Here is a 62,727-nt window from a genome sequence, read left to right on the forward strand (position 1 = left end):
GCCTAGTCCCATCTCCACCCTTTGAGGTAACCCAGTGTGTCAGGCTAGGCTGGGGCTCTAGCTGGTGACTCAGACCCCAGCAGCCCACAGCTGAGCTGTCTTGGGCTGATCTTGTTTCCCTTCCCGGCAGTGGGGTCATAGAACCAAGAACAGAGTCCCAGAAGAAAAGGATCTCTGGATTGTATCTCTCCTTAGTGTGAGAGAAAAGGAAACGTAAAGACATAGCCAATGTGTGAGGTTACTTAGATGTCAGGGAAGCCCTGGGTCACATCACACGGATGAAATCACACAGTTCAGGACAACTCAGCTTGGTCTCAGAGATTACCTCCAGCAAGGGGAGGACTTTGTGGGGGAGGGGTGGAAAGGCACAAACCGTCAATCCTCGGTCCTTACCACTCTCAGCCTGGAGCAAGCAACCATGGCTGTAGCGAAGGCAACTTTCCCTGGCCCTGCCTGAGAAGGAGAACTGGGGAAGACTAGCCTTTTGCTCAAGAGGGCAGAGTGGTAATCTGCTGACTCGGCTTCCCCACTTCTCATCAAAGTAATGGCTCCCCTCTGGTCTGGTAAGGACATTCACAAACCTTCCTGCCTTCCACACTCCCTGCAGCCAGGGGCCTGCAGGGTCTGCACTGTGGTGCTGTTGAAGGGAGAGTTTTTCTCCACTCTGACAGGCTCCCAATGACAAGTCTGCCTGGTTCCCTTTCTGTCCCTTCTTCACAGCGGTGGATAAAGGCTAAATCTTTCAGTGAAACCTTCCCTTAAACATCTTTCCGATCAGCAAGAACGTGGAAACAGACGTCAGGCTTAGTGCCCCCATTTTGGAACAAAAACAAGTCCCACAGTCCAGCAGATGCCTAGGGTTTCCTACAGCCTTCTGAAATTTGAAGTCTTTCCTAAAGGTTAACTTCAGTTTAAAGGTTCAGTTCTTCAGCGAGGTAAAACCGGGAGGACAAGGAAGAAAGGCGTGTGGACAGGCAGAAATTTTCGTCACAACTTTCCCTTTTCTCTCTGTCTTCTCTTTCCCAACCCTACTCTTTATTTAATACCCCATTCAATTCACTGCTCCTGGCAGGGAGCCAGCATTGTTCCTGCAGGCTCCGGTCTTCCCTCCTCCTTCCCACCCCGCGGTGGGGACTCAGAGCAGCCCCTGCGGGTCAGAGCACAGTCTTCACTACTGGCCCCGCCCGGGCCTGGAAAGTTGAGAGTTTGGGTTTCTCAGGCCCCCACTTATTCCAAATGCCATCAGTTCCGGAGGTAACTTCGAAAAAGCCCCCTCCCTGCAGCTGCTCCGCACCCAGCGGTGCTTCCCTCCCATAGCTGCTTGAGCTAGGCTCCACAGGCCCGCGCTTGGGGTGGGTGGAGCCCGGGCTGGAAGCCCAGAACCCTCCGCTCATTCCCCACCCCCTCCCGCTTCTTTCTGCAGCCCCCACTCTAGCTGGGGTCTAAAGCCCGCTCTGATGATTGCCCAGGGCGGGACCAGGACAGAAAACCGAGGAGTATCTCCAGTCCCTAAGCCTATCTCCAAACAGCCTTCTCCCTCCCTCTGGCGGTAGCTCTCTGAAGCACAGTTTTGTTTTGTTCTGTTTTTTGAATTTAGTATACAATGAAATAGAATTTATTGTGAGATTATGACACATACATATCATTATACGTTGTTCTTATTTGCACACACACACACACACACACACACACACACACACACACACACACACACACACACACACACACACACACACAGAGCTTTCCTCCTCTTCCTCTCCCTCTTGCTGGTCCTCTTCCTTAACTTCCTTAGCTTCAGAGATGCCACAGGGTTAGCTAGAGCACACCTACCTCCAGGTGTGTCTGGGAGGGGATCATCCAAGAGGCTGGGGGACAGATGCAGTCCTGGATGCCCTGGAACTCATAGAGATCCTGTCTCAAAATACAAACAAACAAAACCCCAACAGCAAACAAACAAAAAAATCAGGAAGAGAGTGGCTGTATGAATGGCTCATTGGTTAAGAACAGCTGCTGCTCTTCCAGTAGACCTGGGTCAGAGTTCCACAATCTGCAATGACTCACAACCACCTGTAACTCCTCTTCCAGGGACCGAAGGCCTTCTCCTGGCCTCTTCAGACACTAGACATGAATATAATTCACAGACATACATGCAGGCAAAACACTCATGCACAAAAATAACACATGCACGAACACACGCATGCATGCACTCATGCACGCACGCACGGGGGGAGGGGCAATGCTAAAGGCCAAGACCAGACTGAAGGGTAGAAGGAGCTAGACTGATATACTTGGGTGGCAGCTGCAGCCAGGGCACCCACTCAGAAAGGATGGAGCTTAGTGCCCGAGGCATCCTTCTCTTTCCCTCTTTGTCCCATCTGTCCCCCAGCCTCTTGGATGATCCCCTCCCAGACACACCTGGAGGTGTGCTCTAGCTAACCCCTTGGCATCTCTGAAGCTAAGGAAGTTAAGGAAGAGGACCAGCAAGAGGGAGAGGAAGAAGAGGAAAGCAGTGTGTGTGTGTGTGTGTGTGTGTGTGTGTGTGTGTGTGTGTGTGTGTATGTGTGAAAGTCTCACAGTGAAACCTATTTCTTTGGATATTAGCAAATAAAGAAAAGATCAACTGGGTTGGAGCAATTCTATTCCCAGAATCCTTTATGGCAGCCGACTCACAACTACCTGCGATTCCAACTCCAGGGGCTGTAACACCCTCTTCTGACATCTAGGAAGACTGAAGGTGTCAGATCCTCTGGAACTAGAGTTACAGCCTGTGAGCTGCCATGTGGGTGTTAGGAATTGAATCCAGGGTTGGGGATTTAGCTCAGTGGTAGACCACTTGCCTCCTAGCAAGCACAAGGCCCTGGGTTCAATCCTCAGCTCCAGAAGAAGAAAAAAAAAAAAAAAGAATTGAGTCCAGGTCCCCAAGAAGAGCAATAGCTGCTCTTAACAGTCAGCCTCCTCCCCAGGACCCCGTCCATTTTGAGGTGAATTGTGGAGCATGGGGGAGGGGATAAACTCAGGCCAGGTTCAGGCCCCTCTGCCCGATGCTTTCAATAATGCTCTGCTGTTTTGTCTTCCCCTTGTCCTATGATGTCATTCTTGGCACATTCCAGAGCTTTCTGGACACTTTGGGATATAGAAGAGTCCTGGAGAGTCCTTTAGCATGTCAAGCCTTACAACTACAAATGTGAAGAACAAGCAAACGCCCTCACTCCCCAGGCTCAGAAGCACTTCCACACGAGCCAGTTCACACCAGTAATTCCAGCACTAGGGAGGCTGAGGCAGGAGGATGGTAAGTTAGAGGTTAGTTTGTCTCAAAAATAAAACACATCAAAGAAAGCGCTTCTTTATTTGCTAACCAAAAGAAAGAACCTGCAGAGTGAATGCTGGGCTCTGTCCCTGCCTGCCTTTTGGCGGCAGAGGGATGGCGCCACCTGCCTGGCACTGGGGTTAGCCTCCCTTGGCTGCAGCACTCCTGGGTGAGCCCTTCACTCCACAGCTTCTCTCCTGGGATGCCTTCCCCTATTCCCCGGAGTCCTCCAGACAGGCCTGCCCCCGAAATCCTTCTGTAGGTGACTATGCCCACTCCTTTTAGAGGGTGGCATCCTCCTCCGAGCAGGAGAGGAAAGCAGTAGCTGACCTGTCTTTGACCCAGCAGTCACCCTTGCTCCAGTACCACCACTATGGCCCCTTGATGTTGTTTCCCTCATGCGCCTGGTGAGGCAAAGGTCTTCAGGCAGGCCTGGAAATGCCTTGAGGATATTTGCCCTAGTTAGATTTCTGTTGCCGTGAAACACACCATGACCAAAAGCAACTTGGAAAGGAAACCATTTATTTCATCCTATAACACCCAGGTCGCACTCCATCACTGAGGGAAGTCAGGGCAGAAATTCAAGACAGGAACTGAAGCAGAAGCCATGGAGGTTCACCCCTGGCTTTCTCCTCATGGGTAACTTGGCTTGCTTTTTTTTTTTTTTTAAGATTTATTCATTTATTTTATGCATGAGTACACTGTAGCTGTCTTCAGACACACCAGAAGAGGGCATCAGATCTTATTACAGATGGTTGTGAGCCACCATGTGGTTGCTGGGATTTGAACTCAGGACCTCTGGAAAAGCAGTCAGTGCTCTTAACCACTGAGCCATCTCTCCAGCCCTTGGCTTGCTTTTTTTTTTTTTTTAACTATTTCTTTTCAAGATTTATTCATTTATTATATATAAGTACACTGTAGTTGTCTTCAGATACACAAGAAGAGGGCACTGGATCTCTTTACAGATGGTTGTGAGCCACCATGTGGTTGCTGGGAATTAAACTCAGAACCTCTGGAAGAGCAGTCGGGTGCTCTTAACCACTGAGCCATCTCTCCAGCCCTGGCTTGCTTTTTTTATATAACCATGGATCACCAGCCTGGGGGTGGCACTGCCCGACTGCTCCCCGACTCCTCCCACGCTGATCATGAATCAAGGAAACATGGGCTGGGCGTGACGGTGCTCACCTTTTTTGTCAGTTTGTTCTGTTTTTCAAGACAAAGTTTTCTCTGTGTAGCCCTGGCTGTCCTAGAACTTACTCTGTAGACCAGGCTGTCCTAGAATTCACAGAGATTCATCTGTCCTTGCATCCAGAGTGCTGGGATCTGTCCTGTAGTGAGGCACACTTTTAGTCTCAGCACTTGAGGTAGAAGCAGGTGGATCTTGGTTGGCGGAGTGAGATGCAGGTCAGCTAAGGCCGTATGGGAGATGCTGTCTCGAACCCAAAGAGAAAGAAGAGAGATTGCCCCAGACTTGCCTCCAGGACAACCCAGTAGATGTTCTCTGTTTCTAGACGACCCTTAGCTTGTGTTAATTTAACAACAGCTTTAACCAACCCAATCAGGATTGTTGTATGGTATTTAGAGTTAGCATTCTGTCTAAGCTCTAACCACAGTTACCTGGCATGCCAAGCATGCCTGACTCTATAAAAGGGGCTGTTTGCCCCCTCCGCACTCTCTTGCTCTCTGTTCTTACCCTCTCCCTCCTTTGTCCCTTCTCTCCCCATTCCCCTCTCCATTTCTCCCCATGTGCTCATGGCCTTCCTCTCTTCCTCTACTCTCTCTCTCTCTCTCTCTCTCTCTCTCTCTCTCTCTCTCTCTCTCTCCTATACCGTCATGTGGCTGGTCCCTCAGGGAGAAGGGATGTCTCAGCATGGGCCCGCTGAGGCACCACCTTTCCTCATACCTCAGCACACCTCCATAGACCATAACCCCCCTTTATCTTTTCATAAACACATCGCTTGGGGGCCACTATATTCAGGTCTGGATCTTAGCCACAGCCCTGAGACACACTGGAGTCAGAGACATTATACATTATTCAAAGTTCCCTCCCTGTCTTGTTCATCTGAGAGGAAACCAACCCATCTCGTCCCTTGCTCACAGCGTCCACGACAGTACTCAGTGTGGAGGGAATGTCTCCACCCCGATGTGGGCATCTCATATAATTATACTCTTCTTCCACTTTAGAAAGCCACTTCCCTGTGTAAGGTCAGTGCAGGCTCATGGTCTCCTACGCCTCCCGCTCTTCACTAGAGCTGGCCATCACTATCCTTCTCTTTACTGCTTTCTTCTCTTTTGCTACTGACTTTTGTCTCTGTTAAACACCACCGGGAAGTACAGAGGGCTCAGTGAGTACAGGGGCCTGCAGCCAAACCTGGCAACCCGAGTTAAGGCCTGGAACCCACATGGTGGGAGGAGTGCCCATCCTGCAACTTGTCCTCTGGCCTCCACATGCACATTGTAACACAAATCCAAAACATAAATTTAAATGTAATAAAAAGTTAAAATACCACCTACCACTGTTTGTTAACTGGTCTCCCTGGGTTGGCTCTGAACTCACTATGTCACGATGAACCTTGAACTCTTTTCTTTTTCTAGTTAATTGCTTTGTGTGATTTTTTAAAAAGATTTATTCATTTATTATATATAAGTGCACTGCAGCTGTCTTCAGACACACCAGAAGAGGGCATCAGATCCCATTACAGATGGTTGTGAGCCACCATGTGGTTGCTGGGAATTGAACTCAGGACCTCTGGAAGCGTAGTTGGGTGCTCTTAACCGTTGAGCCATCTCTCCAGCCCGTGATTTTTTTTTTTAATCTTTTTTTTTTTTTTTTTTGGCCTATGTGGATGTCTGTGCATGCAGTGAAGGCCGACAAGGACACTGGATCCTCTGAAGTTCCTGCCACCTGTGAGCTGCCGTGTGGACAATGGGAATTGGCACTCAGGTCCTCTGAAGGAGCAGCCAGTGTGCTCTTAACATCTGAGCAATTTCTCCACCTGCTCCCGAAAGGATATAGAGTCAAGAATGTGGGATTTATTTATTTATTTTGAGACAGGGTCTCTCTAAATAGTCCTGGCAATCCTGGAACTAAGTGGGCCAGGCTGGTGTCAAACTCACAGAGACCTGCCTGCCTCTACCTCCTAATTGCTGGGACTAAAAGCATGGGCCACTGTGGTAGTTTGAATGCTTGGCCCAGGGAGTGGCACTATTAGGAGGTGTGGCCTTGTTGGAGAAAGTGTGTCACTGTAGGAGTGGGCTTTAAGACCCTCCTCCTAGCCGCCTGGAAGACAGTCTGCTCCTGGCTTCCTTTGGATAAAGATGTTGAACTCTCAGTTCCTCCTGAGCCATGGCTGTCTAGGCACTGCCATCTTCCCTCCATGATGGTAAAGGCCTGAACCTCTGAACCTGTAAGCCAGCCCCTATCAAATGTTGTCCTTATAAGAGTTGCCTTGGTCGTGGTGTCTGTTCACAGCAGTGGAAATCCTAACTAAGACAGCAACCATGCCTGTGGGATTTTATTGTGGATTTGGTTGGTTTATTTATTTATTTATTTATTTATTTATTTATTTTAAAAGATTTATTTATTTATTTGAGTACACTGTAGCTGTCTTCAGGCACAGTAGAAGAGGCCATCGGATCCTATTACATATGGTTGTGAGCCACCATGTGGTTGCTGGAATTGAACCCAGGACCTCTGGAAGAACAGTTAGTACTTTTAACTGCTGAGCCATCTCTCCGACCATGTTTGACCTCTTATACTCCTGACTGAACCCTTTGTGTGCTAGGATTACAGATGTGATGCCAGGCCTAGCTCATTTGTTTTTGTCAAGATCGCTCTCTCTCTCTCTCTCTCTCTTTTCATGAGTGTAGATCTGAGAAACATGACTTGACTCATGACTAAAATAAAGGCATTTAGAATGGTTGAGTGCTTGCCTAGCATGCATGACTCACTAGGTTTAGGACCCAGCACTGCTAAATGAAACATCCCACCCTGCCCAATTTCAATAGTCAGGGACAAGGACAGGCCCCAGCGAACCCTTGGTTTCCTTAGGGATTTTTGTTGCTGTTTTTCTGTCTTGCTGTCTCTCTCTTTTGCTGCCTTTCTCTGTCCCTGTTTTTGTGCCTCTGCCTCCCTGTCTTATTGTTCTTGGTTCTGTCTATAGCTCTGCCACTCTCTATCTCTTTTCCTCCCTGTTGTTTCTGTCTCTTGCTCTCAATGGCTGCTGATCTGTTTTGTACTTACCCAGGGTGTAGTGGCCTGTTGCCCATATGCTGTGGTCTTAGGGAACAACAACAACAACAACAGCAACAACAACAGCAGCAGCAGCAGAAACAACAACAACAACACTGCTGCTGAAAGTCTCACAGATTCCTCAAAGCAGAGAGAATACAGCTCAAAGGTACTTGTCTAGTATTCATGGTACCCTGGGTCCACCCACACCACAGCAATCCACTAACCAATGCAAAGACTGAGTAGGAAACCCCTGTAGGCATATTTTTTTTTTGCAACTTACCTTTTTTTTTTTTTTAGTGTTTTATTTTTTTCTTTCCTTCTTCTTTTTTTTTTTTTAATTAACTTGAGTATTTCTTATTTACATTTCGAATGTTATTCCCTTTCCTGGTTTCTGGGCCAACATCCCCCTAATCCCTCCCCCTCCCCTTCTATATGGGCTTCCCCTCTCCATCCTCCCCCCATTACCGCCCTCCCCCCCAACAATCACGTTCACTGGGGGTTCAGTCTTAGCAGGTCCAAGGGCTTTCCCTTCCACTGGTGATCTTACTAGGCTACTCATTGCTACCTATGAGGTTAGAGTCCAGGGTCAGTCCATGTATAGTCTTTGGGTAGTGGCTTAGTCCCTGGAAGCTGTGGTTGATTGGCATTGTGCAACTTACTTTTTTTTTTTTTTTTTTTTTGGTTCTTTTTTTTTCCGGAGCTGGGGACCGAACCCAGGGCCTTGCGCTTCCTAGGCAAGCGCTCTACCACTGAGCTAAATCCCCAACCCGCAACTTACTTTTAATAATAAGAGTTCAACCTCTCCTTTAGCCCACCACCCAGCAGAGATAGTGGAAGAGAAAAGTTATTAGGATGTGGGGGAAGTGGACCTGTTCAGCAGTAGTTCTTTGGGGCGAGCTCAGTCTTCTTCAGTAGTCCAGTCCTGTAGCAAACACCAAATACGATTCAGTGGCTGCAGACCAGACCTCTAGGCAGGCAGACACCAGGCATGAACCAGCAGCTACAGTCCAGTCCTTTCACCAAGCAGACACCAGGCAGCTGTAGTTCAATCCTGAAGAAACCACCAGGCTCGACAACCGGCCTGAGGTGAGGCCATGGAGGCAGCAAGCTGCCGCGGGAACCTCACAAACAGTTTTCTTGGGTGAGCTTCTCTCAATGGTGGTATTACCGCTAGTTGGGCCCAACAAGGCTAAGTAAGGTGACCCAATACATGTGTGTCTTTAGAGAAGAATAGGGAGGCAGAGCAAACCAAACCAATGCTCAGTGCTCATCTCCCACTGTCTGTGAGGTCATCTCTACACTCCTTCATCAAGAGTCCTTTCATGTGTCTGCTGTATCCAAACATCCTTTCACCTCTCCACGTGTTTGCTTTAGCAAGACGTCTTTTTACCTGTGTACCCCAGAAAAACATCATTTGATGTAACTAACTTACTCAAGGCTATTGAGCCAGAGGGGCAAATTCAGAGCCACAGCCCTGTGCAAGGCACAGTGCCATAAGGGTCATAGTCAAGCACTTGCAGTCTCTTTAGAACATGGTCGGTGCTCAGAGAAGGATAGAGAAAAGGAAAGATACCCTCTTTGCCCTGGAGACCTCCGCGCCCGAGGAAAATTTATATGATCCACAGTAGTGGGTATGTAACAGGCATACAAGCCAAACACTGATAGTCATAAAGACATTCATGTTAGAACAAATTCTTGGTATACAGATTATTTTTCCATTTTTAAAAGATGAAAGAAGCTTTTCCTGCTAATGGGAAGGATCGCTTGTTTATCCTCACGTAGCATTGAATGTTCTTGGCTGAACATTTGGTATTTAAAACCATGGTAGAACATCTTCAACGTTTTCAGAATTGATCCATACTTTGATTTAAAAAGTAGTTTATTGGGGTTGGGGATTTAGCTCAGTGGTAGAGCGCTTGCCTAGTAAGCGCAAGGCCCTGGGTTCGGTCCCCAGCTCCGAAAAAAAGAAAAAGAAAAAGTAGTTTATTGCTATTTCTGTGTGTGTGTGTGTGTGTGTGTGTGTGTGTGTGTGTGTGTGTGTCTGTGTATGTCTGTGCATGGGCATGTATACCTGTGTGTGGATGCACATAGAGGTCAGAGGCCTTTGATGTCCCTGGAGCTGATATGGGTGCTGAGAATTGTACTTGGGTCCTCCGGGAGAGCAGCAAGTGCTTTTGACGACTTAGCATCTCTCCAGCTCAGATATCCTGATTTTCTAACTGTCAATGCTGGGAATGCCAATCTGTATGAATGATTCTGCCCACAGCAGAAGTATGTTTAGGACCATTTCAGAAATTGTTGGAAATTTTGTCCTAATCGTAAGCCAAAATTCACTGAAGGATTTTATTTTTCGTTTGAGACAGGATCTTACTATGTAATCCTGGCTGGCCTGGAACTCATTTGCTATGTAGAGGCTGGCCTTAAACTCAGAGATTGGCATTATTCTGTCTCTTGAGTGCTGGGATTAAAGGAATTAAACTGGCCTCACTGAACGAGGTTTGATGACACTCAAGTTATCGACTCAAACAGCTATTTAAAAGAATTTAGATTTATTACTGTTGTTATTGTTGTTAGTCTGTGTGTGTGTGTGTGCGCGCGTGCGCAGGTGCACCATGCTACAGTATGCCATGTGCGAGTCAGTTCTCTCCTCACTATGTGGGTCCTGAACATCATGGGAGGGAGCTTGGCAACAGGCAGGCCTACCGGCACTGGAGCAGCGACTCAGAGCTCACATCTCAATCCACTAGCACAAAGGCAGAGAAAGGAGCTACTGCAACCTCTCTCAAAGCCTACCCCCAGTGATACACCTCCTCCAACAAGGCCATTCCTCCCAATCCTTCTAAAATAGGTTCTCCAACTGGGGACCAAGCATTCAAACATTTAAGCCTAAGGGTCCCTTGTACAAAGTCCACAACTTCATTTCTTTCTTCGCCAGACTGCATCGTTAGCCACCAGGGGGCTCCCCTGAGAGCCGCGTAGCTTTCTAACTGAGTAAACTGCAAGAGTGTACGAACAACAAAGGAGAAAAACTTTCTTGAACGTATGACGTCCCTTGCCATTTTCCTTTTCCTGATGCGGGATGAGGAGGGGGAGGACGTCCCTCTGCGGGTACGAACTGTGCATTGTGTCTGTTAACATCAACTGGGCTGGCTGGGCAGGGGTGTTGGCACAGACCTTTAATCCCAGCACTAGGGAGGCTAAAGCAGGAGCATCTCTACGATTTCGAGACCAGCCTGATTCACATAGCGATACCAACCATCTGAAGAAAGGGGTGGGGGGTGTTTACTGCCCAGGCTGGCCTTAATCCTTCTTCGGGCTTCGGAGCTCAGGAAAACCCAGTACCAGTGGGTTTTTCTTGCTTCGGGCAGTGTCTCTCTGCAATGTTGCCTCCCTGGGGACAGGTGGTGGTGGTGGTGGTGGTGGTGGTGGTGGTGGTGGTGGTGGTGGTGGTGGTGGTGGTGGTGTGTGAATATTTACTGTTTTACACAAAACACTGCACCGTCCGTTTTTCCAACAGTTCATGAGGATTCCAACACCAAGCCATTCTATAAATAAGAAGCCGAGTCTCAGAGAATTTGAGTGTGTAGAGAAAGGAGGTCCGCAGGCCCAGTTCTGTGCATCATAGGGTGTTCCGGGGTGTCTGGCTGTATCTCAAGATTCTCTCAGAAAATCACCCGCACCGGACCGGATCCCTCAGGGAGGGGCTGCACTTTGGTTCTTCTCTTCTGCACCCGGATGAAGCAGGAACCCCGGTTGCGTGTTGCACTGAACGCTAAAGGGTTAAGGCCTGGGGGGCCGCCCCTTTTCCGCCCAGCCGGCGGGAGTATGAATACCCTCGCTCCAGCTCCCTGCTGGAGTTCTCCGCTTCCGCTGGGTCACTGTCGCCGCTACTTCTTTTCAACCCCTAAAAGCTCCACGGGCCACTCCCTTCTCTAGTGCTCCACGTCCGCTTGCCCTCGGGGGCCAGACCAGCGACATGGAGGGTTGCGTCGGGGAAGAATCTTTTCAGATGTGGGAGCTCAATCGACGCCTGGAGGCCTACCTGACCCGGGTCAAGACGCTAGAAGAGCAAAACCAGCTGCTCAGCGCCGAGCTTGGGGGACTCCGGGCGCAGTCCGGAGACACCTCCTGGAGAGCCCGAGCCGATGACGAGCTGGCATCCCTGCGGATCCTCGTCGATCAGCGCTGGCGGGAGAAGCTCGAGGCTGAGGTGCAGCGCGACAACCTTGCGGAAGAGCTGGAGAGCGTGGCGGGCCGGTGCCAGCAGGTGCGGCTTGCTCGGGAGCGGACCGTCCAGGAGGCCGCCTGCAGCCGGCGCGCACTCGAGGCGGAGAAGAATGCGCGGGGCTGGCTGAGCACCCAGGCGGCCGAGCTGGAGCGGGAGTTAGAGGCTCTGCGAGCCGCGCACGAGGAGGAGCGCGCACACCTGAACGCCCAGGCCGCCTGTGCGCCTCGCCGGCCCCCCGCACCGCCCCACGGATCCCCGGTCCGGGCCCCCGAAGTCGAGGATCTGGCCAGGCGACTAGGCGAAGTGTGGCGCGGGGCGGTGCGTGACTACCAGGAGCGCGTGGCTCACATGGAAAGCTCGCTGGGTCAGGCACGCGAGCGGCTGAGCCAAGCCGTGCGGGGCGCTCGGGAGTGTCGCTTAGAGGTGCAACAGCTGCAGGCTGATCGCGACAGCCTCCAGGAGCGCAGAGAAGCGCTGGAACAGAGATTGGAAGGCCGCTGGCAGGACCGGCTGCAGGCCACTGATAAGTTCCAGGTGAGGAGGGTCACCAACTTCCTCCCCGACTACCCGCCCCCACACAGACCCGTAAGACCAAGCCCTAGGAAGTACTTAGGATGGCAAGAGACCTTCAGGAAGGGGCTGGAGGAAAGGGCGACTGTATTCATGAGTCCCTGCCCAGAGCAAGCACAGGCCCTAAACTTTCCTGTCCAAGCAGGATGGGCGGATGGAATTCTGAGACCTCCTTAGCAGAGCCCGCTTAAAGGACGACAGGCCAATTCCCACTGTAGCAGCTCCTCACTCTTTGAAGGGCAATTTCACTCTAGGATGATTCCCTGCGCCCTTCCCTTTGCTGTTGTCAATCAGAAGGTGCCCAGCACATGCTCCCTCAGCACCAGAAGGTCCCTAGCAACCATAGTGAAGGAAGGCGGGGTGAGCCACCGCCGACCACCAGCCCCTCTCTGTGTCAAGGCTTCTCAGCTCCCTGAAGCACATTCCAAAGGCCTGGGGCACCCTCCCCCTTATACTGCACAGATGTAACCAACAGCTGAGAAAACAGCTCTTGCCTGGCCCAGACAGAAGCCCCGACACGGCCATCTGCCCACTCTTCTTGGGGGAGAAAGATTCCAGAACACGTGGGAAGTGGAGGAACCCAGCCTGCTATGAGGAGCTGGGGACAGTGATGGCCCAACGGATTTCCTTCCACGTCCTCCCAAGCCGACTCTTGATAAATTGCTTTTCCCTTCTGTTTCCATTTTACCTCCTCTTCTGCTGTGTAACCCATCCCCGTGGGAGCTAGATTCTCAATAGCATGTGTTACCATTTAATGAGCATCCTCAAGAGAAGCCTGGTCTAGGAGAGGCATGGAGTGTTCCCTGAGCTTGTCTGTGGGTTCCAGTGCAGGGAGGACATAGAACAGGAGTCCTACAGAGAAGTGAGCAGTAAGGAGCCTCAGGGCCAGAGCGGAGGCTCCTTCCACTCACTCTTCCCGCTTGCCTTGCAGCTGGCTGTGGAAGCCCTGGAGCAGGAGAAGCAAGGTCTACAGAGTCAGATCGCTCAGATCCTGGAAGGTGGGCAGCAACTGGCACACCTCAAGATGTCCCTTAGTCTGGAGGTGGCTACATACAGGTACACAGTGCTGACTGTCCTCGGCTTCTTCTGCGGCCCAGAAACTTGGCTTTGTACTTTCTGTGACTGTCAGCTATCGCTTTGTAAAACTGTCCTATTTATGTGTATTTGTGTATGTACCACATGTGTACAGGTGTCCTAAGAGCCCAGAGGAAGGCAATGGGTTGTGTGCAGCTCCACACTGGTGCTGTGAACCAAACCCCTGTTCTCAGCAAAAAGCAGCAAGCATTCTTAACCACTGAGCCGTCTGTCCAGCCCTCGGAGTCACTTAAAACGTTTTATAACATTTACTTATGTAATGTATTTGTCTGGGATGGAGGCTTATGAGTCCCAGAGGTGGAACAGGTCTGGCTTGGCAGCTTGGCCCACCCAGGTTCAGGACCAGAAGAGACGGTGATGCTTAAAAAGACAGCTCAGTCTTCAGGGAGGAGACCAGACAGATGAGTTCTTTGGAAGGCAGGCAATCTCCAGTGTCTATGCCAACATCCTGGGGACACCTGGGCAGTCTCAGAAGAGAGGCCTTGCAGGTTTGCCTGATCATGCTAACCTGCCACCTCGCCTGGGCCTCAGGTGTTTTGGGTAAGAGCTGGCCTCCTAGCTTTTTTGCTTCCTTTCAAGCCCTCATGTCACTGGTCCTGCCCCAGTTCTCTGCCCTTTTCTTGGCTGCCTCAGGACGGCTGAGTGGAACGGCTCTGGTGGTATGTTCACAGCCTCTGTCTGTGTCTCTTGTGGGAAAAGGCCCCAGTTGGAGTCCCACGGTTGAGGGCTGAGGATATCACTCCAGAGTATGGGGCTAGGACAGGATGCCCCCCTTTTCCAGAATCCAGCGGTAAAGAGGAAAGACAGAGACAGGTCTAGGAGAGGAGCTGGAGGGCCCAGAGAAGGACAGCCAGTGAGTGTCTAGGAAAGACTGAATGCATAAGGCAGGATGCCGCATGAGGACAGAGGAAAGGCTACTTTGAGAACCAGATGTGCTCAGAGGCCATGAATGGAAACAGACTAGTTCCGAATCCCATGTGAACTGATTTCCCTCATCTCCTTCAATCAGCTCCATAGGCCACTGAGGCAGGGCCATGAACGTTAAGACCTCTGCCCTGAAGAGTTTGTGATCCTGAGATGAGGGCTTTAGCCCCAGTCAGTCCTCTGAGGGGAAGGGTCCAGGCAGCTCTGAGGAATGTAACCACTGGCGTTTGAGGTCTGAAAAGGATTTGGAGAAGGGGAGCTGAATTCATTTGCTTTTGTCTGTTACCAGCTCTGGGGGCAGAGAGAGAGCCATCCCCTGGGAACAGCCTGAGAATTCCCACTTCCCCTGAGGAGCCCTCCCTTCTTAGGCCCTCCAGATGGTAGTGTGGACAAAAGGCAATAATTAGCATGAGAATCGGCCTCCCTCCCAGAGGATGAGGTCATCGGCCTTGGCCTTGGGTGGGGAGGCGGAGACTGATCTGAGGAGTCTGATATAAGTGTTAGCAATTCATTTGGCCCTGCCTCCGACTGTGGGAATCTGCATGTGGGGTCTCCCTGTGTCTCAAATATGGGTTGGCTAAGTATATATCTGTGGGTATATGACTGTGTGGCTTTTATATGACAATGGTCACAATAGAGATTGATCCTGCAGTGGCAGGACATGCTACCTCAGCTGGAGCTGACCCTATCTCCCCACTCCCCACCAGGACTCTGCTGGAGGCTGAGAACTCTCGGTTGCAGACACCTGGACGAGGTTCCCAGGCTTCTCTTGGCTTTCTGGGTAAGAGGCGGAGCCAACTGCTCTCCTTGGAAGATCTTCCCTAAGCAGCATCAGTCTAAGCCTTCATTCCCTGGTCCCAACCCTACTGATGTTCTCAGTCTAGCCAGTGGGGGTCAGACAAAATGACCAATGTGAGAACTGCTCTGGGCTGAGGTCAGGACATACTTACAGTGTTTCTTACTCTGCTTTTCCAGACCCCAAGCTGAAGCCGAATTTCCTTGGGATACCAGAGGACCAGTACCTGGGATCTGTGCTCCCTGCCCTCAGCCCCACATCCTTCCCTTCCCCCTTGCCTAATACCCTTGAGACTCCTGTGACAGCCTTCCTGAAGACTCAGGAGTTCCTTCAGGCCAGAACCCCCACCTTGGCCAGCACTCCCATCCCACCTATATCTGAGGCTCCCTGTCCTCCAAATGCAGAGGTCAGAGCCCAGGAGGTCCCTCTTTCTCTGCTCCAGACACAGGCTCCAGAGCCCCTTTGGGCTGAGGCCACAGTGCCTAGTTCTTCTGCTATCCTCCCAGAACTAGAGGAACCTGGGGGCAAGCAGCAGGGTCACTTCCCTGATGATCTGACCTCCTTAGCCACAACCCTCAACCCTCACCACCCTACTTTAGAGGCTAAAGATGGAGAATCCAGTGAGTCTAGAGTTTCTAGCATATTCCAGGAAGATGAGGGGCAAATCTGGGAACTGGTAGAGAAAGAAGCAGATATAGAGGTAAAAGTAGAAAACAGCTCAGCCCAGAAAACACAAGAAAGTGGTCTGGACACAGAAGAAACCCAGGATTCCCAGGGACCTTTGCAGAAGGAAACACTGAAGGCTCTAGGAGAGGAGCCACTGATGTCTCTGAAAATCCAGAACTATGAGACAGCAGGGAAAGAGAATTGCAATTCTTCTACAGAAGGCCACCTGGGAACACTAGAAGGCCCAGAAAAAGAAAAGCAAATACCACTAAAGTCTTTAGAAGAAAAGAATGTAGAGTCAGAGAAAACTCTAGAAAATGGGGTTCCTGTACTATCTGAGCTTTTAGGAAAAGAAGACACAAGAACAGAGGATCAAGAATTAATGTCTCCTAAAGGTACACTAAAGAGATTTTCATCTCTAGGAAAGGAAAGTCAAGAAGTAGTGAGGCCTTCAAAAGAGGGGAACCTAGAATCATGGACAGCTTTTAAAGAGGAGAGCCAACACCCACTGGGATTTCCAGGAGCTGAGGACCAGATGCTTGAGAGACTGGTAGAGAAAGAGGATCAGAGCTTCCCAAGGTCTCCAGAGGAAGAGGACCAGGAGGCATGTAGACCTCTGCAGAAAGAGAATCAGGAACCACTAGGGTATGAAGAAGCAGAGGGCCAGATACTTGAGAGACTGATAGAAAAAGAGAGTCAGGAGTCCCTGAGGTCTCCAGAAGAAGAGGACCAGGAGGCAGGTAGATCTCTGCAGAAAGAGAATCAGGAGCCACTAGGGTATGAAGAAGCAGAGGGCCAGATACTTGAGAGACTGATAGAAAAAGAGAGTCAGGAGTCCCTGAGATCTGCAGAAGAAGAGGACCAGGAGGCATGTAGATCTCTGCAGAAAGAGAATCAGGAGCCACTAGGGTATGAAGAAGCAGAGGACCAGATACTTGAGAGACTGATAGAAAAAGAGAGTCAGGAGTCCCTGAGGTCTCCAGAAGAAGAGGACCAGGAGGCAGGTAGATCTCTGCAGAAAGAGAATCAGGAGCCACTAGGGTATGAAGAAGCAGAGGACCAGATGCTTGAGAGACTGATAGAAAAAGAGAGTCAGGAGTCCCTGAAGTCTCCAGAAGAAAACCAGAGGATTGGGAAGCCTCTAGAAAGAGAGAATCAGAAATCTCTGAGGTATCTTGAAGAAAACCAGGAGACTTTTGTACCACTAGAAAGCAGGAACCAGAGGCCACTGAGATCTCTAGAAGTAGAAGAGGAGGAGCAGAGAATTGTGAAACCTCTAGAAAAAGTGAGTCAGGATTCCCTCGGATCTCTAGCAGAAGAGAATGTGCAGCCACTGAGGTATCTGGAAGAAGATAACTGCATAAATAAGAGCCTTCTAGAAGACAAGACTCACAAGTCCTTGGGGTCTCTTGAAGATAGAAATGGGGATAGCATTATTATACCACAAGAAAGTGAGACCCAGGTTTCATTGAGGCCTCCAGAAGAGGAGGACCAGAGGATTGTGAACCATCTAGAAAAAGAAAGTCAGGAGTTCTCAAGGTCTTCAGAAGAAGAAGAGCAGGTGATGGAGAGATCTCTAGAAGGAGAGAACCATGAATCACTGAGTTCTGTAGAAAAAGAGGACCAGATGGTTGAGAGCCAACTAGAGAAAGAGAGTCAGGACTCAGGGAAGTCTCTTGAAGATGAGAGCCAGGAGACTTTTGGACCTCTGGAAAAAGAGAATGCAGAGTCCCTGAGATCTCTAGCAGGACAGGACCAAGAGGAACAGAAGCTTGAACAAGAGACCCAACAAACACTGAGGGCTGTAGGGAATGAGCAGATGGCAGTGAGCCCACCAGAGAAGGTGGATCCAGAGTTACCGAAGCCTCTTGGAAATGACCAGGAAATAGCTAGATCTCTTGGAAAAGAGAATCAAGAGTCACTAGTGTCACTGAAAGAAAAAGGTATAGAGACAGTGAAGTCTTTAGAAACAGAGATCATAGAACCACTGGAGACTGCAGAAGAGGACCTGGAAAGAAGGAAGTCTATAGATACTCAGGAGCCATTGTGGTCTACTGAAGTGGCTAGAGAGACAGTAGAACCTCCAGAAGATGAGCCCCCAGGATCGCTAGGGTCTGTGGATGAGAACCGAGAGACACTGACATCCCTTGAAAAGGAGAGTCAAGAACTGAGCTCTCTGGGCAAGTGGAACGTAGAGACCAGGGTAGAGGACAGTCAGCAGTGCCTGCAAGTAGAAGAGGGTCTGCAGGAGGAACAGCACCAAGAGTCTCTGAGAGAGGTGAAGCAGGAGCTGCCTAGCTCTGGAAATCAACAGCGGTGGGAGGATGTGGTGGAGGGCAAAGCAGTGGGTCAGGAAGCACCTCTGGCAACCACAGGAGTGGGAACTGAGGATAAGGCAGAGTTGCATCTGAGGGGGCAAGGTGGAGAGGAAGAAGCTGCAGCAGAGGGAGAGCTGTTGCAGGATATTGTGGGGGAGGCCTGGAGTCTGGGGAGCTCTGAGCCCAAGGAGCAGAGGGTCCCTGCTGAGGCCCTCGACAACCTGGAAGGAGGGGCCTTAGAGGTCCCAGTTGCTCAGTCAATGCCAGAGGTGACAGAGCGAGATGAGGATAGAGCCCAAGCAGGTGAACAAGACTCCATAGAGGTGACCCTTGGGTTAGAGGCTGCCAGAACTGGACTGGAACTCGAGCAGGAAGTGGTAGGGCTAGAGGACCCAAGGCATTTTGCCAGGGAGGAGGCCATTCCCCCATCCCTGGGGGAGGAAAGTGTGAAGGCAAAGATAGCTCAGGGCTTGGAAGGGCCTGGAAAGGAACCAAAAGAGGCAGGTGCTCTGGACTCGGGGATCCTTGAATTGCCCAAGACTAGCAGCGAGGCTCTGGAATGCCAGGGCCATGAAGAGTCTGAGTCCATGGAGGGCTGGGAAGAAGAGGAGGCCTCACTGGAGACTTCAGATCATGAGGGCAGTGATGCCCCTCAGCCCAGGCCCCCAGAAACAGAAGAAGATGAGGGTGCACAGGCAGCACTGACAGCCCCTGGTCCCAAGCTCTTGGAACCCTGTTCACCCATCCCAATCCTGACAGATGCCCATGAGCTGCAGCCCCAGGCTGAGGGGATCCAGGAGGCTGGCTGGCAGCCAGAAGCTGGGTCTGAAGCACTAGAAAGGGTAGAAAATGAGCCAGAGTTTGGTCTTGGGGAGATCCCGGAGGGCCTCCAGGATTGGGAAGAGGGCAGAGAAGAAAGCGAGGCAGATGATCTAGGGGAAACTCTCCCTGACTCTACTCCCCTGGGCCTCTACCTGAGGTCCCCTGCTTCTCCAAAGTGGGATCTGGCTGGAGAACAGAGGCTTTCCCCTCAAGGGGATGCCGGGAAGGAAGACTGGGGTCCTGCTGTCCCCGCTGCCCAGGGCCTCAGTGGTCCACCGGAAGAGGAGGAGGAGCAAGGCCATGGCTCTGACCTATCATCTGAAGAGTTTGAGGACCTAGGGACTGAGGCCTCTCTTCTTCCAGGGGTTCCCAAGGAGGTAGCAGATCACGTGGGCCAAGTGCCCCCGGTACTGCAGCCTGCATGCTGGGATCAGGGTGGGGAATCTGATGGGTTTGCTGATGAGGAAGAAAGTGGGGAGGAGGGAGAGGAAGAAGATGCTGATGAGGAAGGAGCAGAGTCAGGAGCTCAGTGGTGGGGGTCAGGGGCCTCTGGTGGAGGCTGCAAGGTCCAGGATATTGCCCAAAGAGGAGACCCGGTACAGGAGTCTGTGGGTGTCAGTGGTCTCTGGGATGATGGCTTGAGAGGTGCTGCAGCTAATGTTCCTGCCCTAGAGATGGTATCTCAGGACAGTGCTGAGCCTTCTGGGTCAGAGGAGTCTGAGTCTGCTTCCTTGGAGGGGGAGGAAGGTCAAGTGACTGACCATTTAGATGCTCCCCAGGAGGTGACCAGCATGGTCCCGGGGGTAGGAGATGCCTTTGACATTGGTGGCCAGAGCCCCAACTTGGACTCAGAACAAGTGAATGGGAAAATGGAGAATGGACTAGAACAGGCTGAGGGGCAGGTGGTCCTGGATGGGGACGAGGATCAAGAACTCCTATTACAGGGACAGGAGGTGGGTGCTCTAAAGGTTCCTTTGGTAGCATCTCCTGTGCATCTAGGCCCAAGCCAGCCCCTGAAGTTCACTCTGAGTGGGGTAGATGGGGATTCCTGGTCCTCAGGGGAAGACTAGAAACTGCCCCTCTGGCTCTGAGGATGTACTGGTGGGGATGTCCCTCCCTGCTCTGGGTGACCACTCTTAGCTTTGATAACTTGACCCATGGTATTTGTCCTGGAGAGTTGTGGCTGGGCTGAGCAAGGGAGGTGAGATCCTCCTGAAGGCTCAGGAGTTCCAGGCCTATAGTTCTACCCCCTCTTTCTTCTGTGGCTCACCTGCTGGAAGAGGCCTGGGCCCAGAGCTTTCCCACAAGGCTGTTCTGGCCACAGCTTGCTAGCCTTGCCTACCACCTGCACAAGGTCTGGTCTGGTGTATGCCCAGGGGAGCTGAGGGCAGCATTTATCTGACCCTTCATCTCAGCCTGCTGAGAGCTTGTTCCTCTCTTCCTCCCTGAATAAAGCCGTATCCCTACCTACAAAGTCTGGCTGCTTTCTTCTAGCCTTCAGGGTCCGGACTCTTCTGGTTGAGAAGCAATGGAGTGGAGGGCTGGGAGAGGAAGCCTGAGCTTGGATGGGCTTGGTCCGGAGATGCTGCCTCTCGGAGAGGTCAGGTTGTCATCTCTCCCACAGCACTGATTACAGGGCCCTCTCACTGAATGTCCTCCTAACTAGCCCCTCTGTGTCTCCAGCATAATTAGCCCCCTGGTTCCCAAACCCAAACAGTTGTCTAGCCTGTGATGAGTGACTGGGCTTGGAGTGGGGTAGGGAACGGAGAGGCCTAGCCTGCTTCAGTCTGGCTGTGCTGCCTGAGGTCAACAGTCTCTCTGAACTTCAAACCCAGCCACATGAGAGGAAGCTGGATCGTCCTGTGCTGTGGGGGGCTGCCTGGGGCAGGGAGAACAGGGGAAGGGCCAGAGGAAGCTGCTTCTTTTAGCTACTGAAGCCCCCCCTCCCCATAGCACTGAAGCAGGAGATAGGGAAGAGAGGGTAGCAGGGCCAGGAGAATGCCAGGTGCAGGTGCGGCGTGCTATGCGATACTGGGGGTGACTTAGAAAAAAGGTCTTCTCTCCCAACATCTACGCAGAGTAGGGAGGTTCCTTCCAGAGATTCCTGGATTTAGGTACCTCCAGGCCTCAAAGTTGGGGTACCCAAAAAAAGTACCTCTTAGTAAACCACTGTGAGGAAGACCAATGCCCGGATGCTCATCTAGACATTCTGAAGGGGAAGGGACTGGGTGCCCCACACAAGGCCATCACAAGCGCCGAGCAGGCCCCTTTCCTTATGATTAGGAGTTCCCAAGAAGGGTAGACAAGGGCTGTCCTTGCCAGCTGGTACTGTGGGCTCCTCTGTGCACGCCCTTCCTTCAAATCCATATTCTGGTTCCGGGGTCCATTTCATCCACACCCTTGCCCTGGGGTCCAGGATCCTGATTCTCCTACTCCACCCTCCTGGCAGTCCAAGCCTCCGCTCTCTCCTTCCTGTACACTAATGACAAGGTCCTCCTGTTTCATCTGCCAGCCGACAGGCAGAGACCAGCATGTTGGCAACAGGCAGGCAAAGCCGGCTGCCCCTCTAATGGGACAAGACATCCTGTGCTTTCTCTCTCCAGGCCCTTCAGTACCACTGTTTGGGTGGACACCAAGGACAGAGCTAAGCCAACTAGCCCTGCCTTGTTCTGGATCCCCATCCTGCCTCCTCACAAACCTGTGGTCCTCTACAGTTATCACAGGCAGTTGGCTAGTAACACTGTGACACAGGGGTCGGGGATGTAAGTTAGACAGGAGTGAGGACTTCCCTAACAGGATATACAGCAGGAGGTATGGTATGTGTGGAAATGGCCCGCCCTGTGTCCAAGCAGCAAGAGAAGCAAGATCTGGACAGTGTCAGGGACTGTGGTTGTTAGTCTACTAGCCATCCGTCCATACAGGGTAGGCTCTGGGAACACTGACAACTTACAACCCAGCTCTTTGTATAGGAGCTCCTGAGCAAAAGCCACCAACTGGAAATGGTCTCTGGAGACAGATGCATGCTGGGTAGGAGCACAGAGCAGGGCAGGCTGCTCTGGCCAGTGTTGGGGTGGGGGGGTGTTTCGTGTGTGTGTGTGTGTGTGTGTGTGTGTGTGTGTGTGTGTGTGTGTGTGTGTGTGAACCTAGAACAGATGAGACCTAGGGCAGTGGGAGACAGAAAAGTGGGCAGGGTGATGGGAAGGGAGAAGAAAGCAGAGATGGTCTTGGAGAGTTTGCAGGAAGCCCTGGCAGAGGGGCAAAGTCCTCACCAAGAAGCCAGGCAGCATGGGTTCTTCCTAAGAGAAAAGAGCTTCTGAAAGGTTTATGCACAGGTGTCTCTGCCGAGTTGTTTCCTGAGAAGAGTTGGCTGAGCAGGAACCAGCTGGAGCCTGCCAGTGGTGGAGGCCCAGGCCAAGGTGCAGGAGGGGACAGTAAGATTGAGGGGGAGGGGGGTGAACTCTCAGGAGCTGTGTGGGAGACCGGGCACAGGACAGCAGATGTCCCAGGGCTGCATGTAAGCAACTGGATGTGTGGTGCCCTTTTCCAAGACAGAGAATCAAATAGAGAACTGTGACAGCAGAGAGTACACATGTAACTCAGGAGACAGCAGGGATAAGAGCTGGAATCTCAGCAGAGTATAGAGTGAGGAGAGGCCCAAAGAGACCCTGGGAACCCCAAGAAGGCTGACCAAGTGGCCCAAGGGGGCAAAAAACAGGCCAAGGTCTCTCAGAAGGCTCCAGTATCCTACTGCTTCAGGGAAGCAAGGACCAGTTGGTGCCTGGAAGTCCCCTGAGTACAGTGTGAATGAGTGACAACAGTCCATGCTTCTGAGGGGGGAGGACCCCCAGGAGTGAGGGCAAGAAAGGAAATACTCCCCAACACACACACACACACACACACACACACACACAGGGTATGAGACAGTGGGAGGTTATTCTGGGGCCTCCTTTGGTAAATATAGTCTCTGAGCTAGCTGGAGACAGGCTTGGGGGGGGGTGCAGCGGAGGTGGCTTCCTCAGTTTGTTTGTGGCACTTCCTTATTAGGCTGAGCAGGCTGAGGCGCCTCCAAGGATGAGGTCAGGGTCAGAGGCTCCCTCCAGCCCAGCCTGATGCTGTCCCTGTAGCTGCCAGAGTCCTAAAGGAAATCAGTCTGGGCTTTGTACTATAGCCAACTGGCACAAGTGTGGCCTCTTAAAGCACTCCCTCTACCTTCCTGCTGTGGGCACCCACTCTGGGTAGGACTCTCTTGGGCCCCTTGATTCCTCAGAGCCTAGATTTTCCACCTGTAAGGTACTGAGTGAAGGGAATTCTTCCTAGAGACTCCAAACAGTTCTCAGATGAATGACATCACCCTCGACCCCCAGCGCTCAGCCTCTGCGGGGGGGGGGGGGGGCAACCCAGGATTCATTCATTGTCTGAAAGAAAATCCCCCTCTCCATTCTTGTGCTGCCCACAGCCTACACCCCAGCCTCGCCCTAAGACGCCAGCTGCCGTCACTTGACCTGTGCTGTTGCAGCTGCTGTCGGCCATGCCAACCTCTCTGGTGGGGGACGAAGGAATGTAGTTTCATTTCTTCTGGAATGTGCTGTCTGTACTACCCACAGAAGGGGAGCCCACCAAGCCCAGAAAACCGAAGACTCTGACATAGGGATAGGCCCTAAGTTCCTATTGTATGTCATCCACCTGTCAGGGAGGGTTAAATTCTAGGGTGGGCACAACAGCATGAAGGCTGGAAGTTAGCTGTGAGTCCTCCTGAGAGGAGGGAGAAGAGCCTGAACTATCCTGGCTTAGGTAGTGAAGAAAGTTTGCCAGCAGCTGCCCCACACTAGACTACACTAGAGCATGAAGCTGCCATAGAACCATGGTTCAGCAGCAGAGAAGAGGAGTGAAACCTCCAGCAGTTTGTTCTGGCAGGCAGTGGAACTGGTGTTTCTTCTTCTAGCTTCCCTGCTTTCCTCACCCTTCACCCCCTCACCCCACCTTCTAACTCAACATCTGCCAGCATGTCAGAAACAGTAGACCTGCCTCTAGTCTCAGCCCTCTCCAGCCCTGGTGCCCAGGGGCTCCTATGTCAATGCCCGCCCCCTACCCCCGTAATCTAACGACCATTCTGTATGCCCTGTCCCAAAAAGATGGGCCTCAGGTGTCTGAACCCCAGGTCTTGGCACCCCCTTCTTCCCTCTCAGAGCCTTCTTCAATCATGGACTCCCCTCCCAGGCCCCAACCTCCCTCCCCACCCTTATAGCTCAGCTGTGGCTCCATAAATAAACTGAGGCAGGTGCTGGGAGGCCTCTGTCGAGGAACCCCCTCCCTGCAGCTGCGGGCTCAGCTGCTCACAATCTGTTGGCCCTAGGCCCCAGAAGGGTGCCTCCCCAGGAGACTTTGGCTAGCTCTGGAGTCCCCCTGGTTTCTCTGGGCCCCCACTAATGGAAGCCTCAGGGATTCCTTCAACTCTCTCTTTTCTCATCTCTCCCCGCCCCCTCCTCAGCCATCCACAATGCTGTCCCTTCAGGATGACTCTGAGTTCTAGGCACCTTAGGGGGAACTTCAGCTGATTATGATGGGGGCGGGGAGCACTGAGTGACATATCTTGTCAATGATGTCTCCAGATGCCTCCTGGGGTCAGCAGAAGGTGGGCCAGGGAGGTTTGGGCTGCCTCATATTGAGTATTAAGTATGAGTCGTATTAAATATGAGTAGTATTTAATTCCAGTCTTAAGTAGTCAGAAGCCTTCTCTCTGTTAACAACCCACTTAACCACCAAGGCATCTGGGTAGCCAGAGGCTCAGTGTCTACCCACTTACCCTATTGCCTGAACCACTCACTGGTGATATCCCCACATGCTAGCTGCCTCTCTTCCCCGGCTTTTCCTCATGCTCTGTCCCTGAGCTTTTCAGTTCTGCCTAGGAGGAAGCTAGCTATTTTACAGCAAGCCAAATAGAAGCCAGATATCAGGAAGGACCTCCATTTGGGGAAAGGAGAACCAGTTGCATCAGGCACTGAGAGAGGGGGCACCTGGGCAGGGACTCTGGGCCAGGATCTGACTACAGAGCCTGAAAAAGATCTCTGACGGGCGGTGCATTTTTAGAAGTCTTTGGGAACTGCTAAGTCACTGTGGACACTAGGACAATGGGACCCTTTCTCTCTCCATGCAGGAGTCAGGCCTACAGATAGGGCCTCCCGGCTGGGACAAAGGCCCCAAGTGAGGTCAGGGCAGTGCTGTGGGAGGCAAGGGTATGATGAAGAACTGGGAGGTGGAATGTGTCAGAGCATCCAGAGAGAGGCAGCAGGAACCTGGCAGAAGGCCAAATCACAGACTCCCAAGCACCCCCTGGGCAATGCTCAAGCCCCTACCTATTGCCCTAGGTGGGTCTTTCTTTTCCTATAACTCCTAAATCCTGGGGACAAGACATCTTGTTGGGAACTCCACTCTACTCATATGTGGAGGAGGCTGAGGGCTGGGCCACATAGTCAGGGTCCTGACAGTGTGGCAGCTGGCAGCGGTGGCTGGAAGTGTGACCCTACCCCATGACTCCAAAGAGGTATGCTGGTGCTCTGTGTGTGGCTTCTAGGCACTAGCTAGTTACCTTCCACTCAGGGCACTTCTGAGTCACTCCAGGACACCCCCTTCCCTCTTCCTCCTCTACCCCCCCTTCCCCAGGAAGCCCAACAAGCCAGGAGGAGGCTTCCTGTTTGCTGCCCTGCCAGAGAGACCCAGCAGGTGGTGGAGGATTCTGGTTCTAGTCTTCCATCTACTTCTGGAACTCTCTTTACCCACAGAGCAGATAAGATGGTGGACCTGTGCCAAGTGGGAGACTTGATGAAAACCGTGGAGAGAGGGCCGGGAAGCCAGTGTGCCACAAATCCACTATGCTACATAGAAATCACCCACCCTGCTCCAGTGAGTTCTGAACCCAAAGGACAGACACTAGCTCTTCCCTAACCTGCTCCTTTTCAGGCTCCATCTTGGGTCTTCATCCAATTAAAGCTCAATGCCTGGACAAACCCCAGAATGCATCGAATGGGCAACTACAGGCTGATACAGGGTAAAGCAGGGTCCACTCTGGCTCCGGCTTCTTCTTCTTCCCTGTAGATCTTTAAGAATCAGTTTGTACTTTCTGGCCATTCTGGGTTGGCTGAATGGTCAGGCAGATGAGCTTAGGAGCTGGAGGACAGAAGGCGATGGTGAGGGTGGTGAGGTTTGAGAAAGAAGGGCCAGGAGAGTCTCAGGTCCTCAGCACTACCTTCCCAAGCCTCTGGGACTCAGTGTTCTGAGTCTGCATCCTTTGCTGTTTGTTTTTGTCCTTATCAGCTGGCTTTTAGAAAAGGACCAAGACTAGCCAGTCGGGTTAATGGCATAAGGCGTGCGTCTCCGTGGCCCTCAATGCTGAGTGAGCCAGGTATGAGGATCTGCAGCCATGACTTGCGCTCCATCAGGATGGGACTCTGGCCAATGTAAGGTTGCACTGAGGAGTTCATGGAGCTCTGGTTGGTTCAGGCACTGGTCATCCACTTCCTAGCTTGCAGTGACCTCATCACTTCAGCCTCCAGCTGACTCAGCTGGGACCAGCCCAGTCTGGCCAGCCGGAAGTCCTGCATTCCCCCTCCCCGCGACCCCCACCCCCACGCACAACTTTCTGCCCCACACGCCTACCAGTTCTGCCCCGCAAGTCAGAGAAACCGCGCCCCCTGGTGGCCTCGTGGCCCTTCTCTGATCCGGATCCACCTCGCCCTCTAGAACCACATAACTGTATCCGCGGCGCCCTCTACTGGTCATAGCTTGAGCTCCTTGGTGAGGCGGAGGATTCCTTAGCTTGGTTCTGTTTTGTTTTTGTTTTTTTCAATATCCCCCACCCGCACTGCTTCTCTGTCGCTGTCTCAGTTCCCTTCGGCACTGCAGGAACGGAGGCACTCTCGGAAGCTCAAAATGATGCCACCATCACTCCTCACCCCCCGCACCCACAGGACCCGACTCTTCATTTGGCTAGTGACCTGATGCAGGCAGTGATGACTCCTCAACCGGCTGGGCAACCCTTTTGCGCTAGGCATGTTCTATTCTTCAAGTTCTTGGTGACTTCTCTGACCTTTTACAAGGTAATAATCGCAGCGGCACTTACCTTTGGAGGGTCTGCCCAACACTGTTTGAATGTCCACATGTACACAGAAGCATCAAACTTTGGGTTCAAACAACTTTATTTCCACCTGGTTTTGCTGGTACTCCATCCTAAAAACCCTTTGAAAATTAAGAACGAGTAGCACAGTGTCCCCTAAAGAAATCGAGAAACAAGGAGGCAGCTGACAGCAGAAGGCAGTTGAGGCACTTAGGGACTTACCGGGTAAAACCTGAGGCCCTTGTATGAGGGGGCGGGGTCTAGGTTGGGCGGAGTCACCCAAGTGTTTCCCAGAAACCCCTTCGGGCGCTTGTCCTCTGAATTCCAGTCCCACCCCTCTCTTGTCAACCCCCTATCATAGGGAAGAGCACAGGCAGTTGAAGTGAGAGGGCCCTGGTGGGGGCAGTAGTCTTCCACGCCTGTTCCCTAGAGACTGGAGGGAGGTGTCAACAGTGCTTTCCTCTGCCTCGGGAGCTGTCCCCGTGGTCCTTCTGGGGCGGTCATTGAGCGGAGAGCACGGGCCTATGGAAGACAAACATATTCATCCTCTGCAAGGCACTCCTCCTCAGTTTCCTCTGAAACCTGGGTCCTTGCTACTTAACGCCTAATCTTTTCAAAATACTTGTCCTGCCTTTAGGAGCTCAAGTGCGGTTGCATGTTCTTAGCCATCTGTACTCAAGAGGTCGCCAGAGCTCCAGCCCATTTCCTTCTATTAGCCTCAAAGAGAGGCTCCAAGCTCAGTGAATGACTGGCGTAATGGGTCTTGAGCCCAGGGCTTCCAAGTAGCTGGTGGCCCCTACCTGTTTCCTCTTGTCACTTACAGGTCTTCGGGGCACGCAAGAAATCTGAGGGGCCTCCCAAAGCCCATTCTCCTGGCAGCGGATCAACGGCAAGTTGCGCTGGGCCAGCCCGTCTCGGCACCGATATCGAAGCACAGTGTCCACCGCGTAGCGCAGCCGAGGGCGACCAAATATTTGAGCCAGGGGCAGCTGTGGTGGAGGTCCACATGACACTGCAAGGAGTACACATTTATAAGCTGGGAGCCTGGATTTGTGGATGATAGTTCCCAGAAACTTGATGGGGAGGAAAGGAGTAGCCACAGTCGACAAAAAAAGGGGAGGGGGGGTCATTGTAAGGTGTCAACCCCTCCCACAGTCTGGGATACACCCTGACAGGCTCTTCTGGGTAGCTTTGCTCTCCTCTTACACGTGGCAGGCCCAGCCACCCTTTCCCTTGGCAGCCCTCACCAAGCCCCATCTTGCAGGTGTAGGATAGGTGGTAGTTGCAGGGTACATCACTCCACTGTCCCTGGTCATGCCACACCATGACCACACAGTTCTCCCCAGACAGGAAGTAGCTGTCAGGCTGCCCAGGGTTCCAGTTTTCATAGAGCTGGGAAGGGGGAGTGGAGGAGGTGGTGAGAAGCTTAAACCCCAGAAGTACCAGGAAAATGCTCTCAGAGGACTGGAGGGAGGACTTAGGGGTATCCCAGGATATGGAAGGGCCAGGGTCTGGTGACTGGGACAGGCAGGGAGGGGAAATAAGAGGACAGGGGCTCTCCAGGAAGGAGACAAGAGCCAGAGAAGAGAGGCACACGGAAAAAAAGGGTCCAGGGGGAAGAGGGGAACAAAGTGACCAGGAAGGAAGGAAGAGAGAGTGACTGTTATTGAGGTCAGAAAGGCTTCCAAGAAGTGATCTAGCCTACAGTGCAGTGACAGTCCTCACCAGAGGGGCACCATCTGACCACAGGAAGTCACCCTCGATGGTCCTGTCATTGAGCCCAATCCACTGGTACTCCCTGTATCGATCTGCAAAGAAAAGTCAGAGGTGCAGTGAGCAGGAAGCCCTGTATTTCTGAGCCAGTGATGACCTTTTGGGGAGTCCATCCCAAAACCTACTCCCCAAATCTTGCTGGCTTGTGGCTGCTGGCTCAGAACCAGGCTCCTCTGCTAGGAAAGCAGCCAGGGATGGATCGCATTCACCCACCTTTTCTCTCTTTTTCTCCCAGCAGGGAAGACAATCGGATTCACTATCATAAAGGCTCTCCCTAAATTCTTTTCTTTTGAAAGCTTTTATGCGTATGGGTATTTCACATACATACATGTCTGCGTGCTCAGAGGCCAGAAGGCATCAGAGGGCAACTCCGGAATGGGAGTTATAGATGGTTGTGAGCTGTCATGTGGGTGCTGTGAATAGAACCCGGGGCCCTTCAAAACAGCAGCCAGTGCTCTTAACTGCAGAGGTATTTCTCTAGCTTGTCTCCCTATTTTTTTTTAAGTAACCTTCACACGCATGGGTGCAAGGGCATGCCGGTGGAGAATAGCATTTTGGAAGGGAAAGAAGAGGAGCAAAACCACAGAGTTAGTGATGCAGCTGCATCTTCGAGAGCAGGGATCCCAGCTGTCTAGGCAGCCCCATAAACGTAGGACACATGGAAGCCCAATCACCCCACAGCAGGTCTACGGGTGAGTGAGAGGTAAAAGAAGTAAGGGAAGGGAAAGGGGGTTGGAGAAAGGAAGGAGTGAAGAGGCATGGGTGAGGAAAGCGTGGGTGAGGAGTGGGTTTGGTCTGGAGCATGCGCAGGAAGCCAGGCTCCACCCACCGTTGACAAAGTCCTGCTCCTCAGGGGTGCAGATGCTGGTCAGATGAGCCCCTAGCGCTCGGCACTGGCTTTCTGCCTCCTCCCAACTCCTTCGTGTGGAAAAGTGCTTGTAGCAGGCACCCTGGAAGGCCTCCCAGCCCGGGCTGCAGAAGTGGAGGCCTGGAGCAGAGGGGAGGACGGTGGCTTAGGCTGCCAGGTCTTAGATTCTTTAACTGGCAGGCTAGCAGCAGGAGGGGAGGACTCAGAACCACTCAAGTGCAGCCAGGAGCCCTGAGCCTGGAGGGCTCTTGACCAGTGGCTAGGTCAGCTGACTCTCCAACTCTGACCTGGGCAGTCCTCTATGCTGGAGAAGACGCTACCCTCCTTCCTGTTCCGGAGACAGGACGGTGACAGTAAGGTTCAGACCAGCTGTGTAACTTGCCTGAAGTGGCAATTCATGGCAAGGCCCAAACCAGTGACCTCCCCCCACCTCAGGAACTAGTATATTGGGGTAGGATCCAGGCTTATGACCTGCCCCCGCGCCCTTCAACAAACTCACCAACATCGCACAGGTCCCCCCCATAGCCTGGCAAACAGAGGCAGCGGAAACCCTCCTTCTCCTCCAAGCATGTCCCACCATTGTGGCAGGGGCTGGGGATACAGTCACCTAACAGAGGAGAAAAGTGAGGTGGTGGAGCATGAGGGCGAGCTGTGCAGACTCAGCTCTCCAGGGGAGGGTCCCGGGTCCCCCAGTCCAGGCATCTTCCAGAGCAGGGAGGTGACAGTTCTGCTGTTACTCCAGCCCACCCTCCACCCCAAACCCCCAGTTCTGAATGCCTTTCCTCACTCTCACCTCCCAGTTCCTGACTGGCTCAAGTTCCCACCAGTGGGAGCCCTGAGCAGCTGACTGGAAGAGGCCAAGAAAGGGGAGAAGTACAGGGCTGTCGATTTTGAGACCTGGATTCCTGCCAGCCTCCGGCTGGGTCACCCGCCTGCCTTCTCCAACCTTCTCTCCGGGCCCTGCCTAGGTGCTGGAGAAGCTGTCAGCATCTACTCCATTCTGGTCCAGATGACCAGAGAAAGTGGCTCCTTTAACCAACAGAGCAGACCGGGGCCCTCAGAACTACTCCCAGCAGCAGCTGAGAACAAGGCCCTCATGCTGGTGGTAGCAGCAGGGAAGGAGGAAGGAGGAGCTGGGCTGATTTGATTTGCTGTGATGTCCCAGCTATATTTGGTAAATTGACCAAGCAGCCTTTGGAGCATCCCTCTGCTAGCATCTAACATTTCGAGCATCCCTCTGCTAGCAGTTTTCCAAGTAAGGTGAAGTTTGGTCTCAGGTGATGAGGGTGAAAGTCTTGGGTTCCTTGGAGTCTTCACACTTTCTGCTTCTCCAGTCTCCTTTCCTTCCTGGGCAGCCCTCTAACCCTGGGAGACAGGCTCTTAAGTTCAGTCCTTGCGGGGTTGGGGATTTAGCTCAGTGGTAGAGCGCTTGCCTAGGAAGCGCAAGGCCCTGGTTCGGTCCCCAGCTCCAAAAAAGAACCAAAAAAAAAAAAAAAAAAAAAAGTTCAGTCCTTGCTCTTTAGGTCCTAAATCCCAACCTGGCTGTGGGCTACAGCGACCACCTTGGCTGGGCTCCCCCCACTTTGGTTCGCCTCCTCTTTTTCTACCCCACAGAGCCAGAAAGTATTTCTTTCCCACCTCCTGACAGTAGGTCAAGGGACCTCTGGCTCCCTCTACAGATGAGCTGACACTGCAGTGACTTCTAAGGGGCTCCCCTTCCCACCTACACCCACTCCAAAGCCAGTGGGCAGAAAGGTAGTAACAGCAGGAATGGGTGGGCTTTTTGTGACATGGGGTTGGTATTCCACTTGAGCCATGGAGGAGAGATGAACCTGGGAGGGCCTCAGCCTTCCCTGAGAGCTTCCGATGGGAACCTTAGGCTTCTGGGACAGACGGTTCCTTCTGGAAACTAGTTCCTTTTTTTGACCCCACCCTACCCAGCTCCGAATGAGCCAGGTCCTTTGAGTTGAAGAGCATTAACCTGTTTCTCCTGGGGTGGGGTCATTAGTGCAGGGTTAGTGCAGGAGGGGAGCAGTGGGCACAGGGTAATAGCACTGTCTCTTGTTGGGTGCCCTGAGGAAGACGATATGCTTAAGTCTTGGGAAGCCAGAGAACCAGCTCCATGCAGGAACTACCTGGGTAAGCTACACATCACACCCTGGCAGTGTGGGTTTCTTCTGTAGGTGACAGAGGACTCCCTTGGGTGATATGTGCAGTCAAGTCTGGGGTCCCAGCAGTATGAAGGGATGTGTAGATGGCCCAAGGAGAGACAGAGGGAACAGTAAGAAGCTGCTGTCCTGAGACAGCAATGATGTTGGCCGAAGAGTGGCAAAGAGACGCATGGGAGACACAGAGGATGGAGAGGGTACAGGGAACCAGAGATCCCTGATTCAGACACAGCAATGAGCAGAAAAGACAGCTGGAGATGGACGGGGTGTCAACAGCTGGGTACAAAGCAGTTTAATACAGATTTATTTCCAAGGCTTGTTTTCCATGAAACAGTCAAAAAATACTTCACAGAAGTAGTGGCTTAAGGCTCTTTGGGGTGACTATTCTGGTCCCCAGAGGTGAGGGGCAGGGATGGTCTCTCAGGCGTCCCTGGAATCCATGGGAGGTGATTAAAGGGATGGAACAAAAGGCACAAGGGAGGGGACAGCAGATGGCAGGCCTGCCTTCAAGGGTCGAGAAGGCTGGTGAGGGCACCAGGAAGAGACTTGAGGACATCCTGTGTGGCCAGTGACATGGGAGCTACAGCAGAGGGCCCAAGGGTCAGTGGTGGGGGTCAGCCGTAGGGCCGGGGAGCAGAGGATCAGAGAACTGGGGCGCAAGGGACAGAATGGAAGAAAGATCCACAGGGAGAGACAGGAGAGGGAATGAGGGCAAAGGCCCAGAGGGTCCGGGGAGAAGGTGGATTAAAGGCCGACCGACCAGCGTGGTCAGGTGGCCCAGAGCTGGAGGAGGAGGAAAAGGAGAAAGGCGGGCATCGAGCCTTCGGCAGAATTACCTGATGAGGGAGCCACAGCCACTCCACCTCGGCTGGCACTGTCGGTGGGCAGCACTGGCTGGGCCTGCACTGATGTGCCTGTCAGAACAGTTCTTCCAGACTTCTCTTCTGAGGGGGTCTCCAGCTCCCTGGTACCCACAGGGGCCCATGTCGCTGGAAGGAGGGAAGGGCCATCCTCCAAGCTGGAGCTTCCTGCCTCCTCGCTTTCTCGAGGAACCCCAGAGAGCTCAGGGCTCCCAGTTTCCCCCGCTACTTCTCTTGCCCCATTTGGAGTAGATGTGAGGCTTCCCTCCCTTGGGGGTTGCAAAGTCTCTGCAGGCGGTCCATGGACCCTTGGAGGCCTGGGAGAAGGTGATGCACCCAGCTGTAGAACTGCCTGGGCTGGTGGGGACACCTGGGAGAGTGAGTGCTCTGTTTCCAAGCCAGTAGGGAGAGGGCTGCTGAGCTCCGTGGGCCACACCCACAGGTTCTCCTGCTCCTTCTCTTCCTTCGGAGTCTCTGTGTCTTTGAATCTTTCTTCTTCCTCCAGGGCTTCGCCTTCCTCTTCTGAGGACCCGGTAGGTGGTGCAACGGATTGGGTTTCTGATTCTGACCATAGCAAGACAGTTCAGCACCAGGGACAGCGTCCCGGATCAAGCAAGGGAAGGTGGGGAAGGGTGGGGCCTGAGGGGAGGGGAAGAAGTGCTGCTTTTGGCGCGTTGCCTGTCGGGAAGAATTCTGACCTGCAGGGCTCTGCCTTTTACTCAGGCAGAAAAGGCTGTTGCATCTCCCTCTCCTAGTCTGCCAACATTTTCCAATCTGTCTGGGGTAGGTAAGGAATATAATTCCTTTCCAGAGAGCACCCTCTAAACCAAGTTTCTCTAGCTGCAGAGAATGGGGGACGGAATTTATTTGAATACTAAATTTTGGAGAGTGATAGGAGAGATACCTAAGGCAGAATTATGCCAGTCATGATCCCAGTATCCACTAGGGCTTACCCTCCTACCCCCAACTTCTCTCAGTAGTGAGAACCCAAGGTAAAAAGGCTTACAGTTACCTAGAGGAGTCCTGGGGGCCTCTGCTGGGTCTTCTGGGGTAGAGCTTCCTCCTCCCCCATCTTCTGTGATGGGGATGGAGTAGATCGCCCCACGAGACTCGCTCTCCACAGCTTCCTGAGGCAACTGCAGTTCCTCCAGCTTCTCTGTCACTGTGACAATGGCCTCTAGTCCATCAGAGGCTGGGCTGGAGGCCTCAGAGAAGGCAGAGGGATGGGCAGAGTCTATGGCAAGAGGAAAAGGCCAGTGGCAAGCTAAATATGCACCCGAATCCTCCCAGGGTATGCCCTGCGTCTGAGGCTCTAGGCTAGAGCTCCACAGGTTCTGGAATATGCTTCATCCTTCCACAGCTCTTCACAGGGAGTTCGAGGGCCCCCTGGAACTTTACCAGTCATCTCTCAAGTACTAATGGAGTGTCTGTTAGTTTTAGGCCAAGCATTCTCTGGGTATGGTATAGAGAATGCTAGGAAAAACCCATCCTGAAGAAAATAGACATAGGCAAGAAACACAATACACAGTAGAAAGAACACTTGGGAAGTAGTAAGACAAAGTGGAGGCTCACTTTCCTTCAGAGGGGTTCAGAAAGGCTGAGTGAGCTGCTCTGTGTGAATACGGAGGGGGTGGATGGAGCAGGCTCTGTACCGGGCAGGCTAGGTTTGCATGGAGAAGGGTACAGACTCCACACCCAGGAACTGTACTCAATGGTCACTGTCTGAGGAGCTTGGAGCTCAGCAACAGGAAAGGGAAGGGACCATCTTTTGGGTGTGGTGTTCAGTGGCTCAGGGTAAACTACCTCATCCTCTGGGGAGGGAACACAGAGCAGAGAGCCAATGACTCCAAAGTAGAATTGGGCTAAGAGATGCCCAGAGGGCTATCTCTAGTCAGGACAGACAGGACTTGCTCCAGGTCACCACAGACCATCAAGCCTACATCTGTCCTCCATCTTCCCTCTGCCCTTCCACACTAGTGCTTCTTACTGCTTCTATCAGGACAAAGTGCCTGGCTCAGAATCTGAACTCAGCTGACTTCCCAGTACTACCCTCTGTCCCCTCCTCAATCCTCAGTGTTGAAAGTCCTGACACCGGGACTGTAGGATTTGGAACATTCTAAGGGGTGCTCCACTCCCACATGCATTTTGCTCACTGAAGAACAGAACAGTTCGTTCATGGAAGTGAAAGAACGTCAGCCACCTCTGTTGTCCAATATGCTGGCAGACACAAGGATTGAGGCAGCTTTAAAACCAGCAGAAGCTAGTACAGACTACTGAGGGGGCAGCAGGTGAAGTTATGCAGAGACTGTAGAGGAGGCATGCAGACCCTAGATGACAAACTGTCACCACACCGCTGTGGTCAAATGACCAAGAAGATTGGTGACAGCAAGGCTAGAATTCTAGGCCTGGCACTGTGCCTGGCGCTCACCTCGGAAGCAGTAGACATTGAAGCGGTTCTGCTTGCTGGGGAAGCCAGTCTGGTTGGGAAAGAGGAAGAGGGTCTTGACTCCTGGCAGGCCTCCCCCACAGCGTTGGCTGGGCGTGATGATGGGGTACCGCACACTGCCATCAGCCAGCCAGCCAGGGCTACATCTGTCCAAGCCGCCATTCCATGCCGCGTATAGCTGGCCCGTGCTAGCGATCTGAGCACCGCGTTCCAGACAGTAGTCCCGAGCCTCCTCCCACGTCAGCTTGCCGGGAGGGGCACCTAGGAACAGTTCTCCTAAGTGAAAAGAGGAGCTGGGTCATCAGGCAGTTGGCAGTCCTTCCACCCTAGACTCTTACAGGTCCCTAGGCAAGCTCACTCCTAGCATGGGGTCACCTTGCCCATCTGATAGTACCAAAGTCTGCATGAAACCCAGGATGAAAATTAGTGCTTAAAGGAGCCTGGCCCCAATTCCTTACTCTGTAGGACTGCTGAAACTCACTGCCCCAGCCCTAGTCCCAGCCCCAGCCCCAGCTCCACCCCCAACCCCACCCCCCAGCCTCACTCCAGCTCCAGCCCCACCCCCAGCCCTAGTCCCAGCCCCACCCCCACCCCTACCCACATTGGCTGCTATTAGCTAGGTTTGCTCAAAGGCATGCCTCTGGGACAGTGTTTGGAGGAGTACATCAAGTGCCTGCCTAATCTGCCTGACCCCTTAGACACATGAGGTCTAGTGGAGGCTCCAAGGGCTCCCAATCACCATTTAGGTCTTCGGCATAACAGTAGACATCGTAGAGATCATCAGGACCCACCACTCCGTAATTCCGCACTCCAGGGTAGCCATCCATGTCTCCATAACAGGCTTCTCGTGGGTTCTGGATGGGGTACCTAACAGAAGAAGAGGCTAATGACTGGTATCTTCCTCCAGAAGGCTGTCCCATATCAACCCTACTGCTGTGTGACAAGTGGGGAAGGGGCACTTGTCAGGATGCAGGAAAGTAAGCCCCAGACAGGGCCATAGGCCAATTTTCTTTCCAGAGGCAGGAAGTCCCGAGGAACCTCGGTGGAGGGTGGAGGCAGCAAGCACCCTGATGTGACCAGGAATTCCTGGTCCACCCCCAAGCCCACCTCACGGTTTGGTCGGACAGCCAGCCAGCATCACACTGTTCATAGCCGCCGAGGTAGGCAGCATACAGCTGCTCAGGGGTGGCAATTCGGGCTCCGATGCGAGCACAGGCTTCCTGGGCTCCAGCGAAGGAGAAAGCATAGCGGGCAGAGCCCTCTCGGTAGAGGAAGACGACCCCTGAGGAGCAGAGAGAACTCCTGAACTTGGTGGTCAGCTGCACACTGACCTCTCCTCCCCTCTCTGTCACTTCCTGTTCACAAAAGGCAAAACCGTGTTCACTCTACAGCTTGTGGAGCTATCTCCCCACAACCCCCATCCCCGACCCCCTGTTCAGCCTGTGCCTCCCACTGCAGGGTTTGCTAAGAAGCCTCACACTCAGCTCAGTGGGGGACGAGTGGGAGGGGTACTGGAGTCCTTTCCTCCCTCTCTTTAGGGATCTCTACTTTGTCCTCTCACCTTTGACCTTGACTTCCACAGCATCACTGCTGTCGTCGATACCGTGCTGGACCTCGCAGCGATAGACCCCGGAATCATTGGGCCGCAGTTCGCTCAATACTAAAGACACATCTGTGAGCGATGCGGGGTAGGCAGGCAGCGCCACGCGGAACCGATAGGCTTCGTTTACCTTGACGCGCAGCCCGCGCGCCACCAGCACCTCCACCTCCCGGTCCCCGGACAGGAAGGTCCATTTGACTCGGGGAAAGCCCGGCGCGGCCCGGCGGCTGGGCGGCGGCCTCAGGTGGTGGACGTGGCATGGGATGGCCAGGGCACCGCCCAGCACACCCCGCAGCTGCGCGGCACCGATGCGCACCCGAAAGGCTCGATCCTCTGTAGACAGGGGTCAACGCTGGCTGCAGCCCGACGCAGGACGCAGTGCGCCTGTGCGCGTGGCTTCAAGCCCCGCCCCCCAAGACCAACACGCCTGGGGTGCAACGCCGGGCTCAGGGTGCTGAGCCCTGCCCAGGGTCCTGAATTTGAACCTTCACCCTTAAGATCCTATCTTGTGTCCCTTTGCAACCCTGCTAGGGTCCCCAATTCATTCCTATTTTGCAATCGGTTCCAGCCCTTGCTCACAGGGCTTCCCTATCTGTCTCCGTCCGTGTGCCTAGGCTGGAAGCAGGTGACTGGAGCTGAACAGCCCTCTGCCCTGGGAGAGATGTAGCAGAGGCAATGGCCCTCTGGAGGGTTACTCACCTGAGCTGTCTTCTTTCAGGTCATCAGCGAGGGCTGCAGGGGCTTGGGTCAGGACCAGAGCTGCCAGCAGGGACAGAAGCAATGGGATCATGCTGCAAACTTGGAAGAACTTGAAGAGGAAAGATGAAAGTTGTTAGACTGCAGGGTGGACTTCCATCCAGCACATACCAGATTCACCCCTAACTCTCTCTCTATCTATTCCTATCAACGGACAGCGTCAAGAGGTGTCCCCAATCAACTCACTGTGTGACCTTACCATTTCTGAGTCTGTGTCTTCTTAATTGGAGAGAAAAAAAGCACCATTATTATCACCTTATGAATTTTGATGGGGCCGTATGCTTGAGTCATGTCTGTCTACCTATCTAGCTGTCATCTGCACATAGTTACCACTATCTATTAGCTACTTACCTAACTATCTATAATCTACAACAAAAACCGCCCCGGGCATATGCCAGCACCAGACACACAACAGATGTCAGCGAATATTTTTTTTTTTGGTTCTTTTTTTCGGAGCTGGGGACCGAACCCAGGGCCTTGCGCTTCCTAGGCAAGCGCTCTACCAACTGAGCTAAATCCCCAACCCCTCAGCGAATATTTGTAACACAGGGACGGGTGGTACTGTGTAATCTGCTCTCTGTACACTTGTATTCAAAATCTATACATCCAAACCAGCCACCCGTCAAACATGCAGAAAAAAGAGTTTGTACTGAACACATACAGAGGCTTTTGTCACTGTTCCCTAAACAGCATGCATACTCTTAGTAGGAATTATAAATCACCTAGAGACCGGTTCCTGTGTATGAAAGACATGCGTAGGTGAGATGCAAAGACATCATTTTCTATGAGGGACTTGAGCAGGTCCAGGCAGCTACTGGGGGTTGGAGACCCAAACCCACAGATGCATGGTGTGGGGAGCACAACTGTGGTCCCACTTCACCCCCTCGGCCCCACACTCAGGTGCCAACTAGGGGTTTCTTTCCCCCACAGTAAAGCTCCAGTCTTCCTTGCCTGACACGTCCTCTTCCAGGAGGGCCTCCTAGACTGAATCCCGCTGAAACTGCAGCTTCTCCTGCTTCCTCTCCACCAGGAATGACTTGTAAGGAAGCTTCCCTTGGTGCCCAACATCCTCTGCCCCCTCCCTCCCTCCCGCTTTGCTCCCAGCCATTCCCCTCTGCCTGGCACAGGCTTTCCCACCGGATCCCCTGGCTCAGAAGCCAGCCGGGACAAAGACCCTGTCCCTGCCAGTCTGGCCTCCATCCAGTTGCTCCTTCCCCCACCCATCTTTTGTGAAAGCCTACAACTTGGAGTGTACTGGAGAAGGGTACAGGGAGAGGCCACCCCCCCAACCCCCCTGGCCATCAGCTCTGGAAACAGTTTCTCTTTCTGAGGAGCCCATTGCTCTTACATAGGGAAAGTGAGGTGGATGCCCAGAGAGGGTTAGGGCGACCTCTGAGCCAAATCAGGAGCCAGGCCGTCGTGCCCTCAGGAAGGAAATGAACACACTCTTTAAGAGCCAGGCCAGACTTGGACGTATATGGGGGTCCAGGTCTACAGTGCTGAGGATGCATCCAGGGTCAGTTACGATGTCAGGCAAGATTTCCTACCGATCACACTTATTCTCACTGGCTACGGCTCCCACTCCATCTGCCTTCATATTCTCTTCTTGCCTGAGCCTAAGATCCCAGCCTTGCCCTCCCAGATCCTCCCAGGACAGACTTCCCTGCTAAGCCCTGCTCTGGCCTGTGCTGTGCTGCAGGTCGTGTGAGCAATAACTCGGGTTATCGCTGCGAAGTATGAAGGGAGCAGTCAGGTGCTGGGGCTTTCTGAGGAGGGGAGGCCGTGAGCAGGAGCTACTCACACGACGCCCGGCCCTGTAGTCACCTCTTTTACCGCTGTTGAGGCAGCACAAGACGAGGATGGAAGCTTGAGATCAGAGGACCCGACTGCCCTGAGACATGAATTTCCAACACGAGTGGGCCAAGAGTGGCTCCTGTTCAGAGATCGGCCGCTCTGACACTTCCGGGAGGAAGGCCACCCACCACAAGGACCCGGGCTCCGCAGCCCCCTGTCTCCAGCCTGGGCATCTTCAGCCTCTCCTCAGCCCAGGTGCCCCCTGGCTTCTGAAGGCTGCGCGGCGGCGCCTTGTGGCTCAGGGTGCCCATGCCTGCACAGTGCGCTATGCGCCCACCCTCGGAGAGGCGCCGCTGCCAACCGTGCCCCCGAGTGCCTATGGGACCCCAGAAATCTACAGTGGGTGACTGTCCCCGTCGCCCACAGCATCCTGGCTTGCGGTCGGCCCTCGCCCACGCCCGGATCCTCAGGCTCAGAGAGGTCAAGAAACTTACCCAAGGTCACACAGCAAGTAAGCGACAGACAGGGCCAGGCCTCCGCACTCACCTTGTGAGGTCCCCTCCACACACCGCGCGTCCCGCAGCCGCAGCCGAGACTGCGGCGCAATGCGCGGGCGCGAGCAGGGCCGGGCGCGCGGGACGCAGACGGGGGCGCCAGCTCGCTGGGAGCCGCACAAAACCCCCTTTCTTCCCACGCGCCCCGCCTTCCCCGCCGTCCCCGGCCTTTGCCGCCCCCGTGGGGGGCTCTGCGCGGTCACGGGACCCGCTCCCTTCTCTGCGCGGGTTCCGGGCGACAGTGGCCAGACCGAGGACAAGCGAAGTAGGACAAGGTTGCGGATGGGAGCCCAGGACTTGCAGAGGGGAGGGCAGAATGGGCGGGGAGGGAGCGATGGAAGGCGCTGTGGCGACGCAGGATGGAGAGTTAGAGCACGGGAGGGACTTCTCTTTGGTTAAAGGGAGGAGGGCCGGCTCAAACTTAGACGCACAGAGGATGGAGGGACGGTAGGAGCTTTGCTTCGGGAAAGAGGGCACTGCTGGGTGAAACAGGGAAATCCTTTTCTTAGGCTAGAGAAGATGCACGTGACCACAGCCACCCCTCTGGAGGAAGCTTTGATCGGACTGTGCTCCCCTGGTGCTCCTTCTCCCTCCACAGCGGAGGAGCTGACTTTGCCCTCATTGACCAGGTGGAGGTTGAACCTCAGAGCCACGGGCTAGGCAACACAAGTCAAGAGAGTCTAGGCGCGCGGAGCCAGTGGCACAGTGAGCGATGGAGCAGGCATCACAGATTGCAGACCAATGTGTGCAGGCGAGAGCTTGCTAACCCTGGCTGGGCTGCCCAGTGTACAGCCAGGCGCCTGAGGGACTGGCCTCGAGGACGGCCAGTTGCCCGCCCTCCACTTCACCCGTTGCTTCTCCCTGCTTTCCCAGGCTCCCCACTTTCCTCCTCTCCTCCTCTCTCTCTCTTGGGACTCCAGGCAAAGCCTTGGCACCAACTGTAGGCCACTCAGCCAGATCTCTGTCCTCAGTCCTCTGGACGACAGCAAGGCTAGTGTGGGGGCTTTGACCTTATCATTTCTAGATCCCCAAATGCAGCCTGCTTGCAGACACCCTAACCCCCAACTCAGGGGTTAAGGTTCCTAACCATGCCCCACCCCCATGCTGTGGATGGAGTTCCAAAAAACGCCTTCAGAACCTCTGGAAAAAAACAAACTCCTCTCCAAAGCCTTACAAGTTTAAAGAGAGGATTCCAGCTGATGCCGCCCACTGTAAGGACAGGACAGAAGGGCCTTGGAACCCGGGGCAGAGTCACCCAGTGAGACAACTGCCAGGCAGTGGTGCCAGCAGGAAGCAGACAGAGTGGGGTTCCTGAAGAAGCTGGGCAGGAGGCCTTCATTTATTCAATCCTTAAGTTTGAACCAGAAGTCATCCGTGTACCAGGCCCTGTTTGGGGTCCTAAGACTGGGGGAGTCACCAGCTAGGAAGGACTTTGAGGTTCTGGGTGCAGGGTCTGGGTTGCACCTGTATGGCTCACCAACACATGGGCTCCACAGGGCCTCAGGGCCACCAGATGGAGCTAGGAAAGAAACTAAGGGACTGCTGTAATCATCCCAGTTGGTGTCTCAGATATAACGCAAATCTTTGCCTGGGAAAAACCTGACAGTGATGAGGGAAGACAGGAAAGAGACACCCCTCACCCTTGCTCAGAGTTACCAGTGTGCCCATCCTGGGGGATCCTGAGGAGGATTCTGGAGCCAGAGGAGCCAGCAGGTAACCATCTGTCAGGGATGCCCCGGCCTCTGATCCACCTACCGCCCTCTTCTGCTTCTGGTATATAACCTCACCCACCAAGCCAGCAGGGTCCCGCTACTCCTATGGAACCCTATTCTGCATCATCCACACACTTATGAGGGTCTACCTGAGCGTTCTGACTAGGGGCTCGGCAACCCATGGGGTTTGAGCCTTTGAGAGAGAGCCCTTTACAACGACCTCTTCTCTCTCTCTCTCTCTCTCTCTCTCTCTCTCTCTCTCTCTCGTTGTTGTTGTTTTTAGCCAGGGGGCATTTACACTGAGTTCTACCCACACAACTCTAGCCATGGCTGATAGGTACTTTTTCTCCAATTATGGAGTCTGGCATCTTGACTCATAGCCAAAGGACTCTGCTCATTTCAATTCTCCATCTGAGGTGCTGCTGGACCCAGGCCTGCTCCTAGCAAGCCTTTAGATCTCAGACAGAGATCCTGGCACTGGAAGCCAACAGAGTCGGGAAAGACGGCTTTCCTGCACAAACCCGTGTCCTAGCAACAGGGCATGATGGTTCTCATAGCCTCATAGGTCTTCTGGATGCCAAATGGTAAACTGTGGTATCACAAGGGTCAGGCGGTTGAATCAGAAGCGGCCTGCCCTGGACTGCTGCCCCGAGAGCTCAGAAAGAGAGCAAGGAAGAAAGCTTGGAGAAGGCCAGACAGTGACTCGCCTTCCTTGTCCCCACATGGTGCAGCTGGCTGTCTCCCAGCCTGTCCTGGAGACTTTTCCAGGCTCTCTTGAAGAACCAGCAGTCTCCTGCTGCTTCCACAGGCCAATAGCTCCCATACAGGCTAACACTGTGGCCTGAGGTGAGAAACCACGCTGCTCCCAAAGCTCCTGCCTTCCAAACATCCCTCTTCAGTGCTGGCTGTTGCTGTGTGCCCATCTGAAATGGCCGCCCAGAGGGCTGTCAGGACTTGTGCCCTCTCCTACATTGGCGGCCAGCCCTCTCAGGGCCCGGACACCTGGCTTCTTGGCTGGGAGGAGCCGAGTGCTGGTACAGCTGTGCTCAGAGAATGGGGGCTTTGATAGCCTCAGAAGGGCCCAGAAATACAGCCCAGCTTAGAAATGCCAGGGCATGGCTCTGAGAAATGGTAAAGTTGTGGGGGAGCCGAGGCCTGGAGCTGGATCTGCAGCTGAGCATCGGGCCACCCACCAGGGGTAGGCTCAGAGACAACAGAGGTATCACCACACGCTCACTCCTCTGTGGTGTCAGGGTATAAACCTTCTCTCTGAGACTCAGACTCTTTACATGTAAGATGTGCCAACACATTGTGGAGTAGTTTTGTTGGAGCATGTACATGTGTTTTTTTAATTTAATTTAATTTAATTTAAATTTTATCTCTATGTGTGTAGGTGCCCCTGGAGCCAAAAAAAGGGCACTGGCCCCCCTGGAGCTGGGGTTACAAGTGGTTGTGAGCCATCCTAGTGAGTGCTAGGAACAGAACTCAGGTCCTCAGCAAGAACTCCGAGTGCTTTTGTTCTGTTTTGTTTTTGGAGCCAAGATCTCTCTCTGAGGCCTGGCTGTTCTGGAACTCAGTATGCAGACCAGGCTGGCCATGAACTCACAGAGATCTGTCTGTCTCTGCCTCCTGAATGCTGGGATTAGAGGCATGCACCACCACAGCCAGCAAAGCAAGCACCCTTAACAACAGCATCCCCTCCACCACTTCCCCCATGCTTGTGACCCAGACTTTGTGGACAGTCCAGCCATCCCATTTCAGAAGGGAGAGAAGAAACAACCAGGCTTTGTGCCCATGTCAGGGCACACACTCTGGGCCCTGTGTGTGTGTGTGTGTGTGTGTGTGTGTGTGTGTAGACTCTGCTGGACCTCCTCAGCAGGACTAGCTCCTTACCAGGTCTGCCTCTGCGCTCAGTGCTGGAAGCTTACCCCTCCACAGGACGGCAGTCCTTGAGACCCACCAGCTACTTTGGGGCACACCAATGCTTATCTTGACCCAGAATTGCCGTTCTGACCTAGGCCAACCCTGATGTCCAGGGTGCAAAGGAAATGATGAACCCTGCAAGTCACCTTCAATCATGGCCCATGAGCAAGGGGTTCCACTCTACAGTGGAGAGGCCCACAGGGCCACTGGCTCTTCAAATGCTGGGAGCTACCAACCCAGCACCCTCACAATGTCTTTTTCTTTCTCTCTTCCCTTCTTCTCTCCCTCTTTTTTTTTTTTTTGCTTTCCCCTCTCTTTCATGTGTGTACATGTTCATGTGTGTATTGCTAAAATTCTTTCCCAGGGAAAACATATACACACCTACCCCTTCATTGTCCCAATGACAAACTGTAACTTTAATTTTTTTCCAGCCCTATTTCTAATGATGGTTCTTAAACACTTTAACCTCCCTTCTAGCCCACCACCACGGGGAAGTGGATCTGCTTAGAAAGGTTCTTTGGAGCAAATCCCATCTGAATTGTCAGGAAATCAGCAGTTCAGATCATAGGTCAGCAGCGGCAGCTTGATCCACTTGCAAACAAGCCACGGATTCACCAGTAGTCAGTTGGGTGAAGTTGGGATGGCAGCAGTGGTGGCATGACCTAGCGGAAAGAGCCAGGCCTCAGCCAAATCAGCATGTGTGAGCAGGAGAGACCAGGGCCAATAGCAACGCCAGGAAAAGTTCTCGGCTGTGCCTCTCTCAGCGAAGCAAAGATCAGTGAAGATGTGAGACCAACAAGGATTGCACAGCTAACTCTACCAGCAACCCTCTTTTCACTGCCCATTGAGTCCTATCCATACTCCCTCCAAACGCCATGTGTGCTCTACAAGTCTTGCCTCACCGCCTCACCACGTGTCTTCCCTCACCATGTGTCTTGCCTCAGCAAAACTCCACATGAGTCTGTCTCAGCTGACATCACTCTGCCAACCATCTGAGTCTATGGAAGCGGCAAGAAACCGCAGCGCACCACCAGAAGTGTTTTGGTGTGTTTCTGTCTATGGAGCCCTGACAAATGGCGTTCAACTACACAATGTAAGGTGGACCGATACATGTGTATTGGTAGCGAAGGATCCTTCACCCCGTGCTTGCTTTAGCAGAACAACATCCTTTCACCTGTGTCCGCTTCAGTGAAATGTTCCTACACACGTTTGCCCTAGCAAAACACCATCCAGCACAACTGACTTTCCAAAGAACCCTTAAGTTTCCACATCAAGGGACTGAGGTTCAGCTCCACCAATGTTCATTCTGGGGGAGCCAATGAGTTCATGGGCTGACTAACAGAGCACAAGTAAGGGAACCTTATGGGAGTGTGGGTGCTTCCTCCCTGCCAAAGGTCACACTGGAAAGTCTTTACCTAGCAGGGATGCTGGCTTTCCAGTAGCTTCTTAGATGGAGCACCATGCCCCTCATCTTCCCTGACCCCTTCCCAGGCCACTTGCAACGCAATTGGGGTAGAATGGCATGGAGAGAGGCTGGAACTCAGGTGAGAATCTCCTGACACTTACAGTCCTCCCTCTATGAGGGTGAACTCCTGAAGATTGGCTCAGAGGACAGTCATGTGCAGCAATGTGTGCATGTTTGTATCTGCATGCTTATGTGTGCATGTATGTGTATGCGTGCATAGGCATGGATGTGTGCAAGTCAAAGATCAATATTGAGTGTCTTTCTCTATGTCCCTCCACCTTATTTTTGAGATATGCCTTGTTGGGCGGGGCATGGTGGCACTCATCTTTAATTCCAGCACATGGGAGGTAGAAGCAAGTAGATTTCTGTGAATTGGAGGCCAACTCGGGCGTTCCAGGACAGCCAGAGCTATACAATTAAGTGTCTGTCTCCCCTGGGTTCGGTCCCCAGCTCCGAAAAAAAGAAAAAAAGAAAAAAAAAAGAGTGTCTGTCTCCAAAACAAAAGAAACAAAAGAGAGTTAAGCTATGTCATTGTCTTAGGGTTTCATGGCTGTGAAGAGACACCATGACCACAGCAACTCTAATAAAGACAATTATTTAATTGGGCTGGCTCACAGTTTCAGAAGTTTAGTCCATTATCATCATAGCAGGAAGCGTGGCAGTGTGCAAGCAGACATGGTGTAGGAGGAGCCAAGAGTTTTACATCTTAATCAAAAAGCAGCCAGGAGGGGCTGGAGAGATGGCTCAGTGGTTAAGAGCACCCGACTACTCTTCCAGAGGTCCTGAGTTCAATTCCCAGCAACCACATGGTGGCTCACAACCATCTATAATGAGATCTGCTGCCCTCTTCTGGTGTATCTGAAGACAGCTACAGTGTACTTATAATAAATAAATAAATAAATAAATAAATAAATAAATAAATAAATAAATAATGCAGTGCTAATTTAAAAAAAAAAAGCAGCCAGGAGGAGACTCTCTTGCACACTGGGTGTAGTGTGAGTTTATTATATATGAGGCCTCAAAGCCTATCTCCACAGTGACACAGTTCCTCCAACAAGGCCACCACCTCCTAAGAGGGCCAAGCATTCAAACACATGGAGCTATGGGGGCCATACCTATCTAACCACCACAGTCACTAAACCCAGAGCTAGGCTGGCTGCTAGTGAGCCCCAAGGATTTTCCTGTCTCCTCGGTGATGGGATCACAGACACTCACGGCTACACCTGGCTTTTATGTAAGTGCTGAGGATCCGAACTCATGTCATTATACTTGCTTATGTGATAAACACTTTTTACCTCTGAGTCACCTCCCCACCCCACCTCAGCCCTCTCCCCACTTCCTTTCATCTTCCCCAACCCGTTCTTTCCTCCCCCTTTGTTTTCCCTTTTGAGACAGGAGTTCCTCCCTGTGTAACCCATGCTCCAGGGAATCCCACACCTTTGGGGTATCCTTACACACAATGTATACAGTCACACAGACATACTACATACACCCGATTTAAGATAATTTTTTAAAAAAATTCAAACCAATTAGAATTGTCAGATCTGGGCTAGAGGAATGGCTCAGTGGTTAAGAGCACTGACAGCTCTTCCAGAGGTCCTGAGCTCAAATCCCAGCAACTACATGGTGGCTCACAACCATTTGTAATGAGATCTGACGCCCTCTTCTGGTGTGTCTGAGGACAGTGACAGTGTACTTATATATAATAAACAAATAAATCTTTTTAAAAAGCGAATTAAAAAATTGCCAGAACTAGTGGCACAGGTCTGTAAGCCCAGCATTCAGAAGGCAGATCCCCATGAGTTTGAGACCAACCTGATTTATGTAGAGAGTTCCAGACCAGCCTGAACTGCACAGTGAAATTCTGGCTCTAAATAAATAAATAAATAAGAAGTTACAGCAGGCCACCACCTTGAAGTGTCAGGGGCAAGACAGATGGAGTCAGCATGAGGCACAGATGATCCAGCAGAGCTGTGACCCGTGTCCTTCAGCCCTCACCCTCATAAGAAGTCTCTTGACACCATCTGGGCTTTCGGGAGGTTTTGTTCTGCTGAGGGTACCTGTCTGGGTCAAGGGCAAGACAGGAATTCCAGTTTAACACCGCAGGAAAGTGGTTGCACTCTGCAGGGGAGCTGCCAGGTCACAGATGACTTCCTTTGCCATGGAGAAAGGATTTCAGAGGTAATCATCTGGTCTCCCTGAGTTCTCCAGTGAACCCCGAGTCTTCCTGCCCTGCAGTACTCAGGCTTTCTGCCCCACCTCCCCATTCCTGTCCAAAAATCTCTTTGCACCTCTTCCCCAGCATGCTACAAACTTGTTCCCACCTCAAGCCCTGCTCCAAGGGAGCCCTACCCAGGACGTGGACAGAGGCCAAGCACAAGCCTCCTTTTCTGAATGCTTGTATCTAGGACAGCAAAACTTGGAGGAGGGACATATGTGGTAAGTGATGCCACTGTCACACGGAAAGCTGTGGGCATTGGCTTTCAGGGTGGCCTTTCCTAATTCCTGGAACCTATGATTCACTTGCTTTAAGGCGGGGTCTTCTTGGTGTCTTTTGTTGCATGTATGTGTATGTTTTAATGTGTATTGCCTGCTTGTCTGTGCACTGTGTGCATGTAGTACCTAAGGAGGCCAGAAGAGGGCGTTGGAGCCCCTGCAACTGGAGGTATAGATGGTTGTGAGTCAACATGTGGGTGCTTAGAACAGAACCCATGTTCTCGAAAGAGCAGCAGCAGTCTTTCCTAAATACTAAGCCAGTAGTTCCCAACTCATACAGTTCCTCATGTTGTGGTGACCCCCCAACAATAAAATTATTCCAATGTTACTTCATAATTGTAATTTTGCTACTGCTATGAATTGTAATGTAATGTCTGATATGCAAGCCCTGTGAAACGGTTGTTTGACTCACAAAGGGGTCACGACCCACAGGTTGAGACTACCTGGGATAGCAAAGTGGGCAGATCTTGAGGTGTATCCTTCTGAGAGACAGAAGAGGCAGCCGCGTGAAGAGGAGGAGGCATAGTGACCACAGTGGTAGAGCTGGCATGAGGGGCTAGAGGAAGCAAAGCTGTCCCAGAGATGTACCCTTGGTTCTGACCTCTGTGGTTTAAAACCAAGTCTGTGGTCATTTGAGAAGCCACAAGAGACTTCCAATGGTGCACTTCAAAAGGAACGGGTCACAGAGCATCCCCAGCAAGTCTGGCCGGGCCAGCCTCCGTATCATGAAGAGCAGCTGTCATAGTGTGCCTCCCGGTGCTGCAAAAGAGGAGCCTATGATGTCATTTATAGACTATTTCTGGGGACAGAAGTGAATGGAATTTAGTAAAACTTCTAAATATAGTTACAAGGGACAGAGGAATGCAAGGACACTCAGCTACATCTAGAATGGGGAACTCCTAGCTTTGTTCTGCTTTTTTCTTTTTTCTCCTTCTCTCTCATCACTGGTGTGTGTTTACTCATGTGTTCACATGTATGTGTGCACTCATGTGCATGCAGGGGACGGAGGTCCACGAGGAGCATCTTCCTCCATTGCTCGACCCCTTACTTTTGACACGGTCTCTCATTGAGCTGGAGCACTGGCATACTTGGCCTTCGTGTGGATGTTGGGGATCCAAACTAGGTCCTCATGTTTGTGAAACACTTTACCCACTGAGCCATCACCACCAATCCCCACTGAACCCAAGGATGACTTGAGTTCTGATCCAGCCTTCCCTTCCATGAGCTGAGATTACAATCGTGCACCATATTCAAATTTTTTTCTTCTTATTCTTTTAAGGATGTTATATTAAACTTTTGAGCCATCTCTCCATCTCCAGCCCCTAAACTAAAAACTTTAATAGAGGGTCTCACTGTGTAGTCCGCACTGGCCTAGAACAGATATCTGATTGTATTTACTTCCTATGTGCTGGATTAAAGGCATTCACTCCCATACCCAGCATTCAATACGATCTTACCATGGACCAGAACTCCAGAAACTCTGGCTGTGTAAAGGGCAGCTATCAATGTGTCCCAGAACCCAGACTACTTAATGCAGGCCAGGAGCTGGTGCTGCTTGGGCTCCCCAGCGGGAGTAGGGGTTTTCTCTCCTGCCCCTTTGTGGGAGGGAGAAGCTATGGGCGGGAACCCCCCCCCGCAGTGTTTTTTCCTCCCTCCTTCTTCCTGGATGACTGACTGGTGGTATTTGACTATCTCTTTACAAAAAGATTTATTTATTTATTTATTTATTTATTTATTTATTTATTCATTTTATGTATGTGAGTACACTGTCCCTCTCTTCAGACACACCAGAAGAGGGCATCAGACACCATTATAGATGTTTGTGAGCCACCATGTGGTTGCTGGGCTTTGAACTCAGGACCTCTGGAAGAGCAGTCAATGCTCTTAACCACTGAGCCATCTCTCCAGTCCTTTATTTTATTTTTTTTTTATTTTTCAAACTGTCCTGAGACAGCTTCTGACATTGTAGCCCAGGCTAGTGCAGAACTCATTCTGAAGCCTAAGCTCTACTCTGACTCCCAGCTTCGCCTCAGACTCCAGTGTACTGGATTCCAGGGCTAGCCAACACACCCCCAGTGACATCGAGACGCCTGGAGTCTGAATGGCTACAGGGAGAACCATTCCTCACTGAGGAAACAGAAAGCTTGGGTTAGAGGAGGACCTTTGGGGACCTGATGGTCTAGACAATCCTGATGGCCTTGTTTTCTTTTCTTTTTTTTCGGAGCTGGGGACCGAACCCAGGGCCTTGCGCTTGCTAGGCAAGCGCTCTACCGCTGAGCCAAATCCCCAACCCCATTGCCACCGTGTTCTTGTCAGTAGTTATTAATTGCTAGGAGCAATTGATATTAGTAATGATATGTGCACCAGGAATTTACTGGTTTGTGCCATGTCTCAAACCCACAGCACATCCAGGAGACCAAGCTGAGGAGACCGAAGCCTGGCAACCGGGCTGAAGTGCTTCCCCTGCTGTTGGCTATTGGAAGTGCTGTCTGTCTGCTCACTCCTTGTCCCTTACAAACTGTCCCATGGGATGAATTCTTTCTTAGTGGTTATAGTAAATGATTTAGTGATTATCACCTTGGAAAGCAATTTTAAAGGATTTATTTATCATTTGTATTTTATGTTTATGAGCATTTTGCCCACATGTGTGTATATGCACTTAGTGTGTGCCTGCTGTTCTCAGAGCCAGAAGAAAGACGAGACCCCTTGAAACTGGAGTCTAGGACAGATGGAAGCTGCCAAGTGGGTGTTGGGATCAAATTCTGGTCCTCTTCAAAGACAAGTGCTCTTAACCACTGAGCCACCTCTCCATTCATACAGCAATTTCATAGGATACCTCAGGCACCGTTAGAGTTCTCCCACCACTGCACTGATAGAGTCCTCCCACCACTGCACAGTTAGAGTCCATCTGTAGAGAGCGGCACGGCGAAACAAAGATGGCGCCGACATCCAGCCTTGTCTGGATATAAACGACTTACTGCGCATGTGCAGGCTTGTCCCCTTGCTAGGGCTCCCTCTAGTGGTGAACAGCGGCACTGCACATGTGCGGTTTATGCACCAGGTGTTACCGTTAATATGCTAATGAGGTGATTCATTCTCCGCCAATCCCTGGAGGACAAGTAGTGGGGTGATCCAAGCCCCACCAATCCCTGAGAGATAATTAGCATACTGTTGTCTATATAAGCCGAGCGATTTTTTTTGCTGCTCGGAGTCCCTGTTCAAGAGAGCTGTAACACTAACAGAGCTGTAACACTGAGAAGAGCTGTAACACAATAAAGGCTTGCTCACAGAAGAATCCTGTTGCCGCGCGTCGTTCTTACTGGCGGGACATTAGGCGCGAGACAGTCCACCCAATTCCTGTCTTATCTAGCGCTCTTCTCCTGTGGTACCTGTGGTGTGGCCACGGCTTCAAGAGCAAGTGCCTTCTTGGACCACACAGCAACGTTTTCACCAGTGCAGGCCACGAATACCATAAAGGCAATGGTTCCAAAAGACTCGGCTAGAGTGGCGTCTTCCTACTTCCTGCTGAAGGGGAGAGAAGAGGGATCTGTGGAAGAAAAGAAAACTCAAGGAAGAACTTAGCAGACTTTTGCAGACCTCACTTGGCCTCTGAAGTTCAGAAACAAGGAGATTTGGTGCAACAGAGGGATTCTGGGTAGAATATGAGTGCACAGGAGAAGAAACTGGCAGAGCGACAGCGTACTACCAACCCAGTAACCGACCTGAAAATATGGTCTTGTTTGACCAATGCTGGCTGCACACTGGCATATAGTCAGGTTGGTCTTGAACTTCTGATCCTCCCACCATCAGCTGGAATTCCAGTTGTGGGCTGCATTACCGGGTTACATGGTACTGGGTGTCGTCCCACCCAGGGGTTCATGAATGCTGGGAGAACACTAACGACTGAGCTACCCTCTTCTCACTCTCATTTTTACAGATGGTTGTGAGCCACCATGTGGTTGCTGGGAATTGAACTCATGACCTCTGGAAGAGCAGTCGGGTGCTCTTAACCGCTGAGCCATCTCTCCAGCCCTCGCTCTCATTTTTAAAGTGGCCGACCTAACAGTGTAGACAAGTTCCAGGTTCTCCAAACAACAGAGTTGAGAACACTGGTTAGGCTCAGGTACGGTGACATACATGGGTAACACAGCACTGGGAAGGTCAGAGGTCAGACAGGAGCTCAAGGTCAGCTTCAGCTGCAGAGTCAGTCTGAGCACAGCCTCGCTGTCTCAAAAAGTAATGAGAGGCTGGGCTGTGGAGGCGTGTGTCTTTAATCCCAGCATCCGGGAAGCAGAAACAGGCAGATCTCTGAGTTCTCGGCCAGCCCTGGTCTCCAGATTGAGTTCCAGGATAGCCAGGACTACACAGAGAAACTTTGTCTCAAAACAACAGCAATAACAACAACAAAATTGAAAATATATTCTGACACAGAAGAGTTTCTATAACAAATAGTAAAGGGTTTTGAGTTTTTTACTGTCCTGTTGTTGAGTTTTGTTGTGTTTGAAACAGGGTCTCACTATATAGCCCTGACTAGCTTGCCTGTGCTGAGATTAAAGGCATGTACCACCATGCCTGGGCCCTAATAGAAAGAAACATTAATGGGGTGTTGTCTGTTCATAAGCAAAGTCAGTTTTTAGTTTGTTTGGTTTTGTTTTGAGAGGAAGTCTGTTGTGTGACGACTCCTCTGAATTAAAATACTCTGAGGCTTCAGCCTCAGTCCCTCAGGAGGCAGAGATAGGTGGATCTCTATGAGTTTGAGGCTAGCCTGATCTACAGAGAGAGCTCCCAGCTAGCCTAGGCTACCCAGTGAGACCCTGTTTCAAACAAAAACCCAAACAACTTTAATTAAACAAATAAGCAGTTAATCCTCAGAGGATCCAGAAGAGGGTGCTGTGACCACAGGAGATTGGAGCTGCACAGGTTCTATGGCCCCTCAGGCCCTTCCATGGGACAAAATGCAAGTAAAATAGGGGTGACCATGAGCCCAACCCCAGGCGGGCCCTGGCTAAATTGTAATTATATGTAATTATGTCTTATTTTTAAACAAGAAGTTTAAAGAATAAAAAAATTAAATAAGAACAGGCGAGAGACTAGGACATAAAATATTTTTGCAATAGCCATATAATGTATTTGAGTTGAAACCTAAGTGTTAATGAAGGTGTAAAAAGTCACCCTGGGGGCAGGGCATGGTGACACACAACTTTAGGCCTTGTCTTAACAGTGAGTTCCCTCTTCTGGGTCCTCTGAGGATCAACTGAGGCTTATTTATTTATTTTAATTAGAGTTGTTTGTTTGTTTGTTTGTTTGTTTGGAACAGGGTCTCACTATGTAGCCTAGGCTAGCCTGGAGTTCTCTATGTAGACAAACTCACAGAGATCTACCTGCCTTAATAGGGAGTTTCAGTTCTGCACAATAAGATTGTCTAAAACCAAACCAAACCAAACCAAACCAAACCAAACCAAACCAAATCAACCAAACAAAAAGGCTCCAGGTAGGGGGGCAATAAGCTTATTATTGGAAAAACATTTTAAATAATCTTACTATATGTATCCATGGGTGAGCTTGGTGTACCATGCATGGCACTTGTGTGGAGATGAGAGGAAAACTTATGGGGGGAGGCTCTCCTTTTCCAGTAGGTCCCAGAGATCAGACTCAGGTCGTCAGCATGACTTTACCTGAAGAGCCTTCTCAGCTGCCGGGGAAACTGATTTTAATCACCTTAGTGTATGTAGCCTGAGTAGAGTCATAGGGTGTGTCCCGGGCTCTCCCTACATCACCAAGGACAACTCCTGGGCAAAGACGCTCTGTATATGGTGAGGGTCAGAAAGAGCGGTGTCTGCCACATTTTGGCTGTAACATTTAGAGACAAATGTTTACTGTAACATTTAGGGGCAATTGTGTCGCTAGTGTCTGCAGCATTGAGTTCAGTGCTGTCCCGCTTACAGCCTAGAAGCACCAGGCTATTCCACCGAGCTGTGTGGAGGCTGCATCATCTGAGCTTTGGAAATATATTCTGCCATGTCCATGAAAAAAGAAAATCACCTGGGATGTTTCTCACAGCATATTGGCCTGTTCAGCAACCGTGTGTATAAAATCTGCACATATGTATGCATAAGTAACACCAATGGAGGCTGGCCTTTGACTCGATAGCTATGCTCTTGTTTTGAGACATGGCCTCTATGTAGCCCAGGATGTAGACTTGGCTAGCGTTGGACTGACAGAGACCCTTCTGCCTCTGCCTCCCGGAGATTAAAGTATTAGGCCACCAGGCCTGGTTAGCCACAGTCTTAGGATGCTAGTCACTTGCTTTGGTGATATTTTTCTCTTTTTGCAGGATTAATTCCCTGCAAATATAACCATCTGAGGTTGTTTATTTGTTTGTTGACAACATCTTCCTATGTAACCAGAGCTGGCCCTGAACTTTGCAATGTAGATCAGGCTAGACTGACCAAGTAGTTCTTACCTCAGGAGGGCTGTTCTCAAATGCTGAGATCGCAGAAACAGGAGTGAGTGAGTGACTGTGTAGAGACATGGCCTCAAGGTAGCCCAGGATGTAGACTTAACTAGCTTTGGACTGACAGAGATCCTTCTGCCTCTGCCTCCTGTGTACTGAGGTTAAAGTACACAGTAGAGATGGACTTTACTATCTTTTGGGAGTGAGGTTTATTTTATTTTATGTGAATTAGTGTTTTGCCTTTGTATGTGAAGTGACTAAGGTGTTACCATATCCTGCCTTCATTTTCTGTCCGCTTAGATACTTCCCAGCCCCTACCCATCACCTCTAACGTTCATGTCTAACTTGGTACACACTTGGGACTTCCCTGACTCTGAACATGTTCTAGATGTATTAACCAAAATAACTAATGTTTACAATAAATGAGGAAGTTATAAATAAAAAATAATTGCTATATTGTGCATGAAATAACCACTATGTTCTACCAAAAACAAATGTTGCAAGTTTACTCTGACCCTCATCTTTGGCACTAAGAGACACAGAGGCACAAACACACACTTGATCACAGGCCAAAAATAAAGGGCTCCTTTACTTTTAATACTGTTAGTTAGCTTTCTTGAGTGGATTTACTACATTTTTGTGAGGCCTCAGTGAGACAGTCCCACACAGGAGTCAGCTGTAGCCGTTTGTGTTCTTATATTAATTTGTGTCCCCCAAACTGTTTGCACAGAACATCTGCACACACATAGCTTCTGGGAACCTGACCCCAGTTTGTTCTGATTGACGAATAAAGATGCCAGCAGTCAATGGCTGGGCAGGGCAGATAGAGGTGGGACTTTTAGGATTCCCGGGCTAGGGATAGAGACGAAGGAGGGAGAAGAAGGAGATCCACCATTAAGGAGAAGGAAAAGGAGAGGTGTCCCGCACCTTTTCCTGAGAAGGTGCAGGACAGAGATCATAGCTGCCATGTAGGAGCCAGAGGAGAGTGGCCCAAGAGGACCGGATGTTTGGGTCCAAGACAGCCAAAATGAAATATAGGATTTAGTAAGGTAATAACTCGGGAATATCAGGGGGAGGTGGGTTAGCCATGTAGAAGTTAGGAAGTGGCCCAGCCATTGAGCTGATTAAGGCATATCAAAATATAAAGTGTGTGTGTGTGTGTGTGTGTGTGTGTGTGTGTGTGTGTGTGTGTTTCATTCGGGAATGTAAACTATTGGGATAGGTGGCATGGAATAAACTACTGCCAAGATTTATATTTAAAATGTTACTACTACAGTCAGCCCCACTCGGGACTTCCCCAACTAGCGTGGTGGATACAAGGGAGGTGCCCTCTGAAGACATTCCAGGACCTTGTGCCTCACATGGAGCCTGGAGAACTTTGGAATGGTTTCCTAAGTTCCCAGACACCACAATGGATTGAGTCCTTCTGATACTCCTAGGGGGCTGAATACTGAATTCAGTTCTGGTTCAGTTAACCAGGCCTCTTGAGGATCCTTCTTGGTGACAAGAGGGACAGGCCTCTTGGGGATATTCTTAGGGTTAAGGAGAAGCCTTTTATTTATGTATATGAATATACAGTTATCTTCAGACACACCAGAAGAGGGCATCGGATCCCTTTACAAATGGTTGTGAGCCACCATGGGGTTGCTAGGAATTGAACTCAGGACCTTTTGACCACTGAGCCATCTCTCCAGCCCAGGAGAAGCCTTTTGAGGTGCCTTCTTTGGAATAAGAAGTCAGACCTCTAGAAGCCTCCTTAGAGAAGAGGGTGTATCCCCTCTGAGGTGCATTCTTAGGGGTTAGGGAGAAAACCCACGACAAGGAGCCTTTCCTGTCCTCTTATGCTAAGTTGGGAAAACAATAATAGAGGACCTGGTTTCCTGATTCATTCTAATTCTCTCTGTGTGTCTTTGTGTGTCTCTCTGTCTGTCTCAATTTGTCTCTCTGTTTCTCTGTGTCTCTCAGTCTGTCTCTCTGTGTCTCTGTCTCTCAATCTGTCTCTCTGTCTCTGTTTTTCTGTGTGTCTCTCTCTGTGTCTCTCTGTCTTTCTCCCTCTGTGTCTCTCTATCTCTGGGTCTCTCTGTCTCTATATATCTCTCTGTGTCTCTGTGTCTCTGTCTTTCTCTCATAGGAATACATTTTTTGCAACCTACTTTTAATAAGAGTTCAACTTCTCCTCTAGCCCACCACCCAGCAGAGGGGGAAGTGGATCTGTTCAGCAGTGGTTCTTTGGGGGAAGAGCTCACACTTCTCTGGCAGCAGTTCAGTCCCGTAGCAAACACCAAATCTGATTCAGCTGCAGACCAGTCCTCCAGGCAGGCAGGCACCACACATGAACCAACGACTTCAGTCCAGTCCTTTCAGCAAGCAGACACCAGGCACAAACCAGCAACTGTAGTTCGATCCTGAAGAAACCACCAGGCTCACTAAACCGACCTGAGGTGAGACCGCAGAAGCAGCAAGCTGCTGCAGGAGCCTCTAGAGCAGTTCTTGGGTGAGCTTCTCTCAATGGCGACATTACAAGTTGAGCTCAACAACGCTATATTAGGCAAAACAATACATGAGTATCTTTAACGAAGAATAGTAAGGCAGAGAAAACCAAACCAATGCTCAGTGCTCGTCTCCCGCTGTCTGTGAGGTCATCTTTACACTCCTTCATCAAGAGTCCTTTCATGTGTTTGCTGTATCCAAACATCCTTTCACCTGTGCACCCCAGCAAAACATCATTTGACATAACTAACCTTCCAAAGACTAGAAGTTTCCACTTCACTTTCTCATTTTTCGAGACAGGCTTTCTCTGTGTAGTTTTGGCTGTCCTGGAACCTTCTCTGTAGACCAGGCTAGTCTTGAACTCAGATATTCACATGCCCCTGCTGGGATTAAAGGCCTATGCCACCACCTTTCATCCTGACTCTATCTCTTATGACAGATCTGTGTTCAGAGTCTAGTTGGGATGAATGGCCAGCCAGCTCCATGACTGAACTCAGTGGGCAAATTCTGCTTGGTGGGATATTTTGTTTTTGGCATCTCTGTCTTGTTTTATTCCTTCCCGTTGTTGGTCCTCAGAGGACCAAGAAGTCAACTGTTCTCTAAGCTCACTTTTGTTTAGTGGCAACTGGAAACTCAGACATTAGGGAGAGATCTCTAGCCCCATCACCTGTTCCAAGAGTGATGCTAACCTCTTCTTGGGATTATATTTACAGTTAACTCCAGGACCTGACTCCACCTACCTTTCAGTTTGCCTCTGTGCACTTCCCGGCTACCCCTCCTCTTACGAAGGCCTTTCCTTTCCAACTACTTCTTTCTCTGCTTCTCTCAGCTCTCTACCCTTCAGAGTCTCATCCTAATGCATTCCTATTGCTCTTCTCCCACTTATGGCCATGCCCAGAGCCTGAATTTGATCAACTCCCATCCCCCTTCTCCCAAAGAGCAAGCCATATCTTGCCAGCCAATCTCTGCAGGATAAGGTCCCAGACAGCCTGTAGCACAGGGCAAGTGGTGGCAGCTGGAGCCGCAGGGCAGGATTGCAAGATGGACAGGGGAAGAGCAGCCTTCCCAGTTCTCTAACTCCACAGAGACTCCAGCATCCTGGAGCCTTGCCAGCTTGTGAGTCCAGGACTGTACCTCAGAGTGGCCGGAGGAAGCATACAAGACGATCTGTGTGGAAGAGGCAACTGTAGGGCTCTAGAGGGACAGTGGAGACAGCTATCCTTGGTACCAGTGTCTGCCCCTTCTACTGTGTCTCTAAGCCCGCTTCCTCTGGGATAAGATAGTCTATCTGTTCTTGAGACTCCTTTGCTTTATGCCTGTGGTCTGCCCTACCAAGTCTGAATATTCTTGCTGAGAAACGACTAGGATTCCATGGTGTAATCAGGAGCCATTTTGAATCTGTAGCCAAGTTAAGTTTCTGTTGCTATTTGTGAGAGGCCAGCCCTACCACATGGGGCCACGGTGAGGTTCCAGCCCGAGCTGGCACTGAGAGCTGGACCTGGGTCTGTGACTGTGCAGTGGCAGGGGTCAGTGTTGATGTTCATGGCTCATATTATCACTAGAGAACATGGGGACATCCAGGGACTATGCAGAACTGTCCTCGCCCCTCACTAGAAGCCAGGTTCTGGAGAGCTGGCTCACCTCACTGCTGGCAGAGTGGGCCCTCTGCCTTGCCCAGGCACCACAGTGGAACTGGCCCTAATGGCAGGGATGTGGGTGACCTGACCCTGAGGGCATGCGTGTGAGAGAACTGACTCTGCCACTTGTGTGGTATGGGGCAACACAGGTGCAGAGGTGCCACCCAGCAGTCGGGAAAGTGGCCCCGGGGTCAAGAGAGCAGGAGAGCTGTCTCTGCCTCTCACTGGCTGCAGCATGTGGGAGAATGGGCCCTGAACCTCATTGGGCAGCACAGGGCTGGTCCTTGTCAAGAGGAATGGGTGAGCCAGCCCTGAGGGTGAGAGTGAGGGAGAGCTGGCTCAGCCACTAGTCTACCATGAGGTAGCATGGGTGAGAGGGTTATGCCTTCCTCTCCCCTTCCCCATGTCCCTTAGTACTGGCTATAGAGTGGGCTGTGCACCTTGACAGAACAGTGGAGCTGGCTCTGGGGAGTGAGTGCAGGTGAGCCGGTCCCCAAGGGCAGAAGAGCAGAACTGACCCTGTCACCTGCAGATGGCAGCACTGGGTGGCCTAGGCAGAGCTCACCTTGGTGGTGCCATTAAGGGAGAGCTGGTGGGCTGACCAGCTCAAATTCCACCCAGGCTTAGATCCAGGGCTCTGAGATGGCCCACCCCAAAACCTACATCATCTGCAAATGGTTGGGTTGTGTGAAAGGTCCAGTTTTTCTGTCCCAAAGCTGCAGGATCTCCATGACACAGGGCTACAACAAGAGGAGTCCAACAAGATGGGGACCCAATATTGATGATGTCACAGAAGCCAGAGACGTCAAACCAGATCAATGACTCATTGCAATGAGCATTTGCAAATGAAGATGTGTGGACAGAGGGTTATACTGTGGAGTACACTGAGATATTTTCTATGATTTTTTGTTTAGTTTTAAAAAAAAGCTTGACTAACTCTCAAATAATTGAGATGATTTATTCAACAAGCTTTACGCACAATAACTGAGCAGATGTTCCCAACCCTCTATGCTATCTTAGCTATTTCCCAGCCAAACACCCTGAGATACTTGCATTTAGTCTCTCCTTGGCTCCATCCACTGTAGCTGTCAGTCCTCATGAAAAACTCCCTCTTCATGCCCGACTTCTTGCCCATCCCTTCTTCCTCCCTCTGCCTCATGTCCCTTCTTCTCCTGGCCCTTTACCTGCCTAGTGGTGAACTCCTCCCTGACTCTTCTCCCTGGGACCCCTGGCCAGTCTTTATTTCCTCTTCCCAGTCATTGGCTGTTCAGCCTTTTATTAATCAATCAGAGATAATTGAAGGGCATTCTTTTTTTAAAAAATTAAAGATTTATTTGTTTATTATATAGAGGGCATCAGATCCCATTACAGATGGTTGTGAGCCACCATGTGGTTGCTGGGATTTGAACTCAGGACCTTGGGAAGAGCAGTCAGTGCTCTTAACCACTGAGTCATCTCTCCAGCCCCATTGAAGGGCATTCTTTACAGTGCATTGATACAGGAGATTCTTCAATCTTTATGACAATGCCCATGTCCAGATTGTAACTAGATCTTGGGGCACAGAAATTAGCATCTGAATACACAGAGCACAAGACCCTCCTCCAACAGCAAAGGGTGAATGTGAAGGGACAAGAGATGAGCAGGACTGGGGTACACGGTGTGAAACTCACAAAGAATCAATAAAAAAGTCTGTAAAGGTCTGGAGAGATGGCTCAGTGGTTAAGAGCACTGGCTGCTCTTTCAGAGGTCCTGAGTTCAATTCCCAGCAACCACATGGTGGCTCACAACCATCTGTAATGGGATCTGACGCCCTCTTCTGGTGTGTCTGAAGACAGCTACAGTGTACTTACATAAATAAAAATTAATTTTAAAAAAATTAAAAGTTTTTTTAAAAAAAGAATTAGAAAAATGAAGTTTTTCAGTTTCTCCATGGAATATACCTATGAATTAAAGTTTATTTTAATATTAAATGAGATTCAGTTTTTTAAAAAATTTATGGGGTTGGGGATTTAGCTCAGTGGTAGAGCACTTGCCTAACAAGCACAAGGCCCTGGGTTCGGTCCCCAGCTCTGAAAAAAAGAAAAAAAAATTTATTTATTTATTTCATGTATATGAGTGCACTGTCACTGTCTGGACCCAATATTGATGGTGTCGCAGAAGCCAGAGACTTTAAACCAGATCAATGACTCATTGCAATGAACCATGTGGTTGCTGGGAATTGAACTCAGGACCTCTGGAAAAGGAGTCAGTGCTCTTAACCACTGAACCATCTCTCCAGTCCCCTGATCAGATGTCTTTAATGTGTCCCAAATTGTGTTTGTAGTCAAGCTAAGAACAAATGTAATTCATTTATAGAAACAAACTTAGAGAGAACAATTTATATCTCCATTGTATAGTCTTCCACATATATTGTCAGTTAAACCTAAAACATGGAACTCAGAACGATTTGAAGGTAAACTTAAAGTTTATTGAGTATAAAATAATATTCAAAATCAGGTATATTTTAAAAGCTGGTTATGAAAAATGGAAAGCTTGAATAAAATGGGTTAAGTTATACTTCACTTGCATGGCAGGACATCCCCAGGCGCAAGTAATTCCCTTTTCCTTGGATGGGACCCAGACCCCATCAGCGTAAATTGCCTCATTACGGGAGAAAGACTCATGGGAAATTATACTTCCAGGAAGCCTGCTGCTCCTGTCTCTGGCTGTGTTAGCTCGACCTGGAAACCTTCCTCATCTCTAGGGAAAATGAATTACTGTTCATGTCTCACATGACAGGGGGATGAACTCTCTCACCCAGCAGCAGATCTTGCAGTCTGCATTTACATCCTAAATATCTCCAGCAACAGGGAGACAGATAGTAATTACTCTGCCCTCAATGTCTCCCCAACTGACATTTGGGGATGCTGTGAACAGGGGAAGCCTGTACCAGCCACCTGACTGGCATGGGACCTGCATGCTTGTTCCGTTGGCCATGCCCTCTACTCTGGCTTTCAATTATTTCTCCTAGGTGACAGGCAATTATCTGATTCTGTCAGAGTCCCCTAGAGAGTTTCAAATCCTATAAGACAGAGACTCCGCCACAGGGCCAGTCAGCCTAGCAGGCTCAACTACAGACATTCATGTAGCACTGAGCTATGGGTGTCACCTGGGTCCTGAGGAAGAAGAAACATGGACTGTGAACCCATATTAAGGCTTAAGAAATCCAACAGTGGACATTCAGAGCCAGGTGTGGTCCTGAGGCACCATAAGGAGACAGAGGCAAAAAAAGACCAGTCTAACCTTGCCAGAGAAGACCTTTTATTTCAAACAGCAATGGACAAACATTCTCCTGAGGGAAAAGGGGTGCCTTTGAAAAGAGAAGGAAACAGGCTGGAGAGATGGCTCAGGCTGGAGAAATGGCTCAGTGGTTAAGAGCATTGACTGCTCTTTCAGAGGTCCTGAGTTCAATTCCCAGCAACCACATGGTGGCTCACAATGTAATGGGATCTGATGCCCTCTTCTGGTATGTCTGAAGACAGCTACAGTGTACTCATAAAATAAAATTTAAAAAGAAGAAGAAAGGAAACACTTGGAGTTTATATAGGGAGCATGGAAATGGAGAAGTTAAATGTAGCTGCAGGGCTACCATTCTTCCCTCTCTATTTCCTGGAGGTACTTGTCCAAGGCCATTTCAGCTATCAAGATGCAGGTGACAGTGGGGGATGGAGTTAGATGAAGGCTGTGGGGGGGAGGGGCTGGAGTGCCAACAAAGGGACAGAGATCTCAGCAAGTCTTAGGGCACCTGAAACTTCCTGGAGTTTTATCTCTTCAAGGATCATGATGTTCCTTTCTCCCTACGGATTCATAGTCATGTGAGACATAATGCTTCCTATCAAGGTAACTCTGACAGTTCCCCAGCACTGGCCTTGGACAAGATTTTATTAGCTCTGCTGGAACTAAAAACAATAGGTTTAATATTTTTTAACCTGGTTTCTTTAATAATTCAGGCCTGGGGGTTGGGGATTTAGCTCAGTGGTAGAGCGCTTGCCTAGCAACCGCAAGGCCCTGGGTTCGGTCCCCAGCTCCGAAAAAAAGAAAAAAGAAAAGAAAAAAAAATAATTCAGGCCTGACTATACACCTAATAACAGTTGGCTCTTAGAAATAATAAATAAGGGTTGGGGATTTAGCTCAGTGGTAGAGCGCTTGCCTAGCAAGCACAAGGCCCTGGGTTTGGTCCTTAGCTCCGGAAAAAAGAAAAAGAAGAAAAAAGAAATAATAAATAAAAGAGACCAAACGTCCCCCGTTCCATAATTGGTTTCATTGGAATCCATGGTCAACAACCTAATTCACACGCTCCAGGGGTCTGTTTGTCCTTGCCCTCCTGGATCCAGTGAGCAGGCTCTGCCTAATTAACTGATAGTTACTCTTCATAAAAACCAACGATTTAAAAGTAACTTAAATAAATGGATGAGTGAAGTGTCCTAGGTAAGACTGTCTTGTCTAGACTCCATTTTGGTCTGCTTAGACACTTCTCAGCCCCTGCCCCTCCCCACAGTCTACACATTGGGGACATCCGTGACTCCCCCATGGGAGCATGATCCAGATGCATTAACCAAAATAATTATTGTTTACAATAAGTGAAGAAGGTATAAGTCAAAAATAATTGCTATGTTGTGCAT

At 51.1% G+C, this 62,727-nt stretch overlaps 2 protein-coding genes across 11 annotated transcripts; one reads left to right on the forward strand and one right to left on the reverse strand.

Annotated features, from left to right (window-relative positions):
• The first annotated feature begins 11,390 nt into the window (after positions 1 to 11,390).
• Positions 11,391 to 20,434, forward strand: Nes (nestin). Of its 2 annotated transcripts, NM_012987.2 has the most exon segments (5): positions 11,391 to 12,303; positions 13,271 to 13,395; positions 15,066 to 15,139; positions 15,334 to 16,531; positions 16,796 to 20,434. In NM_012987.2, coding segments are annotated over 5 exon segments (5,418 nt in total). In that variant the 5' UTR covers positions 11,391 to 11,517; the 3' UTR covers positions 20,031 to 20,434.
• A 6,700-nt stretch (positions 20,435 to 27,134) lies between these two features.
• Bcan (brevican) lies at positions 27,135 to 40,118 on the reverse strand. Of its 9 annotated transcripts, none has more exons than XM_087616400.1 (15): positions 39,882 to 39,944; positions 39,366 to 39,432; positions 37,485 to 37,593; positions 36,747 to 37,118; positions 36,293 to 36,467; positions 35,925 to 36,052; positions 35,168 to 35,461; positions 33,752 to 33,973; positions 32,716 to 33,303; positions 30,211 to 30,318; positions 29,673 to 29,831; positions 28,796 to 28,878; positions 28,318 to 28,462; positions 27,892 to 28,082; positions 27,135 to 27,592 (listed from the first exon to the last, which is right to left on the reverse strand). In XM_087616400.1, exons 3-15 carry the CDS (start codon positions 37,573 to 37,575, stop codon positions 27,497 to 27,499), a joined length of 2,652 nt encoding a protein of 883 aa, XP_087472526.1. In that variant the 5' UTR covers positions 37,576 to 37,593; positions 39,366 to 39,432; positions 39,882 to 39,944; the 3' UTR covers positions 27,135 to 27,496.
• Between the last annotated feature and the right edge of the window lie 22,609 nt (positions 40,119 to 62,727).

This window comes from Rattus norvegicus, chromosome 2 (assembly GCF_021556685.1).
Source record: "Rattus norvegicus strain SHRSP/BbbUtx chromosome 2, alternate assembly SHRSP_T2T, whole genome shotgun sequence".
NCBI classification, from domain to species: domain Eukaryota; kingdom Metazoa; phylum Chordata; class Mammalia; order Rodentia; family Muridae; genus Rattus; species Rattus norvegicus.

Bases quoted from the DNA above. Each gene is read 5' to 3' on its own strand.
- Bcan (XM_087616400.1), bottom strand. From the start codon at position 37,575: ATGATCCCATTGCTTCTGTCCCTGCTGGCAGCTCTGGTCCTGACCCAA. The intron at 33,974-35,167 runs GTGAGCGCCAGG...CTCTTGCCATAG, and splicing joins CAATGTCTACTGCTTCCGAG to ACTCTGCCCATCCCTCTGCC. The intron at 28,879-29,672 runs GTGGGTGGAGCC...TTTTCTTTGCAG, and splicing joins GGAGCAGGACTTTGTCAACG to ATCGATACAGGGAGTACCAG.